Source organism: Mus musculus, chromosome 1, assembly GCF_000001635.26.
Source record: "Mus musculus strain C57BL/6J chromosome 1, GRCm38.p6 C57BL/6J".
Lineage (NCBI taxonomy): Eukaryota > Metazoa > Chordata > Mammalia > Rodentia > Muridae > Mus > Mus musculus.
This window is the reverse complement of record NC_000067.6, coordinates 15,853,205-15,925,293: the sequence shown is the minus strand read 5'-3', so window position 1 is coordinate 15,925,293 and position 72,089 is coordinate 15,853,205. Positions and strand designations below refer to the sequence as shown.

Genomic DNA, 72,089 nt, shown 5'->3' with positions numbered 1-72,089 from the left:
TGGAGGGCCCCTCTGGCTTTCATACGCATGACATCCTTATACACATACATGACTGAGTATATGCTACACACTTGAAAACACTTGAGAAGACCTATGTATATGCATGCAGAATTTACTAACACACACACTCTTAAATACACACATACATGTAACCCTAGCCAATACTTTTCCTGTGAGTAAGGAAGTGATATTTCTAAATATTTTTTTGCAATTGTTTTTTCTCTTTTTCAGGTATATAATGAAGGCACCGGGCAATGCAAGTTTACGCACATGTGTGCTTTAAGTAGTACGGATATTTTTAGAAAGCAGTTGTTTTAAAATCCTTGAATCCATTTAAATGTCAATGACATTTTTCAAACACTCAGTGAGCTACTAGGCATAAAATGTTTCCAAAGGCTGGAATTCCAAGGGTCCAGATGAACGACTTCAGGTGCTCTAGGGACTTGTGTCTGAGATGGAACAGGAGCCTAAGCCTGCAGTGCTAAGCTTATGGGGCAAAGCGCTAATGTGGGACTAGCCAAAAGCACCTTCTAGCCCTCAGAGGCTGAGGGCTAGGGATACAGGGCACCGCCAAGAAGGGGATATTTTCCTACCATCGATCTGATATCAATTCTTCAATAATTGTTTTGAGAAAAATCACAACACGCCTGCTCTCCTTCCAGCAAGAAGCATCTTCCATTACCAGACAGAAGACAACAAACAAACCAACCCCAAACCTCTGGTGCACTCATATGTAAAACAGACCCTATCAGATGGCTGAGGATTCAATATTACTGAAAGTTTGGGTCACTTATGAAGTTGTTAGTAGGTCTGAGAGAGAGAGAGAAGGACTTGCTGCCTTGCTGATGGGGTAAGTGGCTCCACCTGTTCATCTCAGGTAATGGTTCTGTGTTCAGAGGAGTCCCTCATCAAGGGCATGCCCTTGTCTCTCAGACATCAAGGTTATCTCCTGCTAATGATTTAGTGTTTCCTACTTATTTTTATCTTTAAAAAATACTTCAAAGTGTGTGTGTGTGTGTGTGTGTGTGTGTATGTGTGTGTGTGTGTGTGTGTGTGTGTGTGTGTGTGTGTGTGTGTGTGTGTGTTTCACACAGATACCTGAGGAAGCCAAAGAAAACATTAGATTCCCTGGTGCTGGAGGCACAGGTGACTTTGAATCACCTGATGCAGGTCCTAGGAACCAAATTCAGGTCCTCTGAAAGAGCAGCAAGTGCTTCTAAGTGCTGAGATCTTTTTCCAGTTCCTTCTCAGCTTTTGCTCATGTAAAATGCCCGTGCAGCTCCATTCGATGTTAACATTCAAACTAGTGCTCTTAGATGTTGGAATGAGTAAGAATGAAATGATTTAAATTGAATGTTATTTGTTCAAGTGGTCAGATTCTCTTTAAATGTAGACTTTCAATTAAAAGAAATTACTTATTTTTATTTTATGTTGATTGTTGTTTTGGCTACATGTGTGTCTGTGTGAGGATGTTGGATCCCCTGGAACAAGAGTTACAGATAGTTATGAGCTGCTATACGGGTGTTGGGAATTGAACCAAGGGCCTCTAGAAGACCAGCCAATGCTCTTAATGTTTGAGCCATCTCTCGGGCCCTAGACTTAAATTTTTTTAAAGAAAAGAACACATATTGACTACTTCAGGAGAGGCCTGCCTGAAGGACAAGCCCCAGTGGCTAAACTCTTTCTCATGCTGTAGAAGGACATCTGAAGGCTGGAGAGATGGGTCAGCGGTTAAGAGCACTGACTGCTCTTCCAGAGGTCCTGAGTTCAATTCCCAGCAACCACATGGTGGCTCACAACCATCTGTAATGGGATATGACTCCTTCTTCTGGTGTGTCTGAAGACAGCTACAGTGTACTCATATAAATAAAATAAATAAGTCCTTAAAAAAGAAAAAAAAGAAGGGCATCTGAATGAAGCTGTATATTTGCTGGTATCCATATCTTGTGCTGCATGCTATCCTTACAACAGGTTTGATTTATAAATCCTAAAAATAAGACATATTTCAGAGAAATCTGGGGGTATAGTCAGAGAGAAAGTAACGAAATCAACACTGCCTCCCAATCATAAACATCCCAGACCTGTTTTTCAGGGAGATTACTAAGCCAAGAACTATGGAATGAATTCTCTTTAATTTGTATCATGCAAATCAATGCAAAATAGGAGACCTCTACACTCTAACACAAGAATCTATTATGAGTTGGGGTTTGTTGTTGTTATTTTCAGATCTAAGTTCAACTCTCTAACCACATATAAGTTTTGGAAACCATAATAAAACAATCAGGCATATGTCTCTCCTCTTTTCCTTTACTCCACCTCTTCTTTATTGTATTTAAATTAGTTTAAGATATAAGATACAATTTGCTAAACGCATGAAACTCAAGAAGAAAGAAGACCAAAGTGTGAACACTTTGCCCCTTCTTAGAATTGGGAACAAAACACCCATGGAAGGAGTTACAGAGACAAAATTTGGAGCTGTGACGAAAGGATGGGCCATCTAGTGATTGCCATATCCAGGGATCCACCCCATAATCAGCATCCAAACGCTGACACCATTGCATACACTAGCAAGATTTTGCTGAAAGGACCCAGATATAGCTGTCTCTTGTGAGACTATGCCAGGGCCTAGCAAACACAGAAGTGGATGCTCACAGTCAGCTATTGGATGGATCACATGGCCCCCAATGGAGGAGCTAGAGAAAGTACCCAAGGAGCTAAAGGGAACTGCAACCCTATAGGTGGAACAACAATATGAACTAACCAGTACCCCGGAGCTCTTGACTCTAGCTGCATATGTATCAAAAGATGGCCTAGTCGGCCATCACTGGAAAGAGAAGCCCATTGGTTGTGCAAACTTTATATGCCCCAGTACAGGGGAATACCAGGGCCAAAAAGGGGGAGTGGGTGGGTAGGGGAGTGGGGGTGGGTGGGTATGGGGGACTTTTGGGATAGCATTGGAAATGTAAATGAGGAAGATACCTAATAAAAAATTTTAAAAAATTATCATTATAAACATGCACAGTACATTTCAGATGTTTATTATTTATTATGCTTTGATTTTTAAGGACCAGAAAATTAGGAGTCTGAGTGTTTAACTCAATGATAAATCCTTTGCCTATCATAGGCCTTAGGTTCAAGTTTTGCATAAAGTCAAACATCTAGCCAACTTCTACCTCAAGAAAAAATGTAAGGAAAAGTATATCTCTATCAAGTTACCTCCAAAGGATACCACAGTTGTCTTCCTATGTCAAAATACAATACACAAAGTAACCAAAACCCAGTGTTTCTTTAACATTGTAGCTTTGAAGGACTGGCCCACCACTCCCCTGAGGAACAGGAGTGCTGAGTGTGAAGGCTCTAAGAAGAGCATTCAATCCATCAGAATCTTGCACTGGAGGCCAACTTTTTTATAAAGCAGTCACTCAACAAATGCTTACTGAGTGCCAGGCATAACCCAGGAGCAAGACTTCAAGAACAAGGCAGTGCCTGCCTTGGAAAATGTCCCAGCTCTAGAGAGGACAGTAAGGCTATAGTACAGCCTCATATAACATGGACAGGAAGAAGAAACAATAGTCATAATAGCCCACATTTATTAAATGGTTGCTGAGGGCATGCTGTAGAAGTGATATTGTGCCCAGGCTGGAACTGTGAGGAAAACAAAGAATTTTTATTATGTATGAAAACTAAGTACTTCCCCCACAGTGCCTGACACATCATGGAAGAAATGTAGTGTGGTGTAGACAGGGGGCCAAAGCCAGGCTGGCTGAATGCTGCTTTGTTTAATTGTCTCGTAAGACCCGGAAGGACAGATATTTCCATGCCTCTTCCTCAGCTCACCCTAGAGCTTCCCATTTTCACTCTCACTTAGGCAGAGAAGAGAAGCTGACCAGCCAGAAATCAGTAAGTAATCTGAGCATCTAATGCCCTCCTGTCTTCCCCAGCAAAACACTCTGCACTTGACTTCTCAGTACTACAGCTTCACGTCCATAGAGCTAGGCTCTGAGTTCTGGTTCATCCCTCCAAAGCCTGGAGAGGCATGGGTAGGGTGGCATGGGAGGTAGAGTCATGAAACTGACTCTGAGTTTTTCCTCTCAGAACACAGACTGGGAATGCCTGACTTGTGGCGCTAGCTTAGGAGTAAAATAAGGCATTAGTGAAGTGCAGTCCTAGCATGTGATATCACAAATAGATAGCTATTGTCATTATTCAGACACACTTGCATTTGCAGCTCAATACACAGGCATCCAAGACTTAAAACAGATGAATAAAATGCAATGTGTGTGTGTGTGTGTGTGTGTGTGTGTGTGTGTGTGTGTGTTTGGGAAAGGGGGTAGGGGTAGGGAGGGAAAGGGAGAAAGGGGGGGGGAGGAATTGGGAAGGGATGAAGGGAGGCAGAGGCAGAGGCAGAATGGTGTGCTTGACTCCTCTTACTGCCAATCATATGGTGGGAATTGGTATGATCATTTACTGAACCAGTGTGAACACAAATTATACTGAAGGTTTCCAACACCCCATGTAGATGGCACCCCTCTGTCAAAAGCAAATATCAAAGCAAAAGCATGCTTCTAAGACGTACAGTGCTAAAGCAACGTGTGGGTTTTCATCCAGGATTTTACCAACATAGCTTTCAGGTTTTGTTTGTGTGGTTTTGTTTGTTTGTTTGTTTGTTTGTTTGTTTTGTTTGATGTAAAAGCATGAGGTAGTTTAATGACAGAGCTCCGGGCCAACACGCAGGAGACAGAGGTGTCCCGCAGGAGACAGAGGTGTCGACCACATGGCGGAGCCATAATGGCAGAGCTCCGGGTCGAACCGTATCTCACGTAGGAGACAGTGGATTCGACCCTGAGGCTTGGAAGCTAGGGGTTTTTATAGAAAAGGGGTGGGGCTGGGGAGGAATTGGCGTGGTTTCACATAATTGGCCCATTTAAACATCAGCAGCCTGTTAACATTTAACTTAGGTCAGAAGAGCAGGAGATAGGGAGCTGGCGGGCCAGTCCAGCATGTCATTCTCTTTATCTCTCTTTATCTTTATGGCCCAGTAGCCTCAGGAATGTATTAACCACGGGCCTGCCGGGGCATGTCCTGGCCTGTTCTGCTATGTTCTCATCCCCAGTTTTCAAAGCTCACAAACAACTCTTTGGGCTATTTGACATACATTACATGAATCACAGGTCTCAAGTTTTATTTCCTTTCATTCCCCTCTTCTTCTACTAAGTAATTCTAATCTTAGAATTTTAGAAGTCTATTATCTCTATGTGGAGAATAGAAATCATAAGAACAAGAAGGGATAGTAAACAGAACTAGGCAGGGACCCTTTTGGTGAGGCTTGAGGGTCTGGGCATGATGTAGGTGTATGTTGGTCAGATCTCTGGCTGGAACTGGTGAGATGTCTTTGTGGTACCCGGCTCGTTCGCTGTAGCCAATTGTGACCAGCCTTCTTTCTGCACCACCTGCAAGCCTTTTAACTTAGCATACAGATTATTATTACAACAACATGTAGGTTTAAACACATCATTTAAGACAGTTATGGGCATGGGAGCCCTATAAAGGATCTTAAAAAGAGTAAGGCTGAATCAAAAGGGAGTATTTCTAGTTCTAGAAAGGGCACGGGGAAGGAGCACCAAGTCTGCACCAGTCTCTTTTAGAATTTTATTTATCTTTTCTACCTGTCCTGAGCTTTGGAGCCTGTATGCACAATGTAACTTCTAACCAATCTCCAATATCTTGGCCAGTCCTTGACCTACCTGGGCAACAAAGGCAGGTCCATTACCTTGGGAAGGTTTCTTCTAGGATCTTCTTGGCTATTACATTGGCCATCTCAGTCCTTCAACAGCGAGGCTACTGCCATTCGTGTACCAGCTCGAACTCTCAGGCCAAGGCTGATCTGATCCTTCAGATCATTTCAAGTACCAGTTTCTTCTGCCAGAATGTCAGCGCAGTGATGAGTAGGTGAAGTCTTGAGTAGTAGGGTAGAGATTGAGGACAGCAGGTAGAGCGAAGGTCACTCGTTCAGTCAACAAAAAGCTCTGATAATGTGTCACAGGAGCATTGGTCATCATCCATCAGTTAGGGGGCTTTCAGATAATGCTTTCAAGAGCGTGGGGTGCCACTACAGTTGTTTGCTGTCCCAGAGTGAGCTTATCAGCATCCTTGACAAGTAGATTATGGCAGCAATAGCTTTCAGGCAAAAAAATCACCCGCTGGCAACAGGTTCTAACTTCTTGGATAGGTAAGCCACTGGCCTTTTTTAAAGTCCCAAAGTCTGAGTAAGGACTCTTTTAGCAACCCCTGATCTCTCTTCCACATAAAGAGTGAAAGGCTTGGTTAGGTCAGACAAAGGCTGGCCATCAGTAGGGCCTTTTTCATTTCTCTAAAGGCTTTCTGGTGATCTAGGGTCCACACAAACATTTCCCCTTCCTTGGTTAGGGGGTACAATGGGCAGCTAAGGTTGCCAAACCAGGTACCTAGAGTCTGTAGAAGCCAGCGGTACCCAAGAATTCTCTTACTTGCCTTGGTGTAGTTACAGTCTTTTTTTTTTTTTCCTGGCTTTCTTTAGCCACTGCTTCCCATCTCGAAGGGTGTATCCCAAATAAGTAACTTCAGTCTGACACAGCTGAGCCTTTTTAGCTGAGGCTTGGTCTTCTGTTGCCCAGGTTTCCTGTCTAGATCCTGTCTTTTTCTTTCTCTCCTATCACTGCGGCCAAGATTCTAGTCAAATTTCTTTCTTGTCTACGAACTCTCCTGTTTTCTCTTTCTTCTGCTTCTCGCCTCTCTCTCTCTCTCTCTCTCTCTCTCTCTCTCTCTCTCTCTCTCTCTCTCCCTCTCCCTCTCCCTCTCCCTCTCCCTCCCCCTCCCCCTCCCCCCCCTCTCTCTCTCCTCTCTCTTCTCTCATAATATGCCTTCTCTGCCTCTTACTTACTGTTTCTACTCTAAATATTTCTCATTCGGGGTATCTCTCTCATCTCAGACCTCTCTAATCTCTTTTATCTCTATTTTCACTGTCATCTATCTCTCCTGAGTCTGCTGAAGCTTTGCTCTTCCTTACAGTCTAAGCTCACCTTTTTCTAGACCTCTATACCCATTTGTCAGAGCCTGGTGATTAGACTCATTGGTTCTCTTTACCTGGGACAGAAGTTTTAAGTGGGCAGATGTCTCCCTCGATGGTTAGCAGCTTAGGGCAGGGCCCTCCAAGGGGTCTTTTGGGGTTCCTGGATGTCACGCAGATCTCGCTGGGGCCTCCAAATGAAAGAACCTAGTGGGGAAACCCCCACTCAATTCCCGATTCAGAGTGCACCCAAGAATCATGAACAGATGGCCATCTTGATGTAAAAGCATGAGGTAGTTTAATGACGGAGCTCCGGGCCGACACGTATCTCCCGCAGGAGACAGAGGTGTCGACCACATGGCGGAGCCATAATGGCAGAGCTCTGGGTCGAACCGTATCTCACGAGGAGACAGTGGATTCGGCCTTGTTTGTGTGTTTTAGGTGCATAAATTTAATGTCTTTGTATGTATGCCTTTGTATGTGGTATGTTTTGAAGCTTGCATGCTCAGGTGCATGTATGGAGATCAGTGGACATCTTGGATGGTCTGGGGACTGAACTCAAGTCTTCAGGCTTGGCAGTGAGCACATCTACTCACTGAGCCATCTTGGGTTGTTTGAGGGCCAAATGCTCCTCTAGATAATTTTCACCTTTAGACTTTCTAATCCACAAGTTCTTTTCTTTCTTACAAGGCAGGTCCCTCCTCTGCTCTGTACATTGTGACACTATGACCTTTAGCCCCACCCACTTTCCCTCTCTTTTACTCTGTTCAGAAGGACATACTCTTGACTTCCTTCTTCCTCAGAGTGTCTCTGTTTTATGCTCCCATGATAGCTGAGAGCTCTCACATGGTTTCTGCCTATCGATCCCTATCTATGACTGGTGGTTTGAATATGCTTGGCCCAGGAAGTGGCAATATTAGCAGGTGTGGCCTTGTTGGAGTAGGTGTAGCCTTGTTGGAGGAAATGTGTCACTGTGGGGGTGGGCTTTGAACCTCTGAACCTGTAAGACAGCCCCTATTAAATGTTGTCCTTATAAGAGTTGCTTTGGTCATGGTGACCCTGTCACTTTCCCACAGTGGGGGTTCAAGCCCAGATCTGTGAGGACACCTCTCCTGATTGCCTCACAACCTTTCTTCCCTTGTGTGGCTCTCCATAATTACTCCCACTCACCTTTGCATCATTTAAAAACTTTCATAATGAAACAAAAAGCAATTTTGATAAGCTCGAACAAAGACCTTATTGATTTCTGCTGCCTTTTATTTCTTTTCTTTTTCGTTTAATTGACTTTATTCTTTATTTCAGCAATAAAATAAAATTTTGTCAGCTGGGTGGTGGTGGTTCAAACGTTTAATCCCAGCTCTTGGTAGGCAGAGCTAGATAGATCTCCGAGTTTGGTTCAGCCTGGTCTACAAAGTGAGTTCCAGGACAGCCAGGGCTACACAGAGAAACCCTGTTTAAAAAACAAAATGTTACCTAGAAACAAGCCAAAATATAGGGAAAATAACATAAAATAACTTATTGTAGCTCAGTCAATAACATGGTTGAATTGCTTGTATGAAGGCCTAGATTGATCCATCTCTAATACTGTAAAAACTTAGGCATGGCACATGGCTAATTCCTGCCACATGGAGATGAAGGCAGGAGGATCAGAAGCTCAGGTCATCCTGAACGTATGGTGTAGGAGCAAGTATTTATGGTGTAGAGGTGGCATTTGTTCGAGTGTGTTCAACATGAAGGCCAGCAGAGAACAGTGGGTGTCCAGTGCTCTATTAGTCTCCATCTAAAATCAGGAGCTGGACTGACGGCTGTGAGCCCCACTGATGTCCCCACAGTGCCAGGACTACAAGGGCATGTGGCAGAGCCAAGGTAGAATAATAAGAAAAGAGTAAGGTGGGGGTTGGGGCTGCAGTTAGGTGGTAGGGATCACTGCCTGTCATGCATGGGTTAAATCCAGCAGTTTCAAAATCCATAAACAAATCAATGCAGGGGGGAGTGATTGAAAAAGACACCTTTAGCCATACACCTCCTTCCTCACAAACATGTACACACATACACACACACACACACACCACACATGCCACACACTTTTTGTTTGTTTGTTTTGTTTTTGGCCTTTTGAGACAGGGTCTCTCTGTGCTCTCTGTGCAGTCTTGACTGTCCTGGAACTTGCTTTGTAGACCAGTCTGGCTGGCATCTACCTCACAGAGATACATCTGCTCTGCCTCCCAAGTACTAAGATTAAACCACCACCCAGGTCCACATGCTTTTCAAACGCACACAACTATGAATGGTTTGGTGAACAAATATCACTTTTTAGAGTGATTTGCAAGCAGTTCAGTTAAAAAGTGGGCTAAGGACAGATAGATATTCTTTAAAGAAGGTAGACAAATAGCCAACAAATATGCCACAAGGTACTCAGCATGACTAGTCCTTGGGGAAAGCCAAATCAAAACCACAATAAGATGCCTGGTAATACTCACTAGAGTATCTATAATAATTCAGTAACAGCAAGTTGTTGTCAAGAACAGAAAATGGTGCTGCTAATCCGGAAAGGAACTTTGTAAGTTCCTTAGAATGTTAAATGTGGTATATCTATGCAATGGAATATCACTCAGGAAAGAAAAAGAAAAGAAAATGAACTACTGATACACATGACAATGTGAATAAATGCTAAAAAAATTGCTATAGTGAAGTAAGTCAGTGACTGAACATCGTAAGTCATGTGATTCTCTTTCTATGAAATAGTCAGAAGTAGCAAATCCTTATAGACAGAGGATGGAGTCAGGAGTTGTGGCTTAAAAGTTACAGGCTGGGACCCATGACTCCAGCTATGCAGTCATCAGTGGAAGGAGAGGCCCTTGGTCTTGTGAAGGCTCTATACCCCTGTGCAGAGGAATGTCAGGGCCAGGAAGCAGGAGTGGGTGGGTTGGTAAGCAGGGGGAGTGGGGAGGGGATAGGGGGTTTTCAAGGGGAAAATAGGAAAGAGGATACCATTTGAAATGTAAATAAAGAAAATATCTAATGAAAAAGCTTTTTTTAAAAAAAAGAAAAAGAAATACTGAACAAAGCAGAAAAAAAAAGCTACAGGCTTCTTTCTGTAGAGGGTGTGGGGTGAAAAATGCTTCAGAACTAGACAGGAGTGATGGTTGCACAATATTATGAATGCTCTAAATACCGTCCGGCTTCTATTGTCCTGCGGGAGCCTCGGGTGCTCTGGCCGTGATGATGTGCTCTTCATTTTCTTCGTTATTGCTCCAACTCAGTGGGACCACATTGCACTTGGTCTATCTTTGATGTTAGTTAGATGAATCATTTATATAAAAATAGAAATTTGTATGTTATACTAATTCCATCTACATTAAAGAAAAAATATGAGCTGAATCACACATACTTGCCAATGAGGGTGGTTTTCCAGGACAATTGCTACTTCAGTGAAATAGAAGGCTTATTGTAGGCATTTTCCTAGGTATAGTCATGGGCTGCTTAACAATAGGCACATAGTCTAGAAACTGTTCCTAAGAGACGTTGTTGCACGGGTGCTGTAGAGTATCAGTATCACACGCACTAAGATAGCCAGGGTATTCTAATGGATATGATATCATGAGGTTGCTGTCCTCTATGTGGCCTCTCCTAGACACAAATATCATAATTTGGCACATGATTATTTCAACAGTTTTAAGAAAAACCAAGGAACTGGTTTATTTGGAAACCAAATGAAACTGTAGCAAAGTCTGCTTCTCAAACTCAAACACAGTCTCTGTGTCACCTGGAACAACAAGTGGGGGTCCTCCTGCTGTGGGAACTATCCTAGCTGTGATGCTCAGGCAGGGAGGCAGGCACAGATAAAGCACAGGTCAGAAAAAGCTCACCTAGCAGAAGAGAAGATCCTTCCAGGCAGGGAAGGGGGGGAGAATAAGGCTGACACACTACTGGAGTCTTCCAGCATGTTCTCTGAGGATACATTGCAACAGACTCATCACTTTGATCTGAAAATATAATCAGTGTGGAGAAGAGGAACGCTATAATGGGCTAGAGACGGTAAAGACCTAGCACTTGGGAGGTGCACTGGCTAGTTTTGTGTCAACTTGACACAGCTGGAGTTATCACAGAAAAAGGAGCTTCAGTTGAGGAAATGCCTCCATGAGATCCAACTGTAAGGCATTTTCTCAATTAGTGATCAAGGGGGAAAGGCCCCTTGTGGGTGGGACCATCTCTGGGCTGGTAATCTTGGTTCTATAAGACAGCAGGCTGAGCAAGCCAGGGGAGGCAAGGCAGTAAGGAACATCCCTCCATGGCCTCTACATCAGCTCCTGCTTTCTGACTTGCTTGAGTTCCAGTCCTGACTTCCTTGGTGATAAACAGCAACGTGGAAGTGTAAGCTGAATAAACCCTTTCCTCCTCAACTTGCTTTGTGGTCATGATGTTTGTGCAGGAATAGAAACCCTGACTAAGACAGGAGGGCAGGTCTTTCTGTTCCTCTTGTACTAAACATGCCGTACTTACCATGTCCCTGGGCACAAACAGTCCTATGAAATAGAAATCGCTTCATAGCAATTGTGTAGCAATTCTAAGTGTTCCCTTTTCACTGCCAGCATAGAACTTAGGAGAACGTCACAAGCCCTGTGGCCCCAACCATACAAAGCTTTCAGCTGTCCATTGTCATATTCCATCTCCAGCCACACGTTTCTGTTCAGCTGCCCATGACCACTCTGTTGTCTTCCACCTTTGTTCGCTTGTCCAGTTCTTATCCCTTGTATAGTCCAGATAGTCCAGCAGTGACTTACGATTCTTTTTTCTTTATTCTATGTCCAGATAATGAAACCCCATTGTACTGTGCCTGGCTTTGATGCTGGCTCGCTGGCTTCTTTCCAGGTTAATTATTGAAGAACTTGTCTTATTATTCAATATTAATTACTCTGTGTGGCCTTCAGTGAGGGGAAAAATGGTCCCAGGATGGAATGTGACCTAGAAACATGTCCAAATCCTGAGCTCCCTTCCCAAGAGTGCACAGAGCTTTTTGGTGCTGGGAGGAATAGTGCCACACTTCTTTTGTGAGTATACCCAGAGAATGCCAGGAAGGCATAAATGGAAGATGAAACACGCAAGACATAAGGAGGCAAGGGTTGTAAGAAAGTGGCAACCCTTAGAGCACACCTCTAACCATTGGTAGTATTAATATGGAGCCATATGTGGTCATCTTTCCTCTGTTTATGTGGTCATGTTTCCTCTGTAGTGGTAGAAGTTTCAATTCAGTGTAGTGGTAGAGGTTAGGCAGGCTGCATAGCCACAGCATACTAAGTTTCCTTTTGAACTGAAAATTAACTGCAAATCATGTTTGCTATCACTATTCACCCACCTTCTGCGTTCCCTTTTATTTATTTATTTTTTTTTATTTTTTAAGATAAAATTACCTTAATTCCTTACCTTTAATTCGGACAAGGCAAACCAAGAGACAGAAAATACAAAAGAAGGCACTGTTATTCACAAAGTGAGAAGTCCCATAAAATTACTACACTGAAAGCTATAATACATATGCAGAGGACCTGCTACAGATATATCCAGGCCCTGTCCTTGCTGCTTCAGTTGATGTGAACTCATCTGAGCCTTGCACAATTGATTCAGAAGGCTTTGATCTCTTGCTGTCCTCTATACCCTGTAGCTCTTACAGTGTTTCTGCCTTTCCTCTAGGGGGATTCTCTGAGGTTTGAGGGGAGGGATGTGATGAAGACAACCCATTTAGAGCTATATGTTTTATGCTCTGTCTCTCTGTGAGTGTGTGTGTGTGTGATGTCTGGCTGTGGGTCTCTGAATTTGTTCTTACTTGTTTCAGGAGGAAGTTTCTCTGATGATAGCTGAACAAAACATGGATTTATGAGTATAGCAGAATATCATTAGGAGTTATTTTATCACTAATCTTAAAAAAACATCCAGTAAGATTTGGTTTTGTTCTAGACCCCTGGGCTATCTAGACTTTGGTTATTGGTCACCCAAGCAGTGTTGGATATTGGTTGCATCTTGTGTAGTGAGTCTTAAGATAAATTAATTATTGTCTTGCAGGCAGTACACTATTGTAGGTAAAGGACCTACAAGCCAGCCTATGGCTGGCTTGGTGTTGATATTTCTTGATAGTGTGCAAAGAAAATGTCTAATAAAAAAAAAGTGAAAAAAATAAATATTCTCAACCCAATCCAAAGATCTATTTAGTGGGTATTTAAAGAGGAATGGGATAGGAATATATTAAAGAATCTGTTTGCCATAGTTAAGTCACTGTGTTTCTATAAATGCAGAACACTTAGTATGTACAGTAAAAAAAAAAGAAAGAAATCATGATTAAGGTTACACAGAGTGATTATTTTCAGGTGTTTTGGACATTCATTCATAGTGTGTTCAATGCAGGTTCATGGCAAAACAACCCACATTGAGTCACCAGAAGCAAGGATACAGACGACTTATCACGGAGAAAGTTTCAAGAAACATGTGATGTTCATTTTGAAATAGCTTTTGGTCATTACACAATCAAAAACTTGCTGTGACCAAAGTTTTCAGGATCTCCATATTCAGATTTGAAATTGTTTATGAACTAGAGGCAAAGAACATAGATTATGGGAAACACCTGCCTCTGGTAGAAAAGAAAACAATACAAGCCATGCAAAAATACACTTTATCTCAGTGATAGAAACATAATTATAATCACTTCCAAATCCATGAAGTACGTGAAAAGATAGGCAAGAGTTCATAGACATGTGAGATAAGGAAAAGCGTGTAGAAAACATCACTGACTCCAGGCTGCCTTCCCTTTTAAAACAGTCTCTTCTCTATTCAGAATTCAGGTAGAGATATGAGACGTGGGGCCGGAAAAGATAATGGGACAAGATTAACCTGCAAAATGCAGCCAGGCAGCCAACCAAGCACAAAGAGCAGCTGGGTTGAATGCAGGTACCAGAGATCTTGGGGAGGGGGGGAGGTGGGGGGTAGGGAGTCGGGGGCGGTGACCAGGAAGTGGATTCTGATGCCCCAGAGAGCTCAAGGGCGAGCGGTGACCTGGGCAAGGTTTTCAGGCTCCATATGGTTGTATATTCTTTAATACCATCACTCAGGAAGTAGAGGCCGAGGGATTAAGATTGTGAGGGGCAGCCTAGTTCTAATGACTATGAAAATAAATGTTCTCAGTGCTTACATAAAAAATGAATACATTTACAAAAACTCTATCTCATAACAAAGAGTACAAAAATTTTTTTTTAAGTTTCAGATAATATCATGAGGGTTATTTTGGAATACCTCTTTCCTGCACCTAGATTACTCTAGAGCAGTGGTTCTCGACCTTCCCACTGCTGCAACCCTTTAATCAGTCAGTTCCTCATGTTGTGGTGACCGCCATCCTTAAAATTACTTTTGTTGCTACTTCAGAATTATCATTTTTCTTCTGTCATGAGTTGTAATGTAAATCTCTGTGTTTTCCAGATGATTTTAGGTGACCCCTGTGAAAGGACTGTGCCACTCCCACAGAGGTCGCGACCCACAGGTTGAGAACCACCACTCTAGCCCCTCTCAGGCCTGGGGTCCCTTAAGAAGTATTTCCCCCCATTTCACTCACACTGCCAACCTGGGATAACCTGAGGAAAAGGACCACAGTTTTCATGGGAAAAAACATAAGCAGCTCATGGAAGTCAGAGCTTGACTAATTACAAACAAAACAGTTCAACTTTCCATTCTCTTAGTGTCTCCACAAGTGCAGTCAAGTTGCTTATCCCAAGCTTTTGGATTCCTCAAGACTTTTCAAATGGTGAGTATATAGGCTAATCTTAAACAAAGTCTCTGGGTCTGTACTAGTCTACTGGAAGGTTCTGTCTCCCAGAGTGGAGTAGATTTCACTTAGAAAAGTACCTTTGCCAGTTGTGTCCACCATCAAATGGGGCAAGGGCTCTCTAATTCAAGGACCATCAAAATACTTATTCCAAAATCTCATGAAAAAGTTTGTACTCTTCACACTTAATTTTTTTCACTTTGTATCACTGATGTACTGTGATGGAATTTCTATCATATGGTAAACACGGGCCCTTGACACCATGATATTGCTCTTAAATTGATGCATTTAACCACAGACAGCATGGTTATTTTGTATCCACTGTCAACAACTAGTTGGTTGCCAACTTGCCAACTAGCCGTTGAAGAATGAGTATGAATATCTTTCCTAAGGGTGAGAAAGCCTTCCTTTGTCTCTCAGACCTGAATTTCTATTTCCCTTCTCCCATAGAATTTTATCCCATTATCTTGTTGTGCTCACAAGTTTCTACCAACCACTCAAACATAATCGTCCATAACAAACATACCAGTGTAAAAGTAAACATTTTAGCTTCCTAGTTTTCTGAGACTACTAAGTATTTGGTTCTGGAGTGAGTTCTCAAATTCTCTTCAATCAAAGAGATGGGCATAATTTAAACTTCTGACAATTGTTGGAGATGAAATATGAAATTTTATGGGAATTCTGATTTGGGAGCCCCGTGGTTGGGCTGACACTAGGAAGGCAGAGCCCAGGAGGGGAGCCTAGCTGGAAAGAGACCCAGACACTGGCCAAACAGCTGCATTTCAATTGTCTCCTAGTTCTTCCAAAGGTCAAGGGTCCTTAGATTCTTTTATCTCTGTTTCTTGTCTTGTAAACTGTAGTTAATGTATCCATGTCCTCTTTCCTTTGGAGGGTTGTGGGTTGTACCAAGTTTCATCCACAGTAATGTGAGTGAGGAGGGTGAGATTAGCTCAGTGCTTGCTAAGCATACACAAAAACCCCAGGTACAATAAAACAGTTTAACAATGATCTGTGGGCATTGAAAAGGAATGCAATTGCTAATTACTGTCCTGATAGGAGGAGATGCAAATGTGTCTTGTATAGTATCATTTGTATACTTAATATGTATCCCAACTATTAAAGTAAAACAAATTCATTTTAAAAACAAAAAACAAAAATGTTAAGGCCCTTAGAGATCTTTGAAGTCATCTTTAAGGTGAAATGAAAAGATTCTTAATAAACTTAAAAGACCTGACCATGACTTCATGGGGAAGATAATTCTAGGTAAGATCCCAGCTAAGGACCACAACCCAGGAAGTACCGTCACTTAGGGGTGAGTTTGTGAATCACAGATTCTCAGCCTATTTTATACACAGGGCAGCTCCTGGCCTTAATGAGTTTTTCTTTCTGGAACTTTGGAGGGCATGTACTGAGGTGTGTGTTTGTGTGTGCATATCTAGAGTGTAAACAGATACAAGGAAGTAGCAAGGATGGGAGGAGGGAAAGAAAACAGGACAAGGAAGCATGTTTGAAGTCTCCACATCTTGACTCCATCAGTCCAATCCCCCAGGGACCAACACACTGAGCACGCTTGTTTGCAATGAGTTTGGGTGGCTCTCTGCCAAATGTGGAGGTGTGGCAGCTCTCCCCCACAGCCGCACCTCAGCCCAGCTTTGAAGCTGACCTGAACAATTGTCTCATTGAGTGTAAACTTGAAACAGGAACAAAGTCTTTTACTATTGACTAAATCATTTGTGAGCACAGGCTTTCTGTATACAGATGGCTTCCCTCTGTTCTCCCTTCTTGGTGGTACAGACATGCATATAGACACATATATGCACACACACACACACACACACACACACACACACACACACACACACCAGCTTTGAAACCATCTCTATGCAGAGAAGGTCAGAAAAACCAGTTCTGACTCCAGCTCACTGCAGGGACTCGAAGTGATGGGGTGATTAAAAAATAATACTTCAAAAAAATAATAATAATTCTACCCCTTCCCCTTCTTCTTTTTTCCTTTCCTTGTTTCTTTTTCCTTCTTTCTTAGAAAAACAATTATTTCCTCCTCTTCCTCTTTCTCCTCCTCCTTCTCTTCCTCTTTTTCCTCTAAGGATAAACTCGAACTTGCTATCTATCCAAATATGACTTGATACTCTTGCCTTTACGTCTGAAGTGCAGGGGTGACAGGCAGCCTGTGACGTGAGTCTGTGCTTATGCCAGGGATGGAACCGCGGGGGTCATGCACACTACAGAAGCATTTTGCCAATGGTGCTCCAGCATTGATCCTCTGACTGCTTATAGCACCAATGCAGTAGGGCAATGTTCATTATAAAAGAGTAAGAAAAACATATAAGCAAAACCTCAACAAATCAAATAAAAGTGCATGAGCCATCTCATCCTAATTAACTTTAGTTAACATTTTGGTGATCCAGAACTCCCATGTATCCGTCTCTCTGTCATCTCACTTTTGTGTGTGTGTGTATATGTGTGTGTGTGTGTGTGTGTGTGTGTGTGTGTGTGCGTGTGAGAGTCTGTGTGAGTGTCTGTGTATGTGTGTGTGTGTCTGCATGTGTGTGAGTGTGTGTGTGTCTGTGTGTGTCTGCATGTGTGTGTGTGCATGTGAGTGTGTCTGCATGTATGTGTCTGTGCATGTGAATATATCTGTGTGTGTATGTATGTATGTGTGTGTGTGTGCGTGTGTGTGTGTGCGTGTGTGTGTGTGTGTGTGTGTGTGTGTGTGTGTGTGATGACTCTCACTTCCCCTAACTTGATTCAATTCTAAATTCTAAATAGAATCTTCCACCACTGGCCATATTTTGGTTTTGTTTACAAGCAGCTAATTCGGGCCATGCAATACAACGCAGTTTTCAGGCCAGCTTGTGTCTCAGAAGGTGACATGGAATTAAAAGTCTGTGAGTCCTCTGTATGTGGTGCTATCATCTGCTGTCTGCGCATGCTTGTCTTCTTCCCTCCTCCCTTTACTCAGCCCCCACATTTCCAATGGGAAGACTGCAGAGGCGCTGTATCTGCGCATGCGCATTGTGCCAACGCAGAGTGGACACAAGAGCATGAGGTCTAGCCTTCCTTCGATCCTTCTGTGAGAGAGGAGTGTTGATAGACGGATGGGATGAGGTGGGAGGGGGTGCAAAAGAAAGAGATAAGGAAAGATTCTGAGCTGTGTGCACACAGTCTAACTTTATGGATCCAAGTAGCAAGGCTGACGAACCACCTCAACTCAGGGCACATGTTAAGTATGCCCACATGGAAAGAGGGAGAAGAAAAGACCATCATAAAAATCAAATGTTATTGGAAGTAATGGGGCCTGAAGTAAGGCTTAGTAATTTGGGGCAGTTGAGAGCATAGCGTCTTCTTCTCTGACTCTTTGATTTTTCAGTTCTTCTGTTCCCCAAGACACATAATAGAAGCTCTTTCTCGGCAACCGTCCCTAGAAGCTCTAATGTCACAACAGCCCTATTCTGGTCTCCACCACCTCTGAGAATTTCTAGCTTATTTCAAGATTTGCATAATGGCTCCCAGTGAGCTAGCTTGGGCATGGAAAAATTATAGGCTCCTTTAAAAAGGAGTTTCAACCCTGGCAATTCAGCCATAATATCTGGAGGGAAAGATGGAAGAAGGGAGGGAAGAAGGGAGAAAGAGAGAGTGAGGAAGGGAGAGAGAGAGACAGAGACAGAGGAAGAGGGCGCAGGTAAGAATATCCAGTGTATTTCTATACCTCTGTCTATTGAGACTGTCACAGCTGACTGGTTGCCCCAGGACACTGAGCACTGGGTGAGTTGTCTTTAACTTAGGGCTGTGATCAGGGCACACCTTGAACACATATTTATTACATGCTTCCTTCAATCCATCCTTTGTCACTAGAGAGCTTTAAAAAAATGGATTGTTCAATGCATCTTTAAACCGTTCAGTTTGTTCCTTAAGATTAAATCTTTCGCATTGTTCATGTGGACGGGGTGGGGAGGCTGTGAGCAGTGGAACTCAAATAAGAAACACCAAAAGCACAGCTGAGTACTGGGGACCCTGGATTCTGCTTTGTCAGTCACATCTGGTCGGTGGCCTCAGCTTCTGAACTCTTAACCATGTTTGGTAGAGATGCGCTCTGTCTCACTCTGCTTTAACATTCGCAGACTCCTTGGTTCCTCATTGTGATGCTGGGGTCAAAAATTCATTCCATGTGAGGGATTCGGTTAGGGCAACATGGGTCATAGATTTTATGTTATCGTGATTTCTGTAATAAAATAGCTGAAGTAATTAAGTTACAAATAGAAAAGGTTTCCATTGCCTCTTAGTGGTTCCAGTCTACGATGAGGAAGGCCCATGGCTTTTAGGCCCCTTGTAGATGGGGAATGCTAGGTGGCACTGGCTGTGAGCATGTGATGGAGAAAACTCCTTCTCTGTGAACAGGAAACAAATGAGGAAGAGATCAGAGTCCCCCATCTCCTTCAAGCATGCCTTTAACAACCGAGGACTGTACATAAAGGCACATAATGCCCCGTTTCTAGATCTAACCACCATCGTGTAGTGGTACCCTGGGCACATATCCCTTTAGGAGACATTCAGAACTGTAATAAATAGGGGCTGGAGAGAAGGTTCAGCCATTAAGAGCACTTACTAGTCTAGCAGAGGACCCATGTTCCATTCCTAATATTTACACAGTGGCTTCCAACTGTCAATAACTATAGTTCCAAGGTCTGATACCTGTGTTCATATAAAAGGGTCTTATACAACACATGTGGTCCATATACATACACACAGGCACCCTCCACCAGGAACTATAGTAAATAAACTTACCTGCTAGTAAGTGTTAAGTACAATGGAGAAATCAGTAGCTGTAGCGGCCTCTGTGCATCAAGTCATGACTGAATTCTAACCTGTAAACAAACAACCAACCCCACACTGACATGCCCTCCGGCTTTTCACAATAATCAAATGGTGTAAGTAGCACTTGGGATTCTGAGATACTTCCTGCCCCTTTTTTTCCCAAAGAATAATTTCAAAGCCTCCTTTTGAATCTATTATATTTTTAGCTTTTTGAGTGAGAGGCAAGTGCTAACATAAATCAGCTTGGAACAAACCTCAGGATTGGTGCAAGTAGAGATGGCACAAGGCTGACCTCCCAGAGGAAACTAAACATTTCCATGGCTGGCTGTCCATCTTGCAGTTCACAACAGTCACTGGCAGGGTGGAAGAAACAGTGTGTCACCATTCACTGTCTCCATGGTTACAATGGATCCTGTAAACGGATGAAGAAGCTCGAGTTGCAGGTTTAGACGTATTTTGTTCACTTGCCCCAAACAATGTGTATGCTCCTGAGGTCAAAGGTGGCATCTATCAGTTTAACATGCCAGGGTTTTCAACAAACTCAAACTCATCCACAGAAGCAGACTGAAGCTTGTGGCTAGATGGAGAACTGTTTGTGCTAGCTAATTTTGCTGTCAACTTGACAAAAGTCAAGAGTTTTCTGAGTGGGGAACCTTGATTAAGAAAATGCCCCCATAAGATCCAATGATAGGCAAACTTGTAGGGCATTTTCTTATATTTTTGGTTGTAGGCATAAACTTTAACAGCTGAGCCATCTCTGCAGTTCATAGAGCATTTTCTTAATTGGTGATTGGTGTGGAAGGGCCTAGCCCATTGTGTATGGTAGGAGAATGGATTTCATGAACTAGCATGGCTTGAACCAGCCACAGGTAGTTATGATATCATAAGGTTAGAATAATTGGGATAAAGCTTTTATCATTATCAATTGGCTCTAAAATTATTGTATCTTGTAAATTGTGATTCCTATTGATACATAAATCTGACTGGTTAACTATAAGCTTTAAGAGTTTTGATTTTACCAGTTTACTAGGTATTGTGATATCTAACTGTGTGGTTGGTAGTTCAATTTACTGGAATGTGGAACAATGCCGATGGGACCCTGCCAGGGCATAGTGATGTGGCCCTCCGGTGTCACTAGAGCAGGAACGTGCCGGCTCATTTTTTTAATATTTCCTGCAACAGAATCCCTCAGCTGAAGAATGAGAAAGAAAGCTGAGCAAACCAAGGGGAACCAGCCAGTAAGGTGCACCCTTCCATGGTCTCAGCTCCTGCTTCCAGTTCTTGCCCTGTTTGACTTCCTGTCCTGACTTCCCTCATTGATTATGACCTGAGAGCTGTAAGCTGAAATAAACCCTTTCTTCTCCAATTTGCTGTTGTTGTCATAGAGTTTAATCACAGTAATGGAAATCCTACCTAAAACACTGCTCAAAAGTTCTTTCATCTGATATCACACTTACTTGCCCTACCTTCCTTCTGGCTCGCTTCAAGCATGCCAGGAAGCCCTTCTTTTCTGCTGGGTAGTTCCTTTCTCTTTAATTGTTCAACCCAGTAGGATGCTGGATCTCTCTAACTGCCTGCTCTTTATTAGCAGGGTTGCTAACTTCTGACTGATGCACATCAGTCAGATACACATCTGATGTGATGCTATCCTGTTTCCAGGATATTAGTTACATCTGGCTCCACTGCCAGATTCTATGTCTCCATTGAGATGTCATGACTTTCTTATGTCTTTATTTCCAACATTTACCTCAATGTTGACTACGCCTCAGAGAAACGATTTCATGCATAGCTGTTGGGGAAGGTGGTATGCAGAGGGATGGGTCAATAGCAACCATTTCATAAGGACTTCTATTCTGCTGTATTTTATAGCAGTAAAAATGCTACATGCTGTCAATGCCAATGTATCAGAACCCAACACTATCTGAATGCTCGTGACTGAAACAGCAAGATGCTGTTTGGGAAATATTTATCCTACTGTTGCTTGAAAAAAAGAGAAAAATCTGGTTTAAACAGGAGAGAATAAGGATGGACTACCATGGGTCAAGAGACTTGCCACTAGTCCTGGCAACCCGAGTTTGATTTGTAAGACTCTCATATGGTAGAAGAGACAACTGACTCTTACAAGTTGTCCTCTGACCTCTACATGTGGTATGCCCTATTGCCCTTACACAAGAGCACGCACAGTGCCTACACAGAAATAAATATATAAATAAAATAAAATTTTAAAATAGAATCCCATCTCTGAAGTGATTTTAGGGGTTGCCCACAACTCTATCCATGTGTGGTTGAATTTCAAAGCACATGGCCATCTTGCCTCTTCTTCTATGTTCCTACCCTAGATTAGACCCCGACACAAGTAGGTAGAAGAAGCCAAAGCATAATGAGTAAATCTCAGTACATGTGCAATTTGGAAGAAAGGTGAAATGAAATTTTTTAGGTGGAATTGCATTTCCCCCTAATTTATATATTAATGTCTAATTCCCAGCATTTCCTCAGGTGGTCTTATTTGGAAAAATGAGGTCATTTGAGAGGGCCATAATCTAAGAGAATAATTACCCCAATAAAAAGGGAAATTTGGCCTAGTTATAAATATAGAAAACAAACAAATGAACAAACAAGAAAACAAAGCAAAAAAAAAACCAAAAACCAAAACCCAAATCACTTGAATATGATAGACGTCATCTATAACCAAGGAGCAAGGCCTGGACTAGATCCTTCCCTGAGAGCTATGGGAGGGATCCAGCCCACCCATCTCTTGCTCTCAGACTAGCAGTCTCCAGACCAGAGGCAATGCCATCTGAGTCGTCTGGTTTGTGGCGCTTTGTCACAGAGGCCCCAGAAAATTAAAATAAGAAGAAAGAAAGGTCTGTGTACACGTGAAATCAGGACCTTCTGAGATGAAGATCATGAGTTGTGTAGATGAATCTGGCAAACATTTAGTTTTGATTTAGTTCCCGGCACCGGCCAGCAGGTGGGGCTGTTGGTTGGAACAGTTTTCTGGGGAAGAAGGGCAAGAAAGTCTGGCTGGACCTTTCCAACCTGTTCCACTCAGGTGAAAGAACCGAGTAGCCAGGATGTAGGAACTGAGTAGCATTCAGACTGTCGCTAAGGTGTGGTTTAGTATCCCGTTGTGATGTTTGGAAGGCTGGAAAAGCAGGGGCACTGTCTCCTATGATTCTAAGCCATGCTTTAGGGTTCAATGATATGCCGACACAGAATTTAAACCTTTGACATTTTCTGCTAAAATGCAAAACAATAAAGGTTTGTGGCCAGATGTGCTGTTCTGTTTACATAGCATCTTAGATAACATTGGGAAATGGTGTTTCTGCCTTGGCACGGTGGCAGGTGCCTGTGATATCAGCACTCAGAGGAGTGGGGGTATGTGGGGGGGGGGGGGTGGAGAGTACGTTCCTGAGCCTGCTTGGGCTACATAGAAAATGTCTGCATAAAATTTTTTCTTTCTTTGAAAGGGTGATCCTTTTAAGCTTACTAAAAGGAGATACACTACATTTTCTAAGCCAAGGTATGTACAAAGTTTGAATTTAAATCTCTGAAGGCTGGAGAAATGACTCCATGGCAAAAGAATTTGCAGTTCAAGTGTGAGAACTGAACTTGAATCCTCAGGACCCACATAATGCTGGACACTGTTGCACACAGTGTTCCTTCCGCAAGAAGAGAGATGGAGGCAGAAGAGCTCTGAGGCTTGAGGGGTAGTAAGCCTACCACACTCAGTACAGAACAACCCAAGCCCATCCTGAACAAGGTAAAAAGTAAGGACTGATGGCAAGGGATGTCCTCTGACCTCCTGTAACATTTGTGACCTGCGCGTGAACACACACACACACACACACACACACACACACACACACACACAGAGACACGCACGCATGCACACATGCACACAATTGAGCACCATACCACAACAAACACACATACACATTTTAAGAAGGTTTTTTTTGTTTGTTTGTTTGCTTTTTTCCGACACAGGGTTTCTCTGTATAGCCCTGGCTGTCCTGGAACTCACTTTGTAGCCCAGGCTGGCCTCGAACTCAGAAATCTGCCTGCCTCTGCCTCCCGAGTGCTGGGATTAAAGGCGTGTGCCACCACACCCGGCAAAGAAGTTTTTTGAAGTTATCTAAGTAAGGAAACACACACCTATAACAGGAAGATTTGTGCATTGGAGGACAGAGTTATATAGCAAGATCCTGCCTCAATCATTCAATCTTTCCATCTCCAAGGTATGCTCCTATTTGTCATAGGTTATAAACATCCAAATGTGAACAGATTTCATATGATGACACTCTAACAATGACAAGACAATAGTGCTTATAAAGCACTGTTGCAGATCCTCACAAAATCTGTTTGTTTGTTTTTAGTTTTTGTTCTTGTTTTGAAATAAATTTTGTTGTCCCTACGTTACAATGTAGAAAACTGAGACTTGCAATGTTTGCTAAATGCCCCAGCTCACATCCTGAGTGCACAAGAGAGTCAACTTCAGAACCTCTCCCACCCTCCAGTTCAATCTTTATCATTTAATATTTTGGAACTTAAAAAACGGTCTGTAGAACAGAAGGTTTCCCACCCTTGGCCTTGCCTTATTAATCATGCAATGCTTGTGAGAGTTTATGTTTTATAGATATATTTATTTTATGTGTATGAATGTTTTGCCTGTGTGCATGTATGTGAGCCCAGTACTATGTACTATGAACAGGCCCAGTGCCTATGGGGGTCAGAAGAGGGATCTCCTGGAACTGGAGCTATGGATGGTTGTGAATCACAGAGTGGGTGATGGGAAGAGCTCCTAATCTCTGAGCTATTTCTCCAGTCCCATTGATTGATTGATTGATTGATTGATTGATTGAGATAGGGTTTCCCTATGTAGCTCCAGCTAGCTATGCCTCACTATGTAAACCAGGCTGTCCTGGAACTGTGAGATCTTCCTGCCTCTGCCTCACCAGTGCTGAGAACAAAGGTATGCATCACCATGTCCTGCTGGACTTTGAATTTTAATACATAGTAAGTCATTAATTATACAATTAATTTTGTGAGCAGAAAAACTTTTATGATGACACAGAACTAACTTGAGTGTCTCTAATCTGGACAAGCTTTTTATCATCAAATTATAAGCCCCTCAGCTATGAAGAATACATGTGTTCTTAGCATGTATGAAGTGCTACTTCATAATAGCACTGTGCATTCTTCATAGCTTCAACAGCTCCAGATATGATACATTAAGAGCTAGGGAAGAACCTTGGGGTCAAATAGGCCTTTACAAATAGGAACTCTGTTATTCCTAGAACATGAGAATCTTCAGAGGCTTAGCATGCAAAGAACACGTTTTCCCTCAAGCAAATGTCTAGGTTCAAGGTCACAGCTATGGACTGCATCCACACCCATGCAGGGCTGCCTGCCTGGTCAGGGAGTGTCTTCACTTCCCACTTGCATGTTTGAAATAAATGGAGTAAGAATATTCCTCTCCCCGAAGGGGCACATTTCTCTGGCTAATGCAACTCCCCTCTTAGTGCCCTTTGCTGACACAGAGTTTGCGTGTAGGAAGAAAGAACAATTTGCTATAAAGATTCCTGTGTGGATCAGAGGCTTTTTTTTTACCGTAAAAGGAACAAAATTACACATCTTCTTTAATGTCAACCAGATGATTTTTCTCCTTTGCATTTTTCAGCTTTTGCTTATAATTGCAAAGAATTTCCAAGCAGCACAGGAGAAATCTTGGCACTGCCTGCAGTTTTGCCATCACCAACAATGTTTGCTGGCATGAGTATTCTGGCTGCACCTTTTTAAGCTTCAGAATTCCATTTTATATAAACCACACATGGATGAAGGCACTGTAGTGTGCCAGCTGTGCTATGCATATTAGTTCACAGAGTTTTAGAGCTGGATGCATAGACGGGGAGTCAACCAGACTTTTTCTGAAAGGATGAGGCAATGTAAGCTGGTTTGTGGGTCTTAAAGTTTTCATTTGATGCAGTGACTCCAATCTGCCCTTATAGTGTGAGAGAACGGTAGATGATGCTGACACATGCTATGGTTTGTATGTGTCCCCAAGAATTTCAATGAAGTATTTATTAACTAGTTTGACCTTTGGGAAGACTCCAATGATGAAGACTCTTCATAGATTAATGAATCAATGGGGTACCACAAAATGGCTTTGTTATAAAATGAACTGTCTCACTTGCTCTTCTCCAGGTTACCGTGCAGCTGCGCAGAAGGTGGCGCCTTTCCCTTGGACTTCTCAGTCCTGTGAGCCAAGTAAACATGTACTCTGAATAAACCACCCAGTCCGCATTTCATATCTAGTAAATGGCGGCCAGCTAAGATGGCATAGTGTGTTTCAATAAAACATGATTCTGGGCTCATGGGGGGCCTGCACACAGGTCATGGTGTCTGCTGCTGCTAGAAGCTCCTCACAGCAGAGGTGTCTGCTCGGCCTGGCAACCACAGTGAAAGCACCATGTAGCCATACCTACTGAGCATCTTGTGGGAAGACAAGCCCACTAGCACCTGGCTGCTGTGTTTCCTGGGCATGGGTTCTATTGGTTTGGAGTCGTACTGGTTCATTTTCCAGACTGGTACACACTGTTGCTCTTTGGCACTGGAGCTATTTTGCTTTTTGGATCAGGATTAACTATTAATGACATATGGTGTAGTAGGATAAAAAGGCTACCAGAACAACAAATTATCTGGTTGCTACTGGAAACATTTCTACTCTCGTATTCTTTATTGTTCTCAGGAAACACTGTGTGAGCCTCTGTGTGACCTGGACAGTAAAACTGTAGCACAGTCCTTACTTCTTGTCACCTCATACTCCATGAGAAAAATTCTCCACGAGTCTAAGGTACGGGGCTAATTTGGGTGGTGAGGGGAGGTACGTGGTCTCTGTGGGAACATGCATGTGGAGGAAGGGGTTGGCATCAGGCATCTTTCTCCACCCAGCTCCACCTTATTTTTAAGATGGGGCCTCTTGTTGAATCTGGGGCTTACCAGTTAGACTAGACTGAGCAGTCAGTAAGCTCTGCTGATCTGCCCTATCTCTTCTCCATCCCCAGGACTGGGATCATGTGTGTGTACCACTATGTTTGGCCTTTTGGCAGGTGTTTGGGGACCAAACTGAAGTCCTTATGCTAGCATGGCAAGCACTTTATGACTGAGCCAAATTGGGGTTGACTTAACTGGCGACACAATGGTCAGTTTCTGTGTCTTTCTCTTGTGTTTCTGGAGTTGTGTGGACATTGGTGTATGAATCTATTTATGATCATTAGAATAACACCTAGGATGTTTTAAATGTATCGCTACTGCTATTCAGAGAAAACACTAAGCAAGGGTCCTGTGGCTTCAGTGATGCCTTCCTGGGGCACAGAACCTGTGAGAGTGAACAGTGGTCAGACTCCCTACCCTGGAGCTCCAGCTACCGGGGAGAGGGAGGAAGCCTTCGGACCTACTGTCGATACCTATAGTCCTCAGAAACTTGCTTTCAATTGAAATATTGGAAGAATCACTCCTAAAGTGACTGCCCTCTGGGATTTGTGGAAAGCAACAGGTAGAGATGGAACGAACAACAGCGACTTCAATAGGACAGAAAAAGCGAAATAAACCCAATGCAGTAACACAGGCCTATAATTCCAGGGCTCAGGAATCGGAGACAGGGAGATAATAAGTTCCAGACCCACCTAAGCTATATAGTGATATAGTCTATCAATTAAAAACAAAAGGAAGCAAACAAACAAGGCCCTCCCCACAAAACCCTATGAGGGCTGGGAGCCAGCTAGATTGGCTCACTGGGTAAGGATACTTGCCATCGAGCCTGGCAGCTTGAGTGTGCTCCTCGGATCTTCATGGTAGAAGAGGAGAAGCTCCTCATGAGGCTTGTCTTACTCCCTCCATGCATGAGCCATGAGGCTCCTGCCCACACTGGACAAAAACACACAGAAGATAAACATATAAGAAAAGATCTCAGGGATAGAGAGCGATGTCCTGGGTCTGAAGCCCAGTAATTGAAAAATATCTCCAATTGAACTGTACCTGGATGCTTGCTTCAGCAGCACATGTATTCACATCAAAATGAGGCAGATCGATTTGGCTCTGTGCAGGGTGATGTGCGAATCCACGAAGCGTTTGTACTTTCATGGTGCTGAAGAAAGTTGGTACCTGTTGCGGTAAAATCTCCAACCCAAATATGCCCCGGCAATAAAAACACAACTCAATTAATATGAATACATGCTGTGCACCTAGATTGGGCAGATCTACCACTACACGGCCATCTTCCCCATCTAAGAGACCCCTAATAACTTGCGGTTTCTCCAGGCCACGTGCTTCTGCTCCACTTTCCTTCCACCTCCTCCTCTGTTCTCTGTTGTCCTCTCTCCCTTTCTCTCCCAAAACCTTCAACTCCACCTCCCCCTCTTTCTCCACCCAATTACCTGCTCTAGCCTTTATTTTATACATTAGGGTGGGAAGCAGGTTTACAGGAAATCACCTGCATGCTGACTCATCCCTTGTTCGCTGCCCCTCACAGGAGAATGGAATTAACATCAAATATAATTAGCCCCAGGGCTATGTGCAACAGTGCCCATGTGCAGAAGAATAGAAATAGATTCAAATCTCTGAACCTGAACAAAAAATAATTCAATTCAAAATGGAGCAAAGACCTTTCTGTGATGTGTGCATCCTCTAAACTGCTGGAGAGAGACGGAGAGCGTGTCCAGATATAGATGCAGCAAAGGGTCCTTGAAAAGACCTCAGTGGCTCGGGAAATAATAGCAAGAATTATGTCTGGCATGGTGGTGCCTGCATATAGTGCCAGCATTAGGTGGGCAAAGGCCTGAGAGCCAACATGAGTTTGGGGCTGGCCTGACCTACACAGTGAAGTCCACATTTGTCATGGTTATATGGTAAAATTCTGATGCAAAAAAAGGGGTGTGTGTGTAGATTCCATGAAATTAGAAAGTTTCCAGACCAGGTTTGGTGACTCATTTCTATTGTCACTGCAGTTGGGAGGGTTAGGCAAGAGAGCTGACAGTCTGGGTTATGTAGTAAGTTCCAGACCTGCCTAGGATACAGTGAAGCATTCTCTTAGACACAAGGCAAGCAAATAAGCAAGCAAGGAAGCAAGCAAACAAGCAAAAAACGCAACCCAGCAGGTGGCTGGCTTCAGGAGGACAGGAAGTCTTCACTAGCTGCGTAGCTGACATCAAATCTATAAGAAGTATATTCATCTCCGAAACAAAAATCCCTCCTATAATCTGTATTCATTATTTTGTCTTAGGACAAAAACAAATACAAAACCCTACAGATAATACAATCAAAAACATCTGGTATTCAAGAAAATAAGTTACAGAAATCCTTGAGGTGTTGTGCCTCTGACAAATGGCTCCAAACTGTCAACTACCCTATTTGTCACCCAATCTCAGCGATTTCCTCATACTTTTCAGAGCATCCTAGCTAGTTTTAATAAAATTCTATTTTTGTAAGTAAAAATGCAAAACTTTTATTTTTTTTATTTTTCCACGTTTTATGTGTACATGTGTGTGTGTGCACATGCATGCATGTGAGCACACACATCTGTACATGGGTGCATATGTGTGCATGTTTGCATGGAAGTCTGAAGTTGGCAGTGAGTGTATTCCTTATCTGCTGAGCCATCTCCTCAGCTTACATTTTACATGCATTCCAGCCTCTTGGGAAACGTTGGTACTTTGATTTCTATGTATTTAATTACAGTACTCGTCCCAGCACATCTTAATGTTACCCATCTTTCTTCTCCATTATCATATTTTTTTCCTACCCCATCCCACCCTGGAAATTATGGAAGAAACTTCAGTGCACTGGAAAGGGTAATTTTGGTTCTGGGCCTGATTAGTTCCTGATTGGCTGTGTGCCCCACGTGGCTCTCAGCTGTAGGATGGGGGAGGCATTTGCTTTACAGTTACACAGGATCAAGTGAGACTGAGCAGGTGGAGGCCCCTAAAGTTACTGTGGTCTGGGATCTGATGGACCAGGTAGGCCTCAGCTTCTCTTTGTAATTTTCTCAATCTTGGATAACTCCCAAAGACAACAGACAGGAAGTCTTTAAAGGTACACTTGATTACTTCCTATGTTCTTAGTGATTTCTGTGCATCAAATATCCACACAGCATGGCTAGCAAAGCAGGTCATTGTTACAGCTGACTGCATCCAGTTTCTAGCAAGCATGTGAGCATGAATGCCTCATGTGTCTCTGTCCCCTCACTTTGCCCTGAGTTTGCAGTAGCTTTCTGGGGAAGGTTCTCTTCATGCTTGGACTTGATACTTGAGCTTCTTTAAGCATTACCAGAGATAAGCACCCCTTTGTTAACTTTAAGGAATGATCATTTCTTCATGGTCTTCTTCCTTTTTTAAATCTTAAACTTTGTGCTTTCCTGTATGTTACAGTAAAGCTGTATTTGTCTTTTACTTGCTGTTAGCCTAAAAATACGGCAGAGAATGGACCTTAAGTCATCACAAGGTATTTAGAAGACACTTTGTGCTCAGTTTACGCCTGTCACCGGATGTCCTGTCGGCGTCTCATGGAGATCAGAGTAGCATTCTGTGTGGGATGAAGATGCTGAGGCGATAGCAGTTAAGTTGAATCCAAGTCCTTTCTGAACGCAAAGCCCAGATCTCCAGATTGTGAACTCGAAGCTGGTGGGTTGGAGCAGTGTAGATGGGTTGGAGAGCCTCCTGCCTGGCAAACAAGTATGCTAACCCTGCAGTTCCAGCCCATTTCTAACCTTTTTCCTGTCAACTTTTGCTTTTGTCGGTGCATAAAGGAAAAGGAAGTGAAGATATGGTATTTGAGCTAGCATTTGACATTAGGCTCTTTACTTCTCTCTTTTATTTTTATGTGTGTGAGCACTCACCTTAGTGTGTACATGTGCATGTACATGTGTGTGGGTGTGTTTTCTATGTGGCCAGAAGGAGTCCATCACCCTAATCACCTGACCTGGCAGTTAATTACCCCAAGTGAGCACTGAGAACCAAACTTGGGTCTGCTGGAAGAACAGCCAGCTCTTCTAATCACTCATCTCCCCAGCCCATCTTTCACTTCTGTTAAGACAGAGCTCACCTCCTCTTCTCTGTTACCATTTCATTTCAAGCTTTGGTCTGGAAAATGAGCTAGTCAGTGGATTGTTTGCTTTTACACCTTTCTGGCACTATTCCAGACTCTTATGGCATTACAGAAGTATCTGCCCAGAGGCATCCCATGGAGAAGACAGTCTAGAAAAGGTGTGGAGATGAATTGCATGAATGTGTTGTGACAAAACGGCAAATGAAACTTCTCACAGGAGGAACGCTGAGGGTGTATGTAATCTGTTGGCAAGAGTATTTAGTCCTAACCATCAAAACTAAAAACACAAAGAAGTAAAAAACACAAAGAAGTACACATCATTTCTTTAAAAGCTAAAGGAAGAGATAGTTGCCAGAAAGGAAAACAAACAAAAAAAAAAGCCTTTCAATGCTGAGAACTTACTTGTATAAACTCACAAAGAAAAATTTCTTTTTTTTTTCTTTTTAGAGTATATTTTCTTTGGATGATCAAATAGCATTACATTCTACATTGGTCAATACAATCTGAGACCAGGACTTATCAGATACAACCCTTACAATGTAGGTTTGTCCATTGCATAGCATGCTTAATTTTTATATTTGGTTGCTAAGTTGCTTTATCACACTTGTAGTAAAGTTTAAAATTTCTACTTATATTACTTTCTCTCCAATGACAGAAATTCCTCTTTGAGAAGCTCTTGCATGAAGAAGGAAGAAACCAGACTTTGAATTTAATTTGATTTCTTATGTTTTCAGATATAGAAAGTGTTCCTTTCTACAAACCATGCTAATTAAATGATTTAAGGTCATAAAGAAAAAGTGAAACTCCCAGAATTAATCTCAGTGAATAAAGTGTAGAAAACTTAATATATTTAGAGAAGAGAAAGAAACACATATAAAAACTTGGGCATAAAGCTGGGTGTAAAGGCCTATGCCTTTCGTTCCAGCACTTGGGAGGCAGATGGCAGTAGCTCTCGTGAGTTCGATACCATCCCATCCTGGTCTACATGGCAAGTTACAGGTCAGCCAGAAGTAAGTAGCAAGTCCCTCATCTCAACAAGCAAGTAAACAAACAAGTTGCCGGTGGGGTGTCGCTTAGTAGGATGACCTTGCATCGGTCAGGATCTAATTTCCATTCTCAACGTGGCAAGAACAAGACAACAAACAAAGATGTGCACGCGAATAAAACCCTCCAAAATTAGACGAACACCTTAGAGTGAAAGTTATTATAAAAAAACAAAAACAAAAACCGAAAAACCATTATTGGTGGGGGTTCTCTTTGGGAAATCGGCTTTAACAAAAAAACAGAGTACAGTTTCTACTTTATCATTTTCTTCGTATTCATTAATTTGTCCTTTAAGTGAAGGAAAGTAGCATTTTTTTCTGGGTGAGAAAAAAGCCACTATAAAATGCTGCAGAAAGATACTTCTCTGTGCCCGACAGGGCCCAGGAGAGTTGGAGAAACAGTTGGGAAAAGACTCCGAGGGCTTTCTAGAGCGAGCTGGGGCGCTTGGGGGTCGCCCGGGTGCACAGGGGCTCCATCCATTTTCTGGCGGCTTTCCGGGTGCAAACAGGCACGGGCTACCGCGTCCCCAGACCTAAGGAGGCAGAGTTTGGATCCTGGGGAGAGTGGCCGGTAGCGGGCTGTGAGAGCACCTGGGGTGGTCGGGGGTCGGCTGGTGGCCAGGAGGAGAAGCGCGTCCCACCTGGGCCCCAGTGCCACCCGCCCAGAGCCCGCCGAGCGGGCGCACAGCCAGGGCAGCCGAGGGGCGGTGCGGAAGGGCGGAGGGCCGAGGGCGGGGGCTTCGGCTGTCGGAGGAGCCGAGCTCTTGCCCGAGGCTCTAGCTGGGTCCGTTCGCAAGTGTCGCGGCAGCTCTGGCCATGAAGACCCTGTGGATGGTGCTGTGCGCTCTGGCGCGGCTGTGGCCCGGGGCCCTGGCTGGCTGTGCAGAGGCCGGCCGCTGCTGTCCTGGCCGGGACCCAGCCTGCTTCGCCCGCGGCTGGAGGCTGGACAGGGTCTATGGAACATGCTTCTGTGACCAAGCCTGCCGTCTCACCGGGGACTGCTGCTTCGACTACGACAGGGCGTGCCCAGGTGGGTGGCTGGGCGCCGGGAGGGACCCCTAGGAAGCCAGGAATCTTCTGGTCACTTCCAGGCCAGTCCAGTATCAGCCTTCGCAATCCCAGTACCCCACCCCCACCCCAACTCCCGCTCCATTCCAGGCTTCCCAGTCGGCTTCATCTAATGTCCCCGAAGCACACCCCCTAACATCTGTGGGGATCACCTCTGGGATGTGTTCTGTGACTCAAGAACTCTAGCTTCATAGAGTCACCTGGGGCCTGGAAGGATGGTGCTGACAGTTGTCAGGGGTGTGTCCCTGGACCAGCCGTCACCACACTCATTCTGTCAACCTCATAAAGTTTGGGGATAGAGAAAACTAACAAGGCCAGGAAGATGAGACTGTCTCACTTTGTATCAAGCTTGCCCTGGGAGGGGCCTCCACTTTCTTAGAGGTCTGAGGTGTTCTGTGGTGGGCTCCAACATGGACCACCGCTGTTTCCTGTGAGGAGGTTTTCTGTGCTCTTGGAACTATCTTTAGGATACTTTCTTTCCTCAAGTCTCTGTAGTGTTTGATCCTTCCCTTTAGAATGAGGTCTTTTCTTATCTAACATTCCCATAGCATCTCACAGTACCCCTTGGTAGGGTTCTGTCAACGCAGGTTTAATTGAACTTAAAGGTAAAGGAAGAAATGAGAAACACAGTCCTGAAAAACAAGCCGTGACCAAGAAGTCAGCTCTGAAAACCAAAGCAGCTTTGCTCCTTGCTAATCAGATCAGTCCCAAAGTTGTCCATATGATAGGGTTTGTCCTCACACAAGTCCTAGGCAACTTCTGAGGAGAGGACCCAAGGGCTGGGCCACACTCCAGGAACGAGAGGCCCAGTAGCAACAAGGCCTCTCTTGCCTCTTTGCTAAGAGCCTGTCAATCCCAGGCAGGTCAGTCACCCAGCCATGATACTGTGGAAGGGCACAGCCAAAAAACCTCCAAGATTTACTGGCGGATGCCCTTTTTGATAAGTTCTCCCCCCATTCCCGTGACAAGTCATCTTGCCTCAGTCTAAAGGAAGCTGGAAAAGTCAATGAACCAGAAAATGCAGTGAGTCTGAGCCATGTGTCCCCTTCCCTGGCAACACCCGAAACTGGGTGTCTCAGCTACGTGTCCCTGGGTCTTCCAAAGCACTCATTCTTGAGGGGCTTGCCTATGCATTGATCCTAGAGTCCTGTAGCCCTTAGTTTGTAGTAAGCACAGGGATGGTGGGACACTGAAGATGCTGTCTCTACTCCTTAGGAAGTCACTTTGTACCAGAAGCACAGGAGAAACCATATGTACACTGTACAGAAAGCTCCCTCTTCCTGCAGGGGACACTGTCCATGATAGCCAGGGATGCCCAACCCCAGGATTGGTTTTGATTTGTTCCTGGGTGTCCTTTCCTACAGTACCGGGGTTCATCTGTCCTTGTGAGTTTTATGCTATGGCACTTCTCATGTGGCTACTTTTGCACTCTATGGCTCTATGTGAGTGAAATAAAGCCCCCTAATATCACCACAGTGGACTCCAGAAGGCTAACGGGAAGCCGTGTGCACAGGACTAAGTCGTGTGCACAGGACTAATATGATTGACAGGGGATGGATGAGTAGTGCTCAGAAAGAAACAGTAGCAGGGCAGCCTGAGACTTCCTCATGCGACTTGGAAATGCATGAGTGAAAATGTATTAGCTACTTCTGGAATTTTCCATTTCATATTTTCAAACAGTAGCTGGCTACAGATATTTAGGGCAGAAAAACTAGGGATGAGGGGGGGGGGGGAGACTTTTACCAAAACAGGTCAACAGGAAGACAGTTTGGAAAGAGATACTTGGAAGATCTGTGGAAAGTCTTAGAACATCCCTGTCCAGTTGTCCCTAGGAAGCTTCTGTCAGGCTCTGCAGCTAACAGAGCGGACACAACCAGGGAGAGAGAGAGAGAGAGAGAGAGAGAGAGAGAGAGAGAGAGAGAGAGAGAGACAGAGAGAGACAGAGAGAGAGATTCTTTGGAGGAATTGGGAGGAGGGGAGTGACATGAGAGGAACTTTATTATTATTGTTGTTCTTGTTGTTCTTGTTCTTGTTGTTGTTTATAGTCTCTCTCTGTAGCTCTGCTGTCCTCAGACTCACAGAGATCTGCCTGACTCTGCTTTCAGAGTGCTGGGACTAAAGATGTACGCTAGCACACTGGGCTGTACTTTGTTTCTAAGAGATTGGACAGATCTAGGCTGAATCACAAATCCTCCCAGTCATTATCTGGCCACAGAGAAGCGATACAGCCTCTTTTTACCCTAGGCTGTAAAAACAGTAAAATCATTTTGGATCAGGAATTTATTGGATAGATTAAGGATATTAAGTAAGCTTACCATCTTATGAAGAACTCAAAGGCAAATCACAGAAACTGCACACCTTCCAGGAAGGTTGTGGGTGATAGACAGAGGAACTAAAGCCAGAGAAGGGATAGTGTGTGGCAGAATTCAAAAGCATGCCCAAGAGTCCTACATGTACTTTCTTAGGAGTAGCAGAGCAATAAGGCCCCTTGCTGGTACATGCTCTAGTCAGAAGTTTCTTGTGACACAAAGGAAATAGCAGCCATTGGAAGCTGGCTACTTTGTGAGTCTGCTTATTCATTGCAGGGAAGGATAAGGGACAGGGGCAGAAGCAGGGCAGAGCTGAGAGGCCCAGCCTCCTCAGCCCTAGGCGAGCTACTGTGGGTCAGGATTGCTGTGGGCCTGCCTCCACAGGCCAGAGCTAGATTTGCGGCTAGAAGCTGCCTGTGATAGCAACACTGGATGCTCCTTGAATTTTTCCTCCAAATATTTATTATTTACAATCTCTGCTCTCTCTAAAATAGGCATAATGTCATGATTTTGTCCTTAATGTTAAAGACTCCTGGGTTTAACCTTTGCTCTGCCCTCCGCTGGCTTTCTGGCTTTGGAGAGTGTCTGTGGGGTGTCTTGAGGCTCAAAGTTTCTTCTGCGTAAAAAGGAAAACGAGAACACCGCAGGGGGCTGCCAACTGGTTCCTAGAAGATAAGACCTGAGAAACCTGGAACCACAATCAGCTCCAGGTTCCAGGCCTACCTGCTCCCTTGCTCCATGGAATCTTTGAACCACCATGAGTGGATTAGTTAAGAATTACATCTTCAGGATGTCATTTAATGGTAGAGCATTTGCCTGAAGTGGGCAGGTCTTGAGTTTGGTCACCAGCACCACAATTTATTTTTCCTTTTTGCAAAAATCTACTCCAGACCCTGGGGAGAAAAGACACCCAAATTAAGTATGTATATTGGTATTTATATATGTACATCTCACTAAGATCAGGGAAGGCCTGAACTCAGAAACTCGTCTGATTCAGGGCGTTGGGGAAAGTGCAGTTGCCCTGTGTTACCGATATAAAAATGCCAAAGCTGAAATATGCACGTTCACAGGAATGAGGAGAGTGCTAAGGCTGGGAACTTGATCTCAGGTTGTGACTAGCCACTTCTCTGAATGGAATTTGTGATGACTACATACATTTCCCTAGATACAGCAAAGTCTAGAGTCCCAGGCTACTCGGTACTCACAGCTGTCTCATCGTTCAAACTCTGTTCCTGCACAACGTTGGGCTTCCTACCCTTGCGTTCTGAAGCCTTTGGCTGACAGTAGGACCAATGTAATTTCCAGGATAGGCAGGGATACATAGAGAAAGTCTGTCTCAAAAACCCCAGAACCAACTAACCAAACAAACAAATAAACACAGCAGAACAAAACAAAAAACCCTCCACTGGAGATATGTATATGTATATATATATCAGACCCAGATTCAACCAGATTCAAGCTATCCTGCCAGGGAAGAATTTAGTGGGAAATCTTGCTTGCCTGGTGCCTCTCCCAAGCTGCTAAGTCAGAACTGGGTTCTTCTGACCTTAATGGTAAAAATCATCGAAACTGTAGGCTATATTGGATCCTTCACAGAAATGTAGCGAAGAGGTAGACATATACACAGCAATTATTAATTCACATAGGACAGGGCAAAACCTGAGTAGTGTCTGTGTCTTCTCCCAGATCTCTGAGGAGTCCAGGAAACAAACTGCCTGAAATCCAATGGGGAAAGGTGCTTATGAACACGGGCTCCCAACCAACCGAGAGGAAGGATGGCTTAGATGGTGAGGACTGAGCAAGCTGAAGCTTGTCCAACCAGCACAGTGTGAGAGGGAAGCTGCGCAGGGCCTGCCACCCTGACTTAGCAGTGGTGGCCTACAGTCTCAGCTGGCATTTACCCTGGGCCAGCACCCCTCCCTACATCCACCCACAAGTATCTGGGACTCCCAGTACACACTGGTACTCAGCCCTTTGTGGGGATTTGAAAGTTAATGGGGATAAGAGCAAATAACTTTTTTTGTCAAGGACTACTCTTAGACAATAAGAACAAGAATTGACATAGTGATCCTGTGACACTTGGAGCTGTCAAAAGGCACCAAACCAAACAAACAAATGCTGGGCATGAGACGCAGATTTAAAGAATTTCTGAGAGGCTAAATTCTGTCAGAAAATACTCCCTGGTGTCAGCTCTTAAAGTCAAACTCAAGACCATATCACAGAAGTATGAGTTAATGACATGGTCGTTTTCATGTTATAGCATTGTCCAAATTTTAAAATTTGAAACAAATGCATTTTAAAATCCAAGTATTAAGTACTGTTCAAGTTCAACACATGGAAGACTGAGTTAGACTTAGGGATGAAGAAGTCTGGGGAGGATGCGAGGCAAAGAAAGCTTGGAGAAGTCCTTCACAGCCTGTTACCAGCCTGGGAGTCTCTTTGAGTGTCTTCTGGAGTGTTGGTTTCTCTGATTCCTTGATGACATGATATGGACATTTATGTTTGACCATACCTTCCCATTCTATAGGCAGAGACCTCTAACACAATGTTCACTATCTAAGCAAGAATGGGCAGAAATTCTCAATCACCCTGCCTCAGCCTTCATGTGGTGAGATGACAGGTGTGCTCTGCCATGCCTGGCTACTGGTCAGTTAGCTTCTGACCAGGGTACTAAGGTCCCTGGTCTCTTCAAGTAGAACCAAGAAGATTGGATATCCAAATGCAAATGAATAAAGATGGATGCCTAACAAACTATAAACTTATGGGAGAAATTATTGGCGCAATTCTTCACAATGTTGGAGTTGTGAGTCAATGCATAGCCTGATACTGAGCCTAAAGCATGTGTGACATCTGCAACAAAATAGGCTAGTTAATCTTCATTGGATTAAAAAAATTTTTGTATGAAAAGACACCATCAAGAAAGAAAAAAGACACACCACAAGAACGGAGGAAAATATGTGAAAATTATCAACTTTACAAGGAGTTACTGTTCACCTTACAATTCCATGACAATAGAAAGTTAAAACTTCAATTCAAAATGGTCAAAAAAATGTGAATAGAGAATTCTAAGTAGTCCACAGATTTGCTCAGTATCGTAATCACAATTATGAGGCTATTAATATGTTACTTACTTCAGATACATTCAAAAGGAGAGTGCTCATCAGGAGATGAGCCATTCAAAGGGGTGTTTTCATGGTGAATGTGGCAATGAGGACCAGAATGGCTCATCTCATCTATGAGGGGAGTTGACATGTGATATACACCAATGGGTTTTTAGATGGTAAACAAAGCATGCATTAAAATACTTTTTTAAAAAATGAACTTTCAATTGCATGTACACTTTTTAGACCAGGTATAAGATGTTTTTATCTGTGAACTGTCAGAAGTTTTCAAAAGTCAGAGGGATTGTATATAAATGGTACTATATGTCTAGAGGGCAATAGGGAAAGGGGAGTCTTATTTTGTAGAAAAGAAAGTTTTGTCATCTAGCTCAGGAACATGTCTATAACGCCTAGATTCCTGAGGCTCAGACGGCTGCTAATATGGTGAGGTATCTTTCATCCCTGCAATTGGGAGACAGAGGCAGAGAGGTAGGGACAGGCACATCTCTGTGAGACTGAAGCCAGCTTCGTTTGTAAAGTAGGTTTCAGGAAAGCCAGAGCTATGTAAAGAGACCTGTCTCAACACAACACAACACAACACACAACACAACATGACACAACACGGCTCAGGCAGAAGCTATGCTCAGCTTAGGAACCAGAGCTGAGCCCCCCTCCCCTGAGGGGCACAGCAGCTGAATAACACTGCATTTCTAGTTTTAGATTTTTTTTGAGGAGCCTCCACGCTGATTTGCACAGTGGCTGTACCAGTTATTTCTCTAGTTACAATAATGAATTAGGGTCGTTCTTCCCCCACATCCTTGCCAGCATTTACAGTCATTTGTTGTCTTGATAATAGCTATTCTCACTAGAGTATGATTTTAATTTGCATTTCCCTGATGGCAAAGGATGTTGAACACTTTTAAAAAAATTTCTTAGTCATTTGTGCTTCTTTTGATAACTGTTCAGTTTCATAAACCATTTTATTTGTTTGTTTGTCTACTTACTTAGCCCAAGATCCAGCCACACCACTTAATTGGGGAGGGAATGCAATGGTAAACAAAGTGTAGAAAGGAAATTGAAAAGTAGAGGAATTGGTTAATAAAAACAAACATCTTTCATCTCTTCCGAATCTTGTTGATTGTGGGAGTACAGGAATCGCCCCATAAGCCACATGAACTTTGATCTCAGTTAGACAAGGATGGTTTATTGAATGCACACCCCAAAAATGATCTACCATAGCAACAGTTCAAAGCTGTGAGCTGGACATTTCTCAGGACCAGCTCATGAAGGCTAAACCCACAAAACCCTCAATGAGCTCATATTCAGGTGCTGGAAGTGCTGCCCAGTGGTCAGCCCTGACTCAAGCCATTTAGGACATAGCAATCCATATTGACCTTTAATTTGATGGATCCTATGTGAAGCTTATAGTTATGGGATTTCTTAAGATTAACAAACCTCATAACATAGAGAACATAATAGGGCATGTGGTCGGCATGACCTTGCTCAGAGTCAAGTAATTTTTCTGCATCAATGACTGGCAGGCATATTACAGCAACAAAATGAATAGCTGGCGGGCATGGAACAAAATGGCTACAGCTATGCTAGGGGTGCAGGCCTCAACACTGATAGCAGACAGTGTGCATAGACCATTTATTAACCTGTTTTCTTGATGTCTGATTTCTAAGTTCTTTGCATATTCTAGGCACTAATTCTGTCAGGTGTATGATTGGCAAAGATCATCTCTTATGTTGTAGGCAGCCTCTTCACTCCAGTAACAGTAGCTTTTATATTTGTATGATCCTACAATCTCCGTTTTGAGCCTTATTTCCTGGAGGCCTATTCAGAAAGTCCTTCTGTGAGTTCATCTTTCCAGTGTACTCTCTTCTTTATCTTGTAGTGCTTTCAGAGTTTGACACTGAGATGGCTGAGCCACTCCAATTGATTTTTATGCAGAGTGAGAGATAAGGATCCTATTTCATCTTTCTACATGTAGATATCCAAATTTCCCATAATCGTCTTAAGAGAAAAATAGTGGAAAAACATCCAGATTTTATATGACAGCTGGCAGGGTGGGGGTCTGAGCCCATGCAGACTGTCAAGATTCGTCCAGAACTAGCTGCCCTGGCTGGAGGTGAGTCTGGGGAAGAGAAACATTAAGGCCCTTTTACCCAGCAACAACCTTTCTGATTACCCAGCCAGAGTCTTTCTGTTTAGGGCAATGTCACCAGCACTGCCTGCTTAGGGAAACCGGACTTTGGGACCTTGACAGCTATCTGATCTTCAGTGTGTCCTTCTGTTTTCTTTGTCAAAAATGAGGTGCCTGTAGTTCCATGTACTTCTATAAGGGACCTTATTCTATTACACAGACCTATGTGTCCAGTTTGGTTTTGTTTCTATTGAGTTACGTCTTATCGTTGTATTTTCTACAAGGATTGATTAGGAAATGCTGGAGTTATTGATGGATAAGGTATGTTTTTGTTTTTGATAATTATTTTCTCTGATTTTTTACAGTGAATGTATATTACTTTTGATAGTGTTCTGGGAAGGGAGGAAGAGGTGACAGAGAAAGGCTGTCTACCAGGTGTAGTGATGCAGTTAGGAGAAATAAGTCCCAATGTTCTCTAGTACTGCTGGATGATTGTGGCTGTTAACAGTCTTTTATTCCAAAATGGCTATTAGTTCCACCTACAGGAAATGCTCAATGTTTAAGAAAATCGATTTACCAGTGACTAATTTGATCATTATACACACTTGTACACATAAATATGTACACGTGAAAATATAATCTGGAAACAAAATCACGTTAAAAAATTAGTTGCTGGTATAAAAGTTACTATTAGGCAGGCGAACACACACACGAACACACACACACACTCAGGAGTATGAGGAAGTATCGTGTAGAAATTTACCTGTGTGTCCCTGGCCAACCCTCAGCATCCGGACCTCAGCAGAAGCACATGATTATCAGTTAACCATCAGGCTGGGTGGAGTTCATATCTCTGAGACCTGCTGTGTTCCCAGATACAGGTCATGGCTAAATTTATGAAGTTTACACAGCTAGATAGATTCCATCGTCGGTGTGGGCAGGAACAACCTGGCAGGTGGGCTGGGTTTACTCGAGTGTGAGCGTGTTGTTATTCTGTTTTCCAGCTCGCCCTTGCTTTGTGGGAGAATGGAGTCCCTGGAGTGGCTGCGCAGGTCAGTGCCAGCCCACCACGCGTGTGCGCAGGCGTTCAGTGCGTCAGGAACCACTAAACGGAGGGGCGCCCTGCCCACCCCTGGAAGAGAGAGCTGGCTGCCTGGAGTACTCGTCATCACAGAGCCAGGACTGCGGGCACTCCTTTGGTACTGGTGTTCTCATGGCTGCTGTCTTTGTTGCTTTTGATGACTTTTTACCACTTCCTGAAAGATCATATGGTGCTCAGGGAAAGTTCCACGAGCTTCAGGGAGTAGGATGGACCAGTCTGCCCAACGTAGATAGGCAGGTCAGGAAATGCTTATTAAAGCTATGAGCAGCCAGCTGCACAAATGCCGCTCTTTCCCTTGCTTCCCTCGGGGTTTTTGGTTTTTGTGATTGTTTTTAAGGCAATGGTCCTTTCAGGTTTGCATGGACTCAGTAATAAACACATGAGCATACCGCCAACTGACTGACCTTTCCCCTCTTGTTGGGCACTGAACTATATACTAGTTAAGTTCTCTACCACTGAGCAACACTCCAGCAGCCACACGCATGAGTATGAATCTCCCTCCAGCATTCGGTTTTTTTGGCAACCACTCAACGTAATGACAGAGGAAGTTAGACATTTCACACAGGAGAGCAGTCATCTAGCCAGGGTAACCTTTTCACTTTCATCGTGATTTTGTTAATCCCACTGGGTGAGAATAAAACCACCACTACAATTTTGAGTCAAATTTGAAACAAGCCTTATTAAGTACTGGCCAGGACGGTGGATCTATACCCAGGATTCCCAGAGAATGGCCCTGAATTCAACATTAGTCAGATACTTATAAAGGCAAACCCCTCAAGGTTATATACTTCCTGTCATGTATCTGCCATTTACGTGTGACCAAATACATCCTGTGCAGTTGGGGCAACCAATCTTGTTTACTAAAATGAAAACATACAACTCGTTATCTTCCATGAATAGCAGCTTCCATCATTCTGGGGTGTTCTCTGTCCTTGGGCAAGTGAGACTTACAGGGTAGAGGTGTTTTTGTTTTATAGATCTCTCCAGCACAGTAATTAAGACTTAAAACATAACCCGAGCCTCATACTTTCTGATTAAACAGGACTTTTAATTTATGCACTCACAAATATAAAAAAATGGAAGAAAATTGATACATTTCTAAACAGTGATAAAATGATCTTTTGAGACATCCGCCTCTCCTTTCTGGCCAACTGCACGGGTCGCCGATGTGGTCAGATTTGTGAGTCAGCTGAGAAGGGTATTTTGTCCAAGTACAGGGCCAGGCACCTGCACTCTAAGCTACACCAGGCCAGAAAGAGAGATCATTAAAGCAAATAATTCAAGGCCACCTTGAACAACTTCATTAGAGCCCATGTCAACAAACAAGCAAACAAACACACAAACAAAAACGAGAAACGGATATGATGTGGTGTAGCTAATGAAGTGGGCGAGGAAGCTGGTTCACTAATGCACCAGAAACTGTGTGAGTCTTACAACGAGGTAAGCAGAGGCCAGCACCAGTGTGTTGCTCTGGACTGAATCCAGTGCAGCAAAACATTGGCTTTCCTGGGTAGAAAACATCATATGTTTTGTATAAACCTGGAAATTTTTATGTCAATGTGATCTTTATCAAACAATTTCATTCATTCTTTTTTTCCACATACTCTTATTTATTTGCTGAATGTCAATTTGGTGAGAAACATGGGCTGTGTGGTGGGTTATCGTGGGGAGGAAAGTTTACGTGAGGCCCAAAGTCTTGGTTATTTCTGTTGAGTTGGGAGGGACATAAACATCCGATGATTCCAGGAAATTAATCCCAGAAAGTTGCATCTGTGCTAATTTGTCATCCAAGGAGCTGTAAGCGGGAATAATACTGATTTCCTTTCGTCTTGAGGGACAGGAGTTTTGTCTTTTGTTTTTTTGTTTTTGTTTTTGTTTTTGGAGATGAGGCCAAGAAATCCTGAGCTGCCCTAAAGAAAGGCCAGCTTGCTTAAACCTGATAGTCAGTTGTACACAGATGTAAGGGCTGACTAAAGCTAACATAGGACCACAAGAGACAAACCTGAATAGCCAGTGCTTGAGCAGGGTATGTGCAAGGGAACTCCTCAGAGCATGGCAGCCTGAGGTCTACAATATAAGGCCCTGTCTCATCAGTGGATACGGGGTGTGGTGCCACAGGTGGGCAAATGAGCCCTAAATGCTAAAAAGCTGCTTGTTTGATTGTTTAAGGTGTGTGTATTCATGTGTTCAGGAACACATGTATGTGCGTGTATATATGTTCATGTGTGCATGCATGTGGAGGTCAAAGGATAACCTCCAATGTAATCCCTCAGGTACCATTTCCCATGTCCTTTCAATAAGATCTTTCACTAACCTGGAACTGAGCAATTTAAACTAGGTTGGCAGGTCACTGAGCCCCAGGGGTCTGCCTCTATGCTTCTCTGGAGCTAGCATTCCAAGTGCATAGCCCACTCCCCACCCCCAACCCCATGTCTGCCTGTTTTTATGTGGTTTCTGGGGATCAAACTCAAGTCCTTAAGCACTTCACTGACTGAATTGCTCCTCAAGCCCTTCTTTGGCTATTTAAAAACTGAATGTGGAAAATTTGGGGGTTGGTGCCAGCAAGTTTTTGAACTAGAGAGAACTCTATTTTTGGATTCTTGTCTTTTTCCGAAGAGCCTTGGAAAGTCACTGAGGTGTTTTCTGCAGGGACCATCGTAATCAGACCTGGGGTTGGAAAGGGTCACAGTGGAGGGCTTTGGTGGAGGTCTGTCACTGACGTGGTCATCACATTAAGCTCAGGGAAAACTAATTATGCAGCTCTAAGGGGGGCATTCACAGAAGAGATTACAGGGCACAGTTCATAATCAGTCCAGGCCCTCGGCAGAGACACAACACAAGACAAGGTGAGTGTTGTGTGACTGTTGATTTTTGGTGGCTCTACCTAGCAAGAAGAGCATCTATTCTATTCATTCATAGTATTTGGGTGCAGGAAGGGGTTTTTCAATGCCCAAGCCATTGCACTCCCCAGTCTTGAGTCTCTAACTTACACCCAGGGGACAATGTGCCCCAGGAGAACGTCAGAGCCCTGGGCATCTCTCTTCTGCCTAGAGGTGCTTACTTCTTGTCCAGCAGCTCCAGATCTGCCTCCTAACTCCTTTTCCACGTGGTCCCAAATCTCCATCTCATAGCTCCTGCCAACATATGCCACTGAGGATTTGATGTAACGGTCTTTGCTTCTTGAAGCTGCTGGTGGCCTTAGTTTACACTGGTGTAGACTCTGTGTTTACACTCCCTTCCTAAATGCGTAAGTACCATTTGCAAAGAAGAGGGACACCATCACAGTTTTAGTCCTGACTTTGGTCCCAAGGTTAATCTCCCTCCATTCCCTGCCCCTCCGTGGGGGGGGTGGGGGGGTGGTGGTGTGTGATTTGCAGTAGTGATTCCAGTCACAGGCTGGCTGGGGAACAGAATGCCTGCTGAATATTGTACTTCAGTGATTCCTAACATGAGACCCTGGACCAGGAGTGTCTGGACCACTTAGAAACTCATTAGAAATACAACTTTCTGGGGACTGACCCAGACCTATGGGACCAGAATACCTGGGGTGGGTTAAGAATTCTGTCTGAATTGTAACACACCTTTTTGGATTGACCAATGATCACTAGAGTTTCAGAATATCCCAAACATGGCCATGCACCTCTGCCTGTGTCAGGGCTGGCAAAAATTTCCAAAGTGCATCTTCTTTTGTAATAATAATGTGAACAAATAGGAGTTTGTTTTCTCTACCAAAGGAACTTTCAGAACTAATGATGATTGGGTCACCCATTCTGCAAAGGATATAGAATATTCAGGGCTTCCCCACCATGTTTAATTAAACAAATCTCCCCATCCCAGAAGCAACTCAGTAAAATCACTGGTGTTCACAAATATGTGTGAGAAGATGCACAATTAGGGGAAGAGGCAAGTGAGAGGCAGGACATCTGGTTTGGTGGATTCTTCAGCGCCTGCTTCACACCAGCTCCTGTTCCTTCAGACTCTGAGCTTAGAGAGAAGCCCTAGCTAAGGAGCACACTGCTCTCACAGACTTGAAGGCTGGTTTTCCTCCATCAGGACAGATCCTCCTCTTCAGCAAAACACATAGCCTCAGAAAGGATGAAAGTGGAAAAGTATCAGGGAGAAAGGGGACACCTGCCCAGCAAGCCAGATCAATGTAATCAAGCCTGGTGATTAGAGGAGAGACATGTGTCACGGCCAGGCCACACACTCATTCATGAAATACTCACCGAGTACTTGCTTCCTGCCATGACTGTGGTATGTTTTAGAGATCCAAACCCAAACAACAAGTGTATCACAGCACAGCTCAGGCTCATGAGCACTGTGCTCAGAGGATTCCTGGGCTGGAGGTCGATTGATTGTTCCTGCAAGTTCTCCTCTAACCTCTCCACACTCCCTCTGGCATGCACCAAGCACTAACCCCAATTTGAAAAGCGTGTGTGTGTGTGTGTGTGTGTGTGTGTGTGTGTGTGTGTGTGTGTGTTTTGGGTTGATGTGGGAGCATGGAGGAAAGCCCACCTCAGTGGAAGTGCATTTGTTCTGTCCTGTGGTGACATGTGTACCTAGTACTACCCCCGTGTACCTCTTCCACAATTCCTGTTCATGAAGCAGGAGCCTTATCACATGGCATAGTTATACCTTGCATTTGAATGACCCAGATATTTTTGGTTGCTTGCTTGTTTGTTTATTTTTGAAGCAAGATCATGGTCATGTAGCCCCGGCTGGCCTCAAACTCTCTATGTACCTGATGATGGTCTTCAACTTGTGATCCTCCTGTTCTGATCGTGCTGGGATTGCAGACATTGGTCACCGGCTGATATGTGCATGCCTTGTTCAGAGAGCTCTCATAAGCATTCCTGAGTCAGTTGTCATAGAAATCCTATAAGAAATCATTCCTATGGCTGCTGTAACAAATTGCCAGAAACTTAGTGGCTTAATATAACATGTAGGACGTAATTCAGGTCTACTTGGACTAAAGCTAGTGGATCAGAAATGGTGTATTCCTTCCTGAAGGCTCTTTGGGAAAACCATTCAAGCCTGCTCATGGATGAAAGGGGATCCTCGATACACAGGGGCAGAAAGCACAGCAGGCACATCTCCAGTTCCATAGGAGTACAAGTTGTAAGCGAGGAATGGAGCTTGTGTATTTAGCCACCTTGAGCGTGATGTTGAACATACAGCCTGGGGTCTTTTTGCTGCTTTTAGTAAATCAGGAGTCAAAAGAGATACAAAAGGAGAAGAAAATATTTAATCTTAATGGAATCAGGATTATGAATTGGTTAATTCTCAGTTTATGAAAGACAGCAGCAATGGTGAAAACATTTGTTCTTAGGAAAGCAGGTTCTAGAAAAAAAAACAGCAATGGTGTGGCTGTAAGGCCAATTAACCTCTCTGAAAGCTGAGGTGCCACCAATTTAGTGACCTAAACAATTTATCATCTTACAGTTCTGGAGGTCAGGAATCGCACACAGGTTTCACTAGGTTGAGGAATCAGCGGGACTGCACTCCTTCCTGGGATGTGAGGGGCCAGTCTCTTTTCGACATTTTTTCTCTTCGACATTTGTGGGCCTAGCCTCTAATGGCTAAACCATCTCTTTCTCTTCAGCTTATTTTTTCATCTTGTGGAAACTAACTACATTCCTTGTCTCATGGTCCTGTCCATTGGCACAGCTAACAACATTGTATCTACCTGTGCCCTTCTTCTGAAATCACAGCCCCCTTCCAGCAGATACTTTAAAAGTCCCTAGCAATTACCTGGGATTCATTTAGAAGATGGAGAACCTTCCTATTTCAAATTCAACTGACGAGTAACTTGAATCCCAACTATATATTTAATCCCTTCTAGCCATGTAACATGACATGCATTCTAGAGATTCGAACTTGGAGATCTCAAGGGTATGGGCGTACCTTACTCATGATGCTCAGCTTACACACATGGAGACACTAGAGTTCCGGAAAGCAATAGATTGTTCATGGCTCTCAGGACTAAAACTTACACCTCATGGCTACAAATCCTGTGCTGCTTCCTCTGCATATTGTCATCATTAAAATTAGGATTACAAACTTTGGTGACTAAGTCAAAATATAAAAGCCCCATGAAGCCTGTTAACACAACTACTCTCTTCTAATAAGCTTTTCTCATTAAACTTAAGGTATATAATTATATTTTATCTAAAGAACAAATATAAAAAACTGAGCTGCTGCACAGTACTAAGGTTTATGTGCATTTTCCTCCCCACAAAAGGTCAATGTGCATTAATAATAAACTATGTTTCTAGGTAGGGGCTACTTGCCAAAGCTCCTCTTTATTCTCTTCTGTACTGTACACACGAAGCAGAGGTTCTGAGCCTGCTTTTGTGGCATGCCCTGTGTCAGAGGGCTTATGAAATTCTCAAAGCAAACTTGATTTACTTTCATGTTCAAAGGAAATATGTGCAGTGCTGTGCTTTTTTTTTAAAGTGAAATTTGTTGTAAAAGTGAACAATGGTAGGTTCATAGGTTGCCAAATAGTTGGCAAATGGCCTCTGAGCAAAGATGAGATTACATTTGAACAGGGCTGCCAACAAGGGAAAGGGAAAGGGGCAGTCTTTTATGGAGAGACTGTATCCTGAGGCACCAGCTACATGCTTCCACACAGAAGCAGAGGTGGGACTGAAGGCAAAAATAACTTTTAAATTATTTACAACCCTCCAGATATGAAAATTAAACTTTTGGATTATTATTAAAGAGTGGCTTTGGTTCAAAGTGCTGTAGGCCATCTGGCTCCAAGTCTCTGTGCTGAAGATTCATGCATGCGGGTTGGGGTGGGGGATACCCTGGATCCAAACCTTGCAGCCACTGGGGTGGGAGAAGTCAAGTTTCTCAGGAATGCTTTGCTTTTAAGATGTGTCATAAGTCAGGGGTGTTAGGCTCAGGCAAGATGATTCAGACTTGAAAACAAGCCTGGGCCACAAATCAAGACTCTTTCCCGAAACAAAGAAAGAAACAAATAACAACAACAATAAACATTATAACACAGATGATCAGCACAGAAACTAAACAAGAATATGGGGACTCCTGCAGGCCAGATTGGTCTTGAACCTCTGATTCTCATACATCTATCTCCTGAGTGATAGGATCATACACACACACATACACACAGACACACACACACACACACAGATGTGTGTGTGTATACATATACATATATATGTGTGTGTGTATGTATATGTGTGTTATATGTTGTCTTAGTCAGGGTTTCTATTCCTGCACAAACATCATGACCAAGAAGCAAATTGGGGAGGAAAGGGTTTATCGACTTACACTTCCATGCTGCTGTTCATCACCAAAGGAAGTCAGGACTGGAACTCAAGCAGGTCAAGGAGCAGGAGCTGATGCAGAGGCCATGGAGGGATGTTCTTTACTGGCTTGCTTCCCCTGGCTTGCTCAGCCTGCTCTCTTATAGAACCCAAGACTACCAGCCCAGAGATGGTCCCACCCACAAGGGGCCTTTCCCCCTTGATCACTAATTGAGAAAATGCCTTACAGTTGGATCTCATGGAGGCATTTCCTCAACTGAAGCTCCTTTCTCTGTGATAACTCCAGCTGTGTCAAGTTGACACAAAACTAGCCAGTACATATGTGTATGTTATATATGTATGTTTTATATGTATATATATATAAATGCATGTTGTTGTTGCTGTTGCTTTCCAGTGTTAGAGATAGACTCAGGGCTACATGCTAAAGAATGCTCTACTAACTGAGCTACATTCTCAACCCCTGGACAGTAAAGTCTAAAGACCAGATGGTAAAAGCCAGACATGGTACATGTGCGTATAATGCCAGTGTTGATAAGCAGGAGTCAAGTTGTTCTCTAGAGATCAGAGGCCACAGTGACCAACCAGCCTCTCTAGAGATCCCATCTCATAAAACAAGGCACACAGCTGCCCAGGATTGACATCTCAAGTTGTTCCTGACCCCCTTGTGCCTGACACACATACACATCTGGTCCTGGCTTCGTCTTTGAAAATTGCATATACCTTCCCATTTGGAAAGGTCATTGCTTTCTGGGCTCACACAGCTGCCTTTTCTTGTAGCCACTGCCCTCGTCACTGGTGCTGCCGCTACAGCCAGAACTGAAGCCAAGAAAAGGGCCGAGGAGTCGGATAAAGGATTTGGTCTCTGACTAATCCTCCCCAAACACCCTACTCTGCTGCATTTGTCTGGAAACATGTAAATAAAAGGTTACTCCTCTTAAAAACAGAAAGAAAGAAAGAAAGAAAGAGAGAGAGAGAGAGAGAGAGAGAGAGAGAGAGAGAGAGAGAGAGAGAGAGAGAAGGAAGGAAGGAAGGAAGGAAGGAAGGAAGGAAGGGAGGGAGGGAGGAAGGGAAGGAAGGAAGGAAGAATGAGAGGAAGAAAGAAAGAGAGGGAAAAAGAGGAAGAGAAATAAAGAAAAAACAAAACAAAACAAAAGAAAATCTGAAAGAGAATTAAGGCCTGCCATCTTGTGGCAGTCAGGTGCCAGGAAAAATCAACATGTAGTTTGAAGCTTTTTTTTTTTCTTTTTTCTTTTTAAACTAGCCCCCTCACACCAGTTTGCTCATGTTAATGATTTTAGCATTTCATAACCCAGCCTTAGCCACTATCTGCCCTTATCTAGATTGCTCAGTTTCTTAAGCAAAAGGCAGGAGAGGCTATTGAGTTACTCATAGGCTCTGTCCATACAATCTGTAGACTCACCCAAGTTGGACTTGAAATATTTGAGGGAAAATTGTCTATACTGAACATATATAGCCATATGATGTGTGTGTGTGTGTGTGTGTGTGTGTGTGTGTGTGTGTGTGTGTGTGTGTGCATGCGCATGTGCGTGCACATACAGAGGTTAGAGGTTGGCGTTTTATGTCTTCCCAGTCTCTCTCTACCTTATCTTTTGAGACAGGCTTTCTCATTGAGCCTGGAGTTAGCTCACTGATTTAGCTGGACTCTCTCCCCAGCGCTAGGATTCTATAGTGACTGCTGCCATGCCTGGGTTAATGTGGTTGCTAAGGCATGGAGCCCAGGTCCAAACACTGTGCAGCAGTCATCATATTACCATCTGAGCCACCTTCCTGTCCAGACTCTTTCCCTTGATATTATTTCTATCCACGACTTCTTAACCTTTTCTGCTTGTGACACCCTTTCAACCTCCAAATTTTTATTTCACCCCAAGTGGATACAAATATATGATAGGTAAATAAATAAAATGCTTACTGATAATAAACCAAAATGAAATTTACTTTAAAACAGTTCTTTTTATATATAATTTTACCATTTATTAAAGATGAAAGCAGATATACATACTAACGAAGTAGATGTGCTTATTTATCTTCACATTAAAAATTAAGTACTGGCTGAATATTTGATATATAGGACACAAAAAGTCCTTGATATTTTTCAGAGTTGATTGATATTTTGATTTTATAACCTTTAATGTTGAGCACACTGCTTCACATAAAAATGCAGTACAAACAGCAGAAGTATGTTTAGGGCCATTTCAGAAATTGTCAGAAAATTTGTCCTAATCTGAAGTAAAAAAACACTCAATGACTTTTTCTTTTTAAAGGAAAGTCAAATCAGCTACCCAAACAACAATTTTTATTTATATTTTTATTGGATATTTTCATTATTTACATTTCAAATGTTTTCCCATTTCCAGGTCTCCCCTTTGGAAACTCCCTATTCCATCCCCCCTCCTCAGCCTCTATGAGGGTGCTCCTCTGCCCACCCACTCCCATCTTCTCGTCCTGGCATTCCTCTACACTGAGGCATTGACCACCCTCAAGCCCAAGGGCCTCTCCTCCCACCGATGTTCTTCAAGGCCATCCTCTGCCACATATGTGGCCAGCGCCGTGGGTTGCTCCGTGTGTATTCTTTGGTTGGGGGTCCAGTCCCCAGGGGTCTGGCCTGTTGACACTGTTGCTCCCTCCATGGGGCTGCAAATCCCTTCAGCTCCTTCAGTCCCATCTCCAACTCCTCCACTGGGGACCCCGAGCTCAGTCCAAAGGTTGGCTGCAAACCTCCACCTCTGTATTTGTCAGGCTCTGGCAGAACCTCTTAGGAGACATATGAGGCTTCCATCAACAAGCACTTCCTGGCATCCACAATCACGTCTGGGTTTAGTGGCTATATATGGGATGGATCCTCAGATGGGGCAGTCTCTGGATGGCCTTTCCTTCAGTCTTTCCTCCACACATTGCCTCTATATTTCTTCCTGTATTTTGTTTCCCCTTCTAATAAGCACTGAAGCATCCACATTTTGGTCTTCTTCTTAGGCTTCATATGGTCTGTAAATTGAACCTTGGATATTCCAAACTTTTGGGCTAATATCCACATATCAGTGAGTGCATACCGTGTTTGTTCCTTTGTGACTGAGTCACCTCATTCAGAATGATATTTTCTAGTTCCATCCATTTGCCTGTGAATTTCATGAATTCAATGTCTTTAATAGCCGGTAGTATTCCATTGTGTAAATGTACCACATTTTCTCTACCCGTTTCTTTGTTGAGGGACATCTGGGTTGTTTCCAGCTTCTGGCTATTATAAATATGGCTGCTATGAACATAGTGGAGCATGTGTCCTTATTACATGTTGGAGCATCTTCTGGGTTTATGGTATAGCTGGGTCCTCCGGTAGTACTATGCCCAATTTTCTGAGGAACTGCCAGACTGCTTTCCAGAGGTGTTGTACCAGCTTGCAATCCTACCAGCAATGAGTTCCTCTTTCTTCACATCCTTGCCAGCATCTGCTGTCACCTGAGTTTTTGAACTTAGACATTCTGCCTGGTGTGAGGTGGAATCTCAGAGTTGTTTTGATTTGCACTTCCCTGTGACTAAGGATGTTGACCATTTCTTTAGGTGTTTCTCAACCATTCGAGTTTCCTCAGTTGAGAACTCTCTGTTTAGCTGTTTTCCATTTTTTAATAGGATTTTTTGCTTCTCTGGAATCTAACTTCTTGAGTTCTTTGTATACATTGGATATTAATTAGCCCTCTGTCAGATGTAGGATTGGTAAAGATCTGTTGGTGGCCTTTTTGTCTTATTGATAGTTTCCTTTGCCTTACAGAAGCTTTGCAATTTTATGAGATCCCATTTGTCAATTCTTGATCTTAGAGCATGAGCCATTGCTGTTCTGTGAAGGAACTTTTCCCCTGCACCTATGTGTTTGAGTCTCTCCCCCACTTTCTTTTCTATTAGTTTCAGTGTATCTGGTTTTATGCGGAGGTCCTTGATCCACTTGGATTTGAACTTTGTACAAGGAGATAAGAATGGATTCAGGGGTCTGCAAACCTATAGGAGGAACAACAATATTAACTAACCAGTACCCACCCCACCCCCCAGCTTGTGTCTCTAGTTGCACATGTAGCAGTCGTCCATCAATGGGAGGAGAGGCCCTTGGTCTTGCGAAGATTATATGCCCCAGTACAGGGGAATGGCATGGCCAGGAAGCAGGAGTGGATGGGTTGGGGAGCAGGGCAGCAGGGGTGGGGGGGTGGGGGTGGAGAGGGTATAGGTGACTTTTGGAGAGGAAACTAGGAAAGGGGATAGCATTTGAAATGTAAGTGAAGAAAATATCTAATAAAAAATTAGAAAAAAAAAGAAGAATGGATTCATGTACATTCTTCTACATGATAACCACAAGTTGAACCAGTACCATATGTTGAAAATGCTGTCTTTTTTCAGTGGGTGGTTTTAGCTCCTTTGTCAAAGATAAAGTGACCATAGGTGTATGGGTTCATTTCTGGGTCTTCAATTCTATTCCATTGATCTACCCGACTGTCATTGTACCAATACCATGCAGTTTTTATCACAATTGCTCTGTAGAACCACTTGAGGTCAGGAATGCTGATTTCCCCAGAAGTTTCTTTTATTGTTGAGAATAGTTGTTTGCTATCCTGGGTCTTTTGTTATTCCAAATGAATTTGAGAAATGCTCTTTCAAACTTTATGAAGAATTGAGGTGAAATTTTGTTGGGGATTGCATTGAATCTGTAGATTGCATTTGGCAAGTTGCCCTTTTTACTATATTAATTCTGTCAATCCAAGAGCACGGGGGAATCTTTCCATCTTCTGAGGTTTTGTTTGATTTCTTTGTTCAGAGACTTGAAGTTCTTGTCATACAGATCTTTCACTTGTTTGGTTAGAGTCACACCAACATACTTTATAGTTTGTGGTATTGTGAAGGGTGTCATTTCCCTAATTTCTTTCTCAGCCTGTTTATCCTTTGAGTAGAGGAAGGCTACTGATTTTTTTAGTTAATTTTATATCCAGCCACTTTGCTGAAGTTAACAGCTGTAGGAGTTTTCTGGTGGAATTTTTGAGGTCACTTAAGTATACTACCATATCATCTGCGAGTAGTGATATTTTGATTTGTTCCTTTCCAATTTGTATCCCTTTGACCCCCTTTTGTTGTCTAATTGCTCTGGCTAGAACTTCAAGTACTATATTGAATAGCTAGAGAGAGGGCAGCCTTGACTAGACCTTGATTTTAGTGGGATTGCTTCAAGTTTCTCTCCCATTTAGTTTGATGTTGGCTACTGGTTTGCTGATATTGCTTTTACTATGTTTAGGTATGGGCCTTGAATTCCTGATGTTTCCAAAGCTTTTAACATGAAGGTATGTTGAATTTTTGTCAAATGCCTTTTCAGCATCTAATGAGATGATCATGTGGTTTTTTTTCTTTGAGTTTGTTTATGTAGTGGATTACATTGACAGATTTCCGTATATTGAACCATCCCTGCATCCCTGGGATGAAGCCTACTTGATTGTGGTGAATAATTGTTTTAATATGTTCTTGTAAAACATTCGGTTTGTGAGATTTTTATGGTGCATTTTTGCATAGATATTCATAATGGAAATTGATCTGAAGTTCTGATAGGAGTAGAAAAAATTAAACATGATAGAACTAAAAAATAAAACTAAACCCATCTGGTCCTAGACTGTTTTTGGTTGGGAGACTTTTAATGACTACTTCTATTTCTTTAGGGTTTATGGGACTATTTAGATGGTTTATCTGCTCCTGATTTAACTTAGGCATTTGGTATTTGTCAAGAAAATTGTCCATTTCATCCAGATTTTCCAGTTTTGTTGAATATAGGCTTTTGTAGTAGGATCTGATGATTTTTTAAATTTGCTCAGTTTCTGTTGTTATATCTCTCTTTTCATTTCTGATTTTGTTAATTTGTATACAGTTTCTGTGCCCTCTAGTTAGTCTGGCTAAGGGTTCATCTATCTTGTTGATTTTCTTAAAGAACCAGCTCCTGATTTTGTTGATTCTTTGTATAGTTCTTTTTGTTTCTACTTGGCTGATTTCAGCCCTGAGTTTGATTATTTCCTGCTGTCTACTCCTCTTAGGTGTATTTGCTTCTTTATGGTGTAGAGCTTCTAGGTGTGCTGTCAAGCTGCTAGTGTATGCTCTCTCCAGTTTCTTTTTGGAGACACTCAGAGCTATGAGTTTTCCTCTTAGGACTGCTTTCATTGTGTCCCGTAAGTTTGGGTATGTTGTGGCTTCATTTTTCATTAAATTCTAAAAAGTCTTTCTTTCTTTCATTCTTTCTTTTCTTTCTTTCTTCTCTCTTTTTCCTTTCCTTTTCCCTTTTTCCCTCTTTCATTTCCTTTCTCTTTCCTTTTCTTTTTCCTTTCCTTCCCCTTTCTTTTTCCTTTCCTTTCCCTTCCCCCTTCCCTTTCCTTTTCTTTCTTTCTTTCTTTCTTTCTTTCTTTCTTTCTTTCTTTCTTTCCTTCCTTCCTTCCTTTCTCCTTTCTTTCTTTCTTTCTTTCTTTCTTTCTTTCTTTCTTTCTTTCTTTCTTTCCTTTCTTTCTTCTTTAACCAAGTTATTATTGAGTAGGGTGTTGTTCAGCTTCCATGTATATGTGGACTTTTTGTTGTTTTTGTTGCGATTGAAGACCAGACTTAATCTATAGTGATCTGATAGGATGCATGGGATCATTTCAGTCTTCTTGTATCTATTGAGGTGTGTTTTGTGACCAATTATATGGTCAATTTTGGAGAAGGTACCATGAGATGCTGAGAAGAAAGTATATATTTGTTTTAGGATGAAGTGTTCTATAGATATGTTAAATCAATTTGGTCCATAACTTCTGTTATTTTCACTGTGTCTCTGTTTAGTTTGTGTTTTCATGATCTGTCCATTGCTGAGAGTGGGGTGTTAAAGTCTACCACTATTATTGTGTGAGGTGCAATGTGTGCTTTGAGATTTAGTAAATTTCATTTATAAATGTGGGTGCCCTTGCATTTGGAGCATAGATGTTCAGAATTGAGAGTTCTTTTTGGTAGATTTTTTTTTCCCTTTGATGAGTATGAAGTGTTCTTTCTTATCTGTTTTGATGACATTTGGTTGAAAGTCTATTTTATCCAATATTAGAATGGCTACTCCAGTTTGTTTCTTGGAAATTTTTTTCCAGCCCTTTACTCTGAGGTAGTGTCTGTCTTTGTCACTGAAATGTGTTTCCTGTGTGCAGTAAAATGCTGGGTCCTGTTTACATATCCAGTCTGTTACTCTATGTCTTTTTTGGGGAATTGAGTCCATTGATGTTAAGAGATACTAAGGAATAGTGATTGCTGCTTCCTCTTATTTTTTATGTTATTTTTATGTTTTTGTGGCTATTTTCTATTGGGTTTGTTGAAAGAAGATTACTCTTTCCATTTTTCTAGGATGTAGAAAAACTCCTTGTGTTGGAGTTTTCCATCTATTATCCTTTGTAGAGGTGGATTTGTGGAATGTTATTGTGTAATTTGTTTTTTTCATGGCTTATCTTGGTCTCTCCATCTATGGTAATTGAGAGTTTTGCTAGGTATAGTAGCCTGGACTGGCATTTGTGTTCTCTTAGGGTCTGTATGAGATTTGCCCAGGATCTTCTAGCTTTCATAGTCTCTGGTGAGAAGTCTGGTGCAATGTGAAAGGTCTACCTTTATATGTTACTTGACCTTTTTCCCTTACTGCTTTTAATATTCTTTCTTTGTTTTGTGCATTTGGTGTTTTGACTATTATGTGACAGGAGGAATTTCTTATCTGATCCAATCTACTTGGAGTTTGTGGGCTTCTTGTATGTTTATGTGCATCTCTTTCTTTAGGTTAGGAAAGTTTTCTTCTATAATTTTGTTGAAGATATTTACTGGCCCTTTAAGTTGGGAATCTTCTATACCTATTATCTTTAGGTTTGGTCTTCTCATTGTGTCCTGGATTTCCTGGATGTTTTGGGTTAAGAGCTTTTTGCATTTCTCATTTCCTTTGACTGTTGTGTCAATGTTTTCTATGGTATCTTCTGCTCCTGAGATTCTCTCCTTTATCTCTTGTATTCTGTTGGTGATGTTTGCATCTATGACTTCTGATCTCTTTCCTAGGTTATCCATCTCCAGGGTTATCTCCCTTTGTAATTTCTTTATTGTTTCTATTTCCATTTTTAGATCCTGGATGGTTTTGTTCAGTTCCTTCACCTGTTTGGTTGTGTTTTCCTGTAATTCTTCAAGGGTTTTTTGTGTTTCCTCTTTAAGGGCTTCTATCTGTTTACCTGTGTTCTCTTGTATTCCTTTAAGGGAGTTATTTATGTCTTTCTTAAATCATCATCATGGGAAGGATGTGATTTTAAATCAGAGTCTTGCTTTTCTGGTGTGTTGGGTTAACCAGGACTCAATGTGGAGGGAGAACTGGGTTCTGATGATGCCAAGTAGCCTTGATTTCTGTTGCTTATGTTCTTGCCCTTGCCTTTCGCCATCTGTTTATCTCTGGTGTTAGCTGTTCTTGCTGTTTTTGACTTTGGCTTGTCCCTCCTGCAAGCTTGTGTGTCAGTACCCCTGGGAGACCATTTCTCTCCAGGAGGAATTTAGGTATGGAGAGTTGTTGTGTCTGGCCAGCAGACCACAACCTGGGTTCTAGCCTGGAAAGGCATTTTGGAAACCTGGAAGAGAAGAGGGGCTAGGTGGCGAGAGAAAAGAATGTAGCCAAGACAGTTACTCTGATCAAGGCTCAAATTTTATTGCTGCGACACTAGTTATGAAGGAAAGGGGAGGGGACCCGATTCCCGCCGAATAATCTCTGGTCCAGTAGAAAGGTGCACGTGTGTGGCTCCGCAGGTTCTAGCAGTGGGCGTGGCAGAACGAATGAGCAGGAAGCTCCACCCCTGAGCAAGCAGGTTTCAGGCTGGGGGAGGGGAGACTACATTTCCTCCCTTTTATTAACAAAATTTAAAAAAAGAAAAAGCTGGCCTGAGGGGGGAAAAATTATCTATGCTCAATAGTTCTGCCTGGAATCTAGGGCTAAAGAAAAAACCTGTTTTCGTGGGATTCCTTAACTTTTCTTATGGTAAACTGTATCTGGCTAAGACTGTCCTTTCTTATCTTAGTAAACAACTAACTGAAAAGCCTGGAGTTGTAGGCTCTGACTTTATAATGCTAATTAGTACTTGGTAGGTAACTTTCTAGTTGAATTTTAAGTAGGGCGTTGGAACTCTGGCTAAGTTTGACTGAACAAATGTGAAATACACTATAATAAGAATAACACTAAGTTGATATTCTTCCGCATTTTTGGATGATAAGTGGGAAACAGGGAGAAGGAGTTCGACCGGCTGTTGTAGTACAAGGCCAATTGGCTTTTTTATTTGGGTGGGAGGCAGTGAAGGGCTTGCCCTTTCAATAGTACGTCTCCAATCTCTCTCCCCCCCTATTAATTAAGTTAAATAAGGCAACGCTTAACTGAGGTGATCAAATGATTTTCTCATCCGTAGATGAGTGGGCTTTTAACCTTGGCTTGGGTGGACATGGACCAGATTCCTCCCGTGGGTACTGATAAGACCCACACCTGTGGCTCTCGGTACCTTTTGGGGAGGTGAGGCAGAGCCGAAAAATATTTTTCATTTTTAGCCAAAATTTGGTACCAACCTCTTTCAAACTGGGTTTATCTCACAGGAAACTCAGAAATGGTCAAGCTGGACCTTCCCCTGCAGTGCCTCTGTACCAAGCGATGCCCATACTGAATTTGTACAATCACAAACCAGTATGCACAGTTCTGAGTGCTGTGCAGCTCCTAAAGGAAAATTATCAACCTCAGATTTAGCAAGACCTAGGCAAGAATTATGTCATTAGTAACACCACGACTTGTGGCTAAAATAGGAGCTGGAAGTCGTTCTTCCTCATCCCTGTTTTTTCCACAGCCTAAGGACACCTTGCAGTAGCAGCAAGGGTGAAAAGCCAGAGGTCAGCTAAGGGACTAAGCCTGTCTATCAAAATAAAAACCAATCTTTATTAATATAGAAATATCTACTTTTATAGCCCTCTTGGTAAACCTAAATTTTAAATCAGACTGAAGGCCACGTGCTGGAATGTCTTGAGAATGGAGATAACAGCAGCCACCTGTGTGCTCTAGGGGGGCAGGGGATGCACATCCGCTGGTCCGCCTCGAGAATGTTGATTTACCTGCTTGAAAGACAAAATCTCGACAGTGAGAAAGTAGGAAAGCAGAACTTCTTTGGGGAAGTCTAGGTACTTTATTTAAATGCAAATTGTAAAACTGAGGCTAGTCTCCGGCCTCCTGTCGGGAGCTGGCTCAGAGAGTAGCTTTTTTCGCAGCCTGAGTCCTTAAGCTGACTTTTAAGCAAAAGAGGAATTTTAGTCCTCAAGGTGATACTTTAGAAGATTTAGAATCTGTGTTTATCTGACGAATTAATTTATCTGGCAGCCACTGTGCTCTATCTTCATCTCGTGAAAAAACACAAACTGAGCCCCTACCCCAAATTAGAACTGGATCTGGACCCTTCCATTTGTTAGTCAGGGGGTCCTTTTATTTTACCAATGTATTAAGTGAGCAATTGCTCTTTAATAGCTTTTTCTATTAGCTGTAAGGCCAGCAATCCTTCTGAGGTTAGGGATCTAGGGGGAGTGGGGGATGTGCTCTGAATTAACTTTGCTAGGTAATTTAGAATATAGGAATCTCTAACATTGGACTGAATATTAGACCAGTCTGAGATTGAGTTAGAATGGCTGGTCACACTGAAGAAAAGAGAAAAATCATTATGACTCTATTAAATGACTAATTTTACTAAGTCTGAATATACAGTCTCTGATGTACTATTGCCATAAAGTTAAAAGGCTAGAAGCTAGTCTAAACTGGAAAAATGACAAGTAAGGATGGATCTAAAACATGAATTTAATTTAGTTTTTTAGTCAATTCAATTAGGACATGAGTCAACTTACCTATCAGCTCGTCACACGAATTTACTAATATGTTTCTGTAGCGTTCTGTGGAGAAAACCTGTTTTTCCCTTTTTTAATAAGGTAGCTGTTTTAGGATTAATCTATAAGCCAATAAGTAGATCCCTTTAAGATACTATAAAGCTTTTCTTAAACTCTTTGACATTAAAATATTAGATTTTGAAAATAAAGGTAAGACTTCAATAGTGTGCATGGGAATGCACTAAATAGTATGCACGGGGATAGAATTTTTCTCTTTTGTCTTTTAAGAAGTTAAAGTTTTAAAATTTTACAATACCTAAACTTTTGAATTAATAACTAGTTGACAAAATATTTTAAATACTTGGCTGTAAAGGGGCAGTGACTAATTGCACTTTTAATCAATTTTCTTAAGGAGCGGTTGTAACTAGAAGGCTTGCAAAGTTATTAAGAGTCACATGTGCATAATTTATTTATTTATTTATTAACTAGAAATATGCATAAGCAATTGTAAATTTGAGAATTAATAGTATCTGAGGGATGAACAATTTAAGCAATTGCGAGCTCAGAGATATGGCATTGACTATTAATATACAAATTAAGGTTTGATTGTTCAGCATTTTAAAACACCATCTACAGCACACAACTAGATCATCTGTGCTGGAACAGGGGAAACTGTGTCTTAAGACTCCGCCCCACAGAAGCTAGTTGGGCCCACGTGGGCCAACGATCGGCTGGGAGGATGAGAAAAATGACTACAATAATGTTTTTTCTGGCCAAAGAATTGTTTTGGGCACAACCAATTTTTAATTACCAATTAATAACAATTATAAAAGCTTTATTTTTTGTAGAAACTTTTGTAGTAAACTAAAACCCTAAGTAATAAAAGGATATTGTCTCTGAATCTTTTGGGTGAGAGCAAGGATTTAAGGTAAACTTCAAGAAGCATTAGTTAATAAAATACTTTTTACTTAGGAAACAATATACACTGAAAGATTAAAACTCTTGGCTTCTTGTATAGAAGCAGAAACAATAAAAATTTTTCTTACATAATGTAAAGCTATATTAGCCATACCTAGAGGCAAAATTTTCTAGTGATTACAGTTCACTAGAAGCAAAACTCTTTGAATTTAAGCATTATTAAACATCTGAATAGATCTGTAACACTGTTAAAAAGAATTTTTCTTGAACACAGGGAAAAATCTTTTTCAGGCACTGTTTGTAAAACAAAAGAAAGGCCACAAGCCGCTCTGGGGCTGCCCAGAGCCCTGCATTGACTCAAACGTAAAATACTTTTTAATCTGAGCATCTTGGCCCTCCTGTAATAAGGACCAATTCTAGAGAAACAATATAACTGTCTACGCCTCTAAATTTTGATACTCTTTCTTAAGATGACTTACAGTTAAAACGTTTTTTACAACTTTAGTGTTGTGAAAAAATTGTCTGTACTACAGTTTCCTGCTAGGCAGCAACTATAACCAAACTGTTTGGCTAATCTACTTACAAAGACAAACATAACTAGATAACTTTGTCACAGTTTTGTATGAAGTGAGCTGTATGAGCGCTCTCATAAGATGACTACTCTTGTAATTATCTTAATTACAGTATACAGGTGAATTAAAGATCTTAAATTTGAAATCAAACTGAAAGCTGCAGTCAATGGAACAATAGCAGTTTTAACCATAATTTTTAAGTTTTTTGTGCAAGGTTAGGATAATACCTATAACCTTGGGAAAGCAAAACCCAAGTTTAAAACAATTTATTATTTTTAAAATCAATATTAGAAGCATTACTATCATATTACGAAGTTTGGATGTCAATTAATACCTATGAATACCTATTAAAGCAAGCTTTAATGCTTTAATAAAAAGACATTGCTTTAAATCTTATCTTAAATTTTACTATTTAGGATACGAACCACATTAATTATTACCTAAACTAGAAATATCTTTAGAGACCCAGCCTCTTGGCCTGCTTTATGCCATGTGTCGGAAGGACTCTAAACTTGAGTTATCAAATTTAACACTAACCATCTGTAGCAATGTAACAATTATTAATCTTAACCAACAACTTATGAGCTGATTGTGAAAACACTCAGAGCACATTACCAATAAAAAAGAACCAAATGAAGCAGTTACATTTAGACCAATCAGAGAATAATAATTTTTGTAGCTACAATCATAAAAATAAAAAACACTTTATCATTGTCAAACACATTAATCATGAACCATTTATTAGCTTTTTTACTCTGAAACTTAGAGGCTGTGCACTCGCCTTTATTTCCTAAAACGAACAGTTTTTCCAGCAGGGGCCCTCCCGCCACGTGTCTGATTCCTGGATGAAACACGTGGCAGCTCTCGGCTTTGCAGATAAAGTTTTTTATACCATCTTTATTATCCAACACAAAACATAGAACATTCATTTATACAGACTGGACACGAACATACATGAATTGAACACGAGAACAGATTGGTGCACCGGACATTAGACAAGACACAAAAGGGAACAGAGTACTCCTGCTATAAGGCCCAGAGAGAAATTTCTCTCTGCTTTTTGGGACATTTTCCTCCCTTATGATGCATTTTTTATTAACTGGGGCAATCCGCCTATTCCTTTTAATAAACCCTTTCTTTTCTCACACCTCATGTAGCTTCGGAGAGCTACGGCCTACCGCCTGATACCCAGCTCCTCACTGCTGAACCTAAGTGAACCAGCGCTCGGGTTTAACGCTGTCTCAGCTTAGCCCATACCTTCTCCGGTATGAATTTCCTTTATCCTTTATTTTATGGAGCTCCGAACCAGCAGCGTCTCTTCCAAAAATCCTTTGCCGTTTCTCAGCCCCACTTTGGGCGCCAATTGTTGTGTCTGGCCAGCAGACCACAACCTGGGTTCTAGCCTGGAAAGGCATTTTGGAAACCTGGAAGAGAAGAGGGGCTAGGTGGCGAGAGAAAAGAATGTAGCCAAGACAGTTACTCTGATCAAGGCTCAAATTTTATTGTTGCGACACTAGTTATGAAGGAAAGGGGAGGGGACCCGATTCCCGCCGAATAATCTCTGGTCCAGTAGAAAGGTGCACGTGTGTGGCTCCGCAGGTTCTAGCAGTGGGCGTGGCAGAACGAATGAGCAGGAAGCTCCACCCCTGAGCAAGCAGGTTTCAGGCTGGGGGAGGGGAGACTACAGAGATTGGTGGTACAGGGTCAGCTGTGGGGTGCAGACAGAAACCAGAAGGATTCTGTGCCCAGCTGTTCCTTGGTTCCTATGTCCTGATGGCTCTGGGTGGTTCCCTCTTGGGCCAGGAATTTGAAGAGAAGTGGTGGTCTTATCTGTGCTCCAAGGTGTGTTGGCACTCCTGGGAGACCAGCTCTCTCCTTGTGGTATTTGTGTATATAACGCTGTGGCACAGGATTAGCTCCGGGCACAGTCGGAAACTGGAAGGCTCCTGTTCCAGTCTGCTCCTCGGTTTCTGTGTCCTGAGGGTTCCAGTTGGGTCCCCCTGAGCAGCAGTGGTGGTTTTACCTGCATTCACAGGCTTGTCTACATTCCTGGGAGGCCAGCTCTCTCTCAGCACTACTTGGGTATGGAGCCCTGTGGCACAGGATCAGCTCTGGGCCCAAACAGGCATTATTAAATTCAAGCATTCTAACACAACACTATAAGAAGATATACTGAGTTAATACTTCTATGACAACATCAAATCTTTGCTTACCATAATTGAGCCATTATATTTCAATAAGAGGAGAAAGCTTTGCATCTACATTAAAAACAATATACACCTTAATATACAATTGCCGCAAACAGTAGTTGAGCCAATGCCTTAGTCAGTGCTTCTTGGTGTGATGGTGTATTCAGTGCAAAGCATACATTTTCAGAATCAAGGCTGTAGTGAGGTCGCGTAACTCATTTGGGTGCATGTTGCCAGAAAGTTTGCATTCATTGAAAGTCTGACTTTGTGTTAATTTTTGGTCATGGCACATCCAGACATCTTTCACTCTTGCCAATTTTTCACAACCTTCACATTCAATTCTAGGGAATCGTATCTGGGATTTTAATCTACAGTTTAGTTAGCTAAACAATAACAACAATTTGTGCCACATTGGGTATTTTAAGTATTTTTTACGTGAGTTAAAGTATATGGGTGTATCTGGGGGTGTAACTCAGTGATAAAGTGTGTGCTTATTGTGTGTGATGTCCTAAATTTTGATCCTGGCACTTAAAAAGTGCAACAGGGGAGGTGTTTAAGAGTATTTTATTTAAGGACTTAGTACACCTAAGGGTTCTGGTATGCTTTAGAGGTCCTGAAACCAACAGCCTCAGACACCAAGAGATCACTGCATAAAGGAGACCAGAGAATGTAGAACCTTTGTGTCTTGGTGGTGATCCCACGTCTTTACTCCATTTCTTATTGTACAACCATGTATTAAGTGTGTAAGAGTACCAGGGGTACAGTGATGGACCATGAAGGCTTATCAATAGATACTTCTAGATACTAGAGGCTTAGTGACGGAACAGAGATAAGATATCAGGGCTAAAGGAAGCAATAAGAGGAGGAAGTATCCCTGGCTGCTTCCCTCCCTTTGGACAGGATAGGGAAAGGGGCCACAGGAATCTTTCTTTCCCCAGGGTTGTTGGTGCTGGGCAGCCACACTAGGGTATTGTGCCCCGGCAGGGGTGGTAGTGGAACAAAGCTTCCAGGCTCTGGTTCCTAATAGGCTTGTTTTCTCCCTTGCTTCTTCTGGTCTTCCTCATTCCCTCTGCTTGTTTCTCTCCCTCTTCCTCTTTTCTTTCTTTGGTCTTTTTCCTGTATTTGTTCTTGAGCTTCATTCACACTGCCTTTTCATCTCTTGTCTACCTCTCTCTTCAGTTTCTCATGCTATAAACTCCATTACTGCTTTCTTTTCCTTGCCCCTCTCCATTTTCTTTTATATTTGCTGGCTTTTCTTTTTGGCCCCTCACCTTCCTTTACAAGTTCATGCCAGGAGGCAAATGTGCTCACCAGAGGCCTTCCTCCCTCCATAGCTATGTAGATGCATATAAACACTAAGTGAGCTTTCAGAAGATGCTGCAATAGTCTCATTTGATACTGTGCCACTAAGATCTTTGGCTATGGAATCAGAGATCTCAGACAGGCCCAGAACCCAGTTTGGGAAATCTTATTGAGTACTTTGGCTGCACAAATACAATGTAATTCTTTGTTTTCTAGTTCCTGCCTTCATAACTAGCTCTGTCTTCAACAAGAAGAGAATAATACAAGCAGTATCTCCACAGTGGTCTACACACACTAAGGATGCTGGGTAATTTGTTGCTTTAAAATTAGTTATGTTGCCTGCCTCCTTCCCTCCCTCCCTCCCTCCCTCCCTCCCCTCCCTCCCTCCCTCCCTCCCTCCCTCCCTCCCTCCCTCCCTCTTGGTTCCAGAGACAGGGTTTCCCTGTGTTGCCTTGGCTCTCCTGTAACTCACTCTGTAGTGAGTGGCCTGGAACTGAGAGATCCACCTGCCTCTGCCTCTTGAGTGCTGGGACTCAAGTGGGAGCCACCATTCCTGGCTTTCCCAGTCTTTCAGAAAGAGTGAATGCGTTTGACTTTGCTTTCTTATGCCTGCTCATTAGCTTTGGGTAGAACATGAGTCCACTGCAGATTTGGAAAGTATTTGTTTTCTTCCCAGTTTTATGCTGCTGTAGTTGCTGTGTCTCCAGGGCTTATCTCTGGAAGTAAACAAATACCAAAAAAGGAGGTTCTGTGTGTTGAACATGTACATGGATGCTCCTCTGAGAGTCTTTTCAGACAAGATCTCATGAAATTGCCCAGCTGCTCTGGAACCCAATAGGCAGACCAGGCTGGCCTTGAACTCAAGAGACTGCAACACCACACCTAGCAGTTTTCGATGGTCTTCATAAACTGTTTTGTGAATCTGAAACTTGCGCACACAATCATTTGGAGGGCTTCCCATTAACATGACATGCGCCGGCTGGAAGGCACCTCCATGCTCACCTGGACCCACCCTTCTTCTATCAGATAACCTAACAACCACACGATCAGATCCTCAGGCTGCTATTTTAGCAATTTTATTAATGATTATTTTTATTCTAAAAAAAGGATAATATTTAGTTGAGCAAGGTGGTGGCTCATTTGTAATCCTTGAATTCCTGGTGGGGTGGAGTTAGGAGGATCAGGAGGAGTTCAGGGCCAGCTGAGTTTGAGGTCAATCTGAGTTATGTGAGCCTGGACCTCAATTTCATGTTCATATGTATCCATGCATGTATACATGTACATATGATGGGCACTGTGACACATCTGTAATGCCAGCACTTAGACTGAGGCAAGATAATTGCTACTAGGTCAGCTTGAGCCACACGGTGAAGCCTTGCCTCAAAAGTAAGGAATGAGTGATATTTACCATGTGAGGTTGACATGGCTCCTCCTTAAGACTTCCTACAGTATTGGGCCACTTCTGAGTAGAGTAAGTGACTTCTTGACTTCTTTTGCTCCAGATACTGTATGGAGTTCAAGACAGAGTCCCTGACTCCTCACTGTGCTCTGGTCAACAGTCCCCTGACTCGATGGATGCAGTATCTCCGTGAGGGATACACAGTGTGTGTAGACTGTCAGCCACCAGCTATGAACTCTGTGAGCCTACGTTGTTCTGGAGATGGTCTGGACTCTGATGGGTAAGGAAGGACAACTGACATAGTTTTCTGCTTATCCTGAGGATCTATCCTTTTAAGTCATAAAGAGCTGAGCAGTATGCAGCATATCAGTGCAGGATGTGGGCAGCAAGGAGAACCTGTCCAGGGACTCAGATCCAGGGCTTTGGTTCTCACTATGGGACTGACTCGGAGGCTCTCTGGACCAGAAATACACAGACCAGTTTGGTTATTGGAATTCATTTCAGAGGAAGCTCTCCAAAGACTACCAAAAACCTGATCACTCCAAAGGTACTATAGAGTCTCTTGCATTGGAGACTTAAGACTATGCCACGCCCTTCGCCCTTGAGAACCAGAGTTTTAGTAAACTCCTAGGTTAGGACCTAAAAACTTTTTCTATAAAATATCAGAAAGCAGTTATTTTTGGCTTTTCATCCACTATACTCTTTGTCATAACAACTAACTCTGAATCTGGCCACTAAAGCAGCTATTGATACTATTTAAGGCTTTGTTCTAACAAAACTTTATTTTTGAGTGCCAAAATATCGGATGGTGTGATTGTTTCTATATGCTCAGCCCAGGGAGTTTTACCATTAGAAGGTGTGACGTGTTGGAGTAGGTGTGTCACTGTGTGTGGGGGCTTTAAGACCCTTATCCTAGCTGCCCTGAAAGCCAGTCTTTTTCTAGCAGCCTTCAGATAAAGATGCAGAACTCTTAACTCCTGCGCCATGTCTGCCTGGATGCTGCCATAGTCCTACCTTGATGATACTGGACTCAACCTCTGAACCTTTAATAAGCCAGCCACAATTAAATGTTGTCCTTAAAAGAGTTGCCTTGGTCATGGTGTCTCTTCACAGCAGTAAAACTATAACTAGACAGATGACTTTCATGTGTCATGAAATATTGTTCTTTTGATTTTTCTTTAACTCTTTGTTGTTGTTTGATACAATGTCCCACTCTATCCAAGGATAACCTGGAACTTACTATGTAGGTCAGGGTACCCTTGAACTCATGGCAAACCTCCAGAGTCAGACTCATATAATATTGGGATTATAAAAATAGGCTCTATACCTGCCTTCTTCTGATTCTTAAGAACATAGAAGTTGGGGCCAGCGAGCTGGCTCAGCAGTTAAGACTGTATGCTGCTTTTGCAGAGGACCCAGGATCACTTCTCAGCACCCAGGTTGGGTGACTCACAACTGCTACTGGCTCTTTGGGTTCCTGAGCAGACAGACCCACACACATATTACATAATAAAACAATAAAATCTTGTTTTTTTAGAGACCTACCATTCATCCTTAACTCCCAAGTCCATTCAGAAGGAGGGGTGGGTAAGTTAGAGGCCACACTGTGCCAGTCCTGCTCAGGCGAGTCACACCCCAGTGACTTGAGAGCAGAGTTGCTGCCATTGTGTCTCCCTGCAAGCCTCTCCCGGCCCTGCACTCGCTCACTTTTGGTTAGACCTAATACCATCTACAGCTAGAAGGAATCCCTGGAACAGCTCGACAAGAACCAATTTAGCCACACACACATAAAGGTTTCCATCATGTCAGATGTAATGGTAAAAACAGATTACAAGTAAAAGACTGACCTGTCCAATTAGTCATTATTCCCATCATGTTTTAATATTTAATAATTTGGTTCATGTTTATTAGTCACTTGTGGCTAGCCGTCTCTATTGAGCTCACCATGTGAGCAATAAAGTGGGTAAGGAATTCATATCAAATGAAACCTAATTGGATTTAATATTTTTCTGAATACCTCATCTCTATTTTGACTTTAAATGAATTTATAATTCAATTTATACCCAATAAAGAAAGCACTTAAACCCTGGTTGCTATATGAGTGACTTAATGAATAATATTTTTAATTCTCTGGCTTTGCTCCCTTGTAGTTCTTCCATTTTTCATTATGAAATCAGAGAGTTGGAATAAGATGAAAGTGGCCTTCTGGGTAGACTCTCCTGACTTAAACCTGCACACACCACTGTTGTAGTACCTACATTTACCTGAGAGAAACGGTTGTGAAGGCCAGCAGCAACTCTCTGAACAAGTATTCTTGCATAGGGATCAATTTGTAACTTCTATTGACATAGCCCAGTATAAAGAAGTCTTCTTTGTGACTGTAAAGAAGGTGTGAGGGGCTAGAGATGTCCCTGTGGTTAAGAGCACTGGATATTCTTCCAGAGAACCTGGGTTTGATTCCCAGCCCCCACACAGCAACTAACCCCAGTTCCAGAGGGATCCAATCCTCTCTTCTAGCCCTCACAGACATACACTTGGGCAAAACACTCATACATGTAAAATAAAAAAATAAATAATTTTAAAACTGACTTTTAATAAACTTTGAAACTGTGATCACTATATTATATGGTTCTAATGCTGTGATAAAATACCATGATCAAAAGAAATTTGGGAAGTGAAGGGTTTATTTAACCTTATTAAGTTCATCATTGAGGGAAGTCAGGGCAGGACCATGGAGGCAGGGACTGGAGCAGAGACCACGGAGGAGCATAGCTTACTTGTTTGCTCCTTTTGACTTATTAGTCTTTCTCACAACACCCAGGTACATCATCCTAAGGATGGCACTGCCCACAGTGAGCTGATCCCTCTCCTATCAAGCATCAATTTAAAAAAAAAATGTACCATAGGCTTGCCCACAGGCCAATCTGGGGGGATCATTTTCTTAGTTGAGGTTCTCTCTTCCTGAATGGCTCTAGCCTGTATTAGGTTGGCATAACACCAGCCAGCAAATTAGTTTTAAAGACAACAATGGTTAGAGAGATGGCTCAGTAATTAAGGCCTCTTGCTGCTTTTGCAGAGGACCTAGATTCAGTTCCCAGCATCCACATAGAGGCTAACAACCCAGCTCCAGGGGACCAAGCACCCTCTTTACCAGATAATCATATAGCATACTTACATATGCACAGACAAAACACTCATACACACAAATTAAAAACACTAACTCTTTAAATAAGTTTGATTTACATAGAATCGAATTTCCTCTGGCTTGATTTTAGTAGAACCTACATTTCTCCAATATCGTTTCAGAAATCAGACTCTTCGCTGGCAAGCCATTGGCAATCCTCGATGTCAGGGAACCTGGAAAAAAGTGCGTCGAGTAGAACAGTGCTCATGTCCAGATGTGCACCGCTTCATTTTTATATAGAGCACCTGGGAGCGACTTCCGAGCATGCGTGTGAATGGGCCGAGTATTGACAAGCTGCATTCAAAGCTTCCGAGGCCTCCAAAAGCTGCGCCAGGGACCTGGACTCTCGCATTGCTACGCTTTGCCACTGAGAAAGAACATTTAGGGATAGTTCTCAAGGTAGACCACAGTCTCTTGGTTTTTATTTTTAATGAGTTAAGGACTCGTACTAAAAGCTCCTATGGCCTGTAGACTTTTACCTTACATTTGGTCACAGCATACATGTCTATACTAGAATCACTACCATGTGCTCCAGTTTGGGGCAAATTGTTGTTTAAGGCACCTATGTTTTCTCTTTCTCTCACCCTCCCTCTTTTAAAAATTAAAGGTTCTCATTATATAGCCTGAAGTTCACTACGTAGCCAGGCTGGCCTCTAATTAATAGACATCTGTCTGCTTTTGTGGGAAGAACAGGTCAAGACAGAGTTTCTTTGTGTAGCCTTTGCCATCCTGGAACTTGTTCTGTAGATCAGGCTGACCTCTAACTCAGAGATCTCCTGTTTCTGCCTCCCAACTTCTAGTATTCAGGGCCACCTATACTTAAGAGCTTCTCACTTTAAAAAAAAAAAACATATATGTGAACTTTCACCCATAAAGTTCCTATACTATTTATTACCCTTATAAATTCTAAACTAGCTTCAAGTAAATCATCATAAATAATTTTCCACAGGGAAAGTTGTCAAAATTTCAAAAGATGTTTTATAATGAAAAGCTATAAACATTTTTAAGGAAGTAAAAAAAATTTGGTTTAGATGAAAAGATCAAATATTCATGCTAGATCAATAGGACTTTCTTAAAAAGTTACAATTTTCATGACATTTTGGCACCAAATTAGCCAACTGCTTCAATTATTAGCATTCTATCATCATTCATATATAAGATTTCTCAAAGTATAGAGGCTGAAGCAGAATAAGACATATCTTTTAATGTCTGACTTCATGCTTAGTTAAAGGTGCTCGCTAGTTTTCTCCCTATGGCACAGAGGGTAGAAAACACAGATTTTCCTGCAAACGTTATGATCTCCTTCCTACTCAGAGAATATTAGCTTTACCCTTGGTTGGGAGATAACTGAGTTTGTGGCTAAGTGGCATGGTGTGCTCACAGGCCTAGGATGGCAAGCTGTTTCTCAGCATCTGCAGTCATCTGGTCCAGCTTCCTCATCTGGGACTCGACTTCAGTGAAGATCATCCTGACTATGCCCAAGACTCCATTATAGGACCTCAGCCTGGCTTTGTTTTGAAGCAGGCTTAAAATTGAGGATAGTTTCTTTGAAGAATTGAATCAATACTTAAATGGTATAAATCCTTTGGTGTGACTAATCACTCACTAACATAGCTAACTAAAATGCAGACTTTTTGGTGCCGATCATTTAACTACTGTGGCCAACAAGAAGCTTAAAGGGGTAGCAAATGTCTCCTGATAGTATTTCTGATTTTATTTTTATTTAACTGCCAAAGGTATTTTCATAGAAAATTAATTTTAACAAAAACCTTTAATTTGGGGGCTGGAAAGTTGGCTTAGCAGTTAAGTGTGCTCATTACTCTTACAGAGGACTGGGGTTTAGTTCTCAGCACCCAGGGAACTACCGGTAGCTCACAACTACCGGTAGCTCCAGGATGTTTGGTCGGGCACTCTGAGGCATAAGTAACCACTTAAGTGAATGGAAAGAGGTATGCAACTTTTAGGTTTAGGTGAGAGATATAAGCTTACTTATCTTCCTTCCCTCATAAATTATGTGGGTAACATAGATGAGAAGGGGGGAGGGGCAGTCTCAGCTTAGCGACTTTAAATGTATCATTTTTTTCTCATGTAATTGTCCTCAAACCCACTGTTTACTTGAACTTGAACTTCTAATTCCTCTGCCTCTGCCTCTCAAGGTGCTAGGGTTACAGGTGTGCACCTTCACCCTCATTTTTTGGTACTGAAGAGTGATCCTAGGGCATTATGTATGCTAAGAAAGCACTCTAGCAACTGGGACACGTTTTAAAGAGTGAACGAAAATGAGACTCTCCTGATGGCTAAGCAAGAGTGAGCTGAGGTGGAAGGAGCTTCATTTTCTGTCATTCAGATAAGATGAAATTAGCACGGCGGATCTTTCTTCTGAAAGGCAAGGTCTCTCTCAGAGCAGGGGGACACTTTGAAGATAACCCTTGTTCGCTAAGAGAAAACTAGGTCACCTAGAGAGGAACAAAGATCCTGAAGAGGCAGACTCTCTCAGCATCAGTGGGTTATTTAAAATCAAACAGAGCAAAACCTGTGTGCCCCCAAAGGAACTAAACTTGAAGCCAACTTTCTATTCCAGCTGCCACTGGGTATGTATGAAGGAAAGACAGCCTTTCCGACAGACAGGCCTCAGAACTACACACACAACATCTTTCTTCTTTATAAAGTGAATTTTTAAAGAGACAGAAGTTAGAAGACACAAACACAAGAAAGTCGGAGGATCAGAGATCATCAGAGGATAAGAGTTCTTTTAGGCAGACTGTCAGCCTGGCTCATTA

The 72,089-nt window shown here is 42.5% G+C and overlaps 1 protein-coding gene and 1 long non-coding RNA gene across 2 annotated transcripts; one reads left to right on the top strand and one right to left on the bottom strand.

Moving 5' to 3' along the window:
* Positions 1 to 17,529: 17,529 nt before the first annotated feature.
* Positions 17,530 to 20,089, bottom strand: Gm31523. The gene is made up of 3 exons (XR_001779753.1): positions 19,937 to 20,089; positions 19,653 to 19,732; positions 17,530 to 19,255 (listed from the first exon to the last, which is right to left on the bottom strand). It is a non-coding gene; the product is annotated as a predicted gene, 31523 (long non-coding RNA).
* A 12,482-nt stretch (positions 20,090 to 32,571) lies between these two features.
* On the top strand, positions 32,572 to 71,432 carry Sbspon (somatomedin B and thrombospondin, type 1 domain containing). Its single transcript, NM_001033288.3, has 5 exons — positions 32,572 to 32,855; positions 41,454 to 41,648; positions 64,943 to 65,033; positions 66,229 to 66,405; positions 69,432 to 71,432. The coding sequence occupies exons 1-5, from the start codon at positions 32,642 to 32,644 to the stop codon at positions 69,547 to 69,549; spliced, it is 795 nt and encodes a 264-aa protein (NP_001028460.1). The 5' UTR covers positions 32,572 to 32,641; the 3' UTR covers positions 69,550 to 71,432.
* The last annotated feature ends 657 nt before the right edge of the window (positions 71,433 to 72,089 follow it).

What these genes read in the sequence shown, in the direction of transcription:
- Sbspon (NM_001033288.3), top strand. Translation starts at nt 32,642, where the DNA reads ATGAAGACCCTGTGGATGGTGCTGTGCGCTCTGGCGCGGCTGTGGCCC. An exon ending in GGACTGCGGGCACTCCTTTG is followed by an intron (nt 41,649 to 64,942) that starts GTACTGGTGTTC and finishes TTTGTTTTCTAG; the next exon opens with TTCCTGCCTTCATAACTAGC. An exon ending in GATGGTCTGGACTCTGATGG is followed by an intron (nt 66,406 to 69,431) that starts GTAAGGAAGGAC and finishes ATATCGTTTCAG; the next exon opens with AAATCAGACTCTTCGCTGGC.